The sequence below is a fragment of the Cryptomeria japonica genome, chromosome 5 (assembly GCF_030272615.1).
Source record: "Cryptomeria japonica chromosome 5, Sugi_1.0, whole genome shotgun sequence".
Lineage (NCBI taxonomy): Eukaryota > Viridiplantae > Streptophyta > Pinopsida > Cupressales > Cupressaceae > Cryptomeria > Cryptomeria japonica.
Genome location: NC_081409.1, coordinates 454,731,611 through 454,803,699, shown reverse-complemented (window position 1 = coordinate 454,803,699; position 72,089 = coordinate 454,731,611).

Below are 72,089 nucleotides of genomic sequence, written 5' to 3'. Positions count from 1 at the left end.
ACTTGTTCTTTTTTAGTGATTTTATAGATATGTGATTTAAAAGCTATTTGGAGATGTTTCTCCAATAAACATGGTGTTCTTTTTAACTTTCAAGGCAAAATATTCTATAATCTAGGGACTTGAAATCCTGGTCAATAAAAATGAAGCACGTTTGCTTGAAGTAAAGTCAATTTGGAAACAAAACTTTTGACAAATTGGGGGTTCCTTTTAACTTGAAAAATGACAATTGATTGTGATTTTTAGCTTGTTGCAAGAAATGAAAATTTGTTTGTCTTGTTTTAAACCCAAAATGAAAATGGTTACTAACTTGCAAGAAAAAGAAAGTTGTTGGGTTTGATTTTGTGGTTCTTTTTACTTTGCCAAGTGAGGTTCTTTTTAAATCTCCAACTTTAAAAGATGTGATTTATTTTAGGACCCAAAAGGAAATGTGAAGTTGATTTTTAACCAGAAATAGAAAGTGAATTCATTTTATTCCAACTTTAAAGACAAAGTTAGTAAAAAAAGAATTACTACTTCCTAATCTAACTCTTCAAATCCTGCAATGGGGTTAGTAAAAAACCTGCATAAAAAGAAAACAGTTAGTAAAAAATCAGTTTTTGGTGGGCTTCTACAAGCCTAAATGTTTTTGATTTTCTGGTTACAATAAGAATTTTACAACTCTCCATTACAATAGCGCTACTCTGTGTGAAAACAGACGCACTATTTAACACAAAAGCGCTATATAACAGACAAAAGAGCTAAAAGAAAGATAAATATGCTAAACTATGGACAAAGGCACTCAAAGACTCTATTGAACAGAATAAAATTATGTCAAACAGAGAGTGCAAAAGCACTAAAAGTAGGTACAATAGCGCTATTTAAAGAACAATAGCGCTAAAATAAGGACAATAGTGCTAAAGTGTGACCTGTGTGTCAATTTAAATAGTAAAAAATGTTAGTAGTTATCAAAATTTGAATCAGAAGGTTGTGTGTTCAATTCACATCGGGTTCACCAAATGATGCTCTGCAAAAAGGATTAGAATAGTGAAGGAAACACAACAACACAAGAAACAAGTTCAAACCTTAGTGTTAGCAACAAAAGATTATCCTAAGGAAGCATATCAAGAAAGATATTAAACATGAAATGGAAAGCATGCAAATATAAAAGAGATAAACTACACTCCTCCAAATGCTAACCAAGATGCTCATAGCTGCTCCTCCCTTGTTCCTCTCCTCTCCAAGTTCCACATGGGTGTAGCTCTCAATTTTGCACTACTATGGAAGTCTTATGGAGATTCAAGATTGAAGATGACTATGAAAATATGCAAATGCAAGCTACCTAGAAAGAGAGAAAATGATTTAATTAAGCTATTATCAATTTTAACCAAAAGATAATGTGGATTATGATTTTACTCTAAAATGCTCTCTCAAATTCACTATAACTTAGATGCATACGAGATTTTTGGATCTGGATTATGAAGGAATGGTCTCTATTTATAAGAAAAATAGAGAAATGGGTGGTTGAGATTGAGTAATCTCAACAAGGGTTAGGATTGATGGGTTTATGATCTATGGGAAGGCTTTCAACCCAATCCTAGGATGACAAGTGTCAACATGAGATGGTTTGAGAGGAGAGGGAAGAAGCATTAAATGCTTGACATGACTTGAAGGTTAACTTGGGAGGTAAGGTTAGTGTTGAGTTGAATGAATAAAGTCATTATCTAATAAATAATGCCTTTATCTAATGGATAAAATCGTGTGCAAGAGTTAGTGGGGATAACCATGGTCAAAGTAATAAATGCTTGAAGAGACCCATGAGTCAAATGGAGGTTGAGTTATAGGTAAATCCTCTAACCATGTGGGCAAGTGGAATTAACCATAAATGGTTATGTAAGAGCCATTAATGGTCATGTAAGAGCCATTAGTGGTTTGGAAGAATTTAGAGGTTAACTTGTTGAATACATAAAGCATTAAATGCTTTTCAAAGACTTTAGAGGCTTTGAGAAGTGATTCCAAGTTGCTTAGGAATGTGACAATATTTAGGAGATGGATTAGGCTAATTAGGAATGGTTAGAAGAATTTAGAAAGTGGTTAGAAGAGTTTAGAAAGGGATTTAGGATTGCAAGTGGGTTTGGTGGGTGAGGGAAAGTAAAATTTTATTTAAAATAAAATTAATTTATTTCAATTGTGGTTGGAACTTGCATTTGTAGGAGAATGCAAGTGGGGGGTAGCTTAGAGATTTAAATAAATGTTTTATTATTTATTTAAAAGAGGAAAGGGGGTTAAATTAAATAAATATATTTAATTGATTTAATTGATTTAGAATGTAGCTTAATGAACTAATTTAAATAAATAGAATAATTTATTTAATTAATACGAGAAGGGGTTGAAGATGAATTAATTAAATATTAATTTAATTAACTAATTATTGATGGTTAAATAACCATATAAATAGTAATTATTTATTTAATTAGGTGGACAGATTTATGTGACTACACAAGGAATTAGAGATGTCTTTTTCAAGATCATGTGGTAATCTACTGTAATGACACAAATGATTGATTACTTGTTGAATGATTTGCTCCTTTTCTTCTTCAATGAAAGAGTCAAAATGTTTTTTGACATTGTCAAATCTATTTCTCCCTAATGTTTTTACTGTCCTCTGAAAGGTAGTCTCAAGCTTGTAAGTTGAAATATCAAAAGGCATAGTTGACTTTGGCACTTCCTTCATTTGCTTTTCTACTCTACCGGTAGCTTTCATCTTCTTGGGTTCTTCCTTAATGTCGGTGCCTTCAAATTTTGCTTGGAGAATTAGTCTCTGACCTCTTTTCTTAGATGCATTCTCCTTCTTTGCATAAACTTTTAGTGTCAGTTCCTTTTTGGTTTGGACACTTCATGTCACTCTTGTATTTTTTATCACTGGAGGTGCTTGCTCAACCTTCTTTTTCTTACCTTTACCACTTATGGTAGGAACAGTATTGGTTCCAGCTTGTGCAGTCTGATCTTCAACAATATTCAATTTTGCCTTATTTTTATCCTTTGGAGATGCTAACAGGTTATTAGCATAACCAATCAATAAGTCATAGTTGACCTCATAACTCATATCTTCCATTTCTTCTTCTTTAGGCTCAATTGCCTCCATTAAATAGTAATCAGTGGTAACCATGGAAACAATATCCTTAGCAAATTGTTTTACCACATCCTCAAGAAATCTTATTCTCACGCTCATTTTCTTCTGAAACTCATTGAAGTATTTGTTCATTGCAATAGAAAAGGTGTTCTTCATAGCCTTGATACTGTTCTTAATCTAGGCAGATACCGGTAGACCTTTAGACCATTCAAGATCACCTATTCCCGGTAGGAAATTATGAAAATAAAAGAATAGACCGATCAATAACTGCCAAAATTTTAATTTTAGATTGTTGTCCTTCTTGATAGATTAAAGATTTAATATAATTGGCTCCTTATGGCCTCACATAGGTCATAATTAGAATTTTCAGTTATCATCTTGTAAGCAGTATGCACCGCTGCTGATGGAACACTATTTAATCTGGTAGAATAAAATACTTGGTAGCCTATAACCATATCTGCCAACTTTACCGCTGAGTCCTTGATGTTATTGACAGAAAAAGCACGCTGATCAGATGTTGATCCGGTTAGAGTGTATACTATCTCTTTTGAAATACGCCTCAGCATAGGTACTTCACCGGTTGCATAAAAACCAGTTACAACTTGAATAGCTTCCTTGGTTATAGTGCGAGTCCTTTCTAAATACATGTTTTCTCCATGAACTCGACTCAAAATAATTCAGATATGTTCTTCTTCAAAATCTTCAAGAAAGTAAGTTACGTTATGGAAACCTTTTTCATAAACCCTAATATATTCTGTTTGAATCTTCTCGTTCTCATCGCAAAGGGATTTCAACTAAGAATATATCGACAATGATCCTTAATCCTCAATCTTGTAGTCAATGTAGCTGGACAAATATCCTTTCACTACAACACCACTTGGTACTTGTGATAAAGCATTGTAAGACACAATTTGTTCCACTTCAACAACTTCCATAGGTTCAGATGTAATCATTAATCTCTCTACTACTTTAGAAGATGATGTCATTCTAGATAAACTAGATTTGAAGCAGGATTTTTCAAAGAAATACCTTATTTCACGCACATTGCCTCTTTAACTAGTTGAATGCTCAAGTGCACACCAGTTTAGCTTCGATAAATATAAGCCAACAATCCTTTCTCAGCTCTGCAAGCACTCAAAAATTCTTTCTCCAATGTGTTAGGGTAAAAATAACAAAGTGAAAACTCACTTTTATCTTTTTTACCTACTGGATTAAATGCTCTCCCGTTAGGGTTACAAACTCTAATTACACTGCTTAATGACACATAGATGTAAAACCGGTTGATAACCGATTAACAAAAGGTTATCAAAATTTCATACATACAAATTCTCTTATCGCTCATTCATTTTCAGGGGTCTGGAGGTGGATTTACCATTAAGTTCCCCTTAGCCATATTAAAAGGCTTAATTCACTAGTGCATGATTTTCCACATTTGGTGAAGGAACAATTTCTTCTCTAGGTGAGTCATCACTCTTCTTCTTCCATATTCAATTCATTTATTCTCTGATTTCTTCAACATTAACTTTCTGCTTTCCTTTCTAATCTTTAGAAGGGTTGATTGGTTCTCTCTTTTTGGATCTACAAAATTTTGCCAAGTGTCCCAGTTTGTGACATTGATAGCAGGCCATACCAGATGATTTCCAAGGTCCTGCATTACCTCTCCCAATTTTTCTTCTGCAATTCATAGCCACATGACCAAAGTTATTACAAATGGTGCAAATGACATTTGTTACCTTTTCCATCTCAAATGGGCTAAACTGGTTGTTGTAGGGTCTTTGCCAGTTCATGTTGACCCAGTTGTCAAAATTTCTCATCCAGTTGCCATTTGGTTTTGAATGCATATGTGGTACATGATTATTCGCTCCATATCTACATTCAATTGATCTATGTCCATACATTCTACATGTGAATCAATGACCTTCAAATTTCTTGGACACATACCTAGCATTTGTTAGCATTATGTGAACAGGTATGAGGACATAATGACATTGTATATTGTCATTGATGTCAATATGCTGAAGAGGTGAGAACCAGCAAATGAGAGAATCGACATAACACTGTGAGCCGACATTTGTGCCAAAGTGAAGCGGTGTGCTTGTTCAAGGTGAACTGGCATATGGTTATGGGAACTGGCACATGGAAGCGTTGTATGACTATCGGTTGGTAGTCTCAACTTCAGGGTTTTCAGTTAAAGTGCTTCAAGCCTGTGTGGCTCAATCAGTGACATTGTGTGATGAGTTAGCATTGTAATGAAGAACAGATCATGTTGCCATGTCAGCCTTGTGCACGTGAAGGATCTTGCATGAAGGAGATTGTTCCTATCTACCTCAGGAATGTGAAAACTCTATAAAATGGTGATAACGTGCAGTGAAAATGGATGATGGAGAATGTCTTGAGATTGGATCAAGACTAGTGCAATTAATGCAGTGTTCTCAACAGTCAGGATTGAACCATTTGAATTCCTTAACCTAACAGGTTTAGGGTTTAGGGTTTATTCTACTGACCTATCTATTTTCCTACAAGGTCGATGTTGTGTCTCTTTCTGAGGTTGTTGGCAAAAGTTGTGTGTGTGTGTATCCAAGAGAAGGGATACGTGATTCTTGCCAGACCAAAAGGAGAGAAGTGATACCTATAGAGTGTAAGTGCAGAAATTGAAGAGGAGCTTAAGCGGATCTACATTGGCATTGAGTGTTGTTACCAGATCATTGTAATACCTATTAATCTCTAACCACCTCAACAATTGGAAAATCCCTTAACAGGGTAGCCTTAAGCGACTTGCTGTAAATCCTTTAACAAGGTAATTCAAAGCTATTGAGTTCAAAATCCTTTAGCTATTGAGTTCTTGAAATCCTCTAACAAGGTAACCTTTAACAGGGTTTAACCGTTAACTGGGTATTGTAGCCATCCCTTAACTGGGTTATCTCTAACAGGATCGGTTCCTAGCAGAACCTATTGTAATGTCTCTAACCGGACAAGGCTCCTAACAGAGCGGACTTCTAAAGAGTTCAAAAACAACTTGTGGGTATTCATCCCCACTGTGGTTTTTCCTAGTTGGGTTTCCATGTGAAAAATATGCGTGTCATGTGTGATGCTTTTATCTTGTGATGCTTTCCTATTGTCTGTCAAGCATATGATGGTTCTGTGTTTTATGCCTATCAATAAAACATGTTGAACTAGCTGTTATTATGATATGGTGATAGATTACCTATTTATGCATAAGGGAGAAATGGTAGGGTAGTCTTGAGTTGAGTGAAAAACTAAGTGAGTAACTGGTTAATGCTTGTCTCAGTCATTCTTAGCTTTACCGGTTACACTCTGTTTCAAACCGGTGTTACTGTTTTCCTGTCATTTGAAGTGTCTACTATCAGACCGGTTTAGGAATGTATTTTTGTCTATACTGATTCACCCCCCCCCCCCTCTTAGTACCAGGTTAGTACTATCAGTTCATAATTAAGTTATCAATATTAGTATTGTAGCTTATATTTCTTTTAGGGTTGTCTCTACAAACATTTGTAGTGTGACCAGGTTTATGGCAAACAAAACATACAGGTTTAAAGACCTTCTTACCAATAGGCTTTTTAACCTTAGGAGTAGATTTATTCTTAAGAGTGTTTCTCTTGGTATCGGAGGATTCACCTTTTTCAGATGTGTGAAAACCAAGTCCAGAGGTATCACCATTCATCCTTTGTGATTGAATTTGTTCATCCAGCAAGATAGAGATTTTGTTGAACTTCTCCAATTTCCCATTTGCTTCAGTAAGCTGTCTAGTGAGATCTGCATTATGTTTTGATAGGTTCTCTCTCAGAGATGATGCTAATTCAAGATCTAGTTGTAGGTTCTCATTTTCTTCTCTTTCGGTATTCAAATGCTCATTCAAGGTAGCATTCTCTCGCTTGATCTTGGCAATCTCATGATTTATTTGTTTTGTGAGATCTTCAATAGCTCTCCTAGCTTCTAGTTCCTAACTCATGTGGATAGTAAGACCTTCTAGCTCTCTTCTCAGATTTAGCTTTTCACCGTTTAGTTTTTCAACTTCCTCAGCTAAAGCATCAATATTGTCCTCATTTGAAGAACTATTATTAGATATTTCTGATAGTTGTTTAGTTAGTTCTCTTCTTTTGACTTGAGTAGCTCCTATTGCCCATGATAGCTTTAGGGTTTTCTTCCAAGTGATTAGGCTTTAAGGAAGTTAGGCTCTGATACCAATTGATGGACTTGTAAAGCACTAAGAGAGGGGAGTGAATCAATGACACCAAAAATAGTACTACTTTAAATACTGACCTGTATTTAAACTTAACAAGTTTATTAAACAATATGCATGCAATCAAAAATGATATAACAACATCCACAATAAGTAAAACATCCACCATAATGCAAGTGTTTATACATGGAAAACCGAAATAGGTGAAAACCACGGTGAGATGGGACTCACAAGTTAACTATCTGCAGTAATAGATAACTGATTGGTTAGGGTCTACAAATGCTTTGCTAGGAGCGAATCTTGTTAAAGATCCCAAAGCTTAGTTAAAAGCTATACCCTATAAAAGGTAGTACCCTATAAGGAGTAACCTTGGTGGATAATTTCTAATTCCAAACTAATGGATCACCCAGTTAGAGGATTTGAACAATGAAGCTTGTTAGAGCTTACCGGGTTAGGGGATTTGACTATTGCAGTGGTTAGAAAACAATAGGTGATGTGATCTAGTGATAGCACAAATTGCTTGTATAAATCCTCTTCTGTGCACTTAACTCCTCTTTACCGATATACTCTGCGACTTAACACTTTTGCCTTTACACATAGCATATCACTTTCACTCATATAAAAATAACTCATTTTGATGTCAATATATAGACATTTTAGATTTCATGTCGGCCTCTAGAAATCATAACACAATTACCTAGGTGTAGTGTATGTGGTCAAGTGATCATAACTCATCACAAAAATACCGCAAAATCTTGTCAGTGAGGATAGCTCATCACACAATCAGAAAATACTAATTGGAACAATCAATACTGGTTGGAGTTAAACATATAAACCATTATCCTGGATGCTCATGTGATAATCTCCGTTGCATCTCCATGTTGCTTCTAAGTTATGTTGATCCACTACTTGTCTAGTTGTCTCCTATGCATATACCGGTTGTCACCAAGTACCAGTTAGAAATAAACCTCTAGAATACTGGTTGTAGCATAAACAACTTTGAGTTACACCGGTAGACAATATAAATATATGTGTGTGTATGTGTTTCATCAATGACAATATATGATGAATTCATTACAATTATCATCAAGCCAACAAACCTCCTATTAGTCTAAGTCTGACTCCACACTATGAATAATTATTATTTTAGTTGTGGGAGTCATTATAGGCACAGGCATCTGTGAAACAACAAAAGATGGAGTGACCATTGTTGTAACCAAATGTGGAGGCATTTTTGACACAACTGATGCAACATATGCAGTTGATTTGGTGGTAGGTGTTGTTGTAGCGAAGGTAGTAGCAATGGTGGTAGGAGTGGTGGTAGCACTAGAAGGTTGAGCCTCTTGAGAAGGTTGTTCTGTTGTTGTTGCAACACCTTCAACAACTAGTGTAACAAGATGAATTTATACCTGTGGTGTGGCCGCTAGGCCGACAGTAATCCCTAAACTCACCTATTTTGCCAAGTATTCGGCCTCTTTCATTTTTTCATTCAAATTTTGCTTCAGTTCTTTTGTGGTTAAAGGAGTTTTAGCTTCCTCCTCTGGGTCCGTAGAGTTTTTATTCCTTGACTTTGACTATGCTCTCCTTGTTTATTTCTTGTGTATTCTCGATCGAGGATTGAAAGTTGGGATATTCTTTTGTTTCCCTTTGGAGGCAGCTGGTTTAATTATGAGACCTAACCACTTCTTGGTTCTATCTATTACCAGCCGAGAGATGGCATCAATGTCTACAACTTCTTGCTGCGACCATGTGATTTAGGAGAGAGGCCTTTTATCTATTCCCATTTCCTTATACATGGGATCTATCAAAATACCATCATCATATAATTTTTTGGGTAGGTTTGTCTTGATACCAAAATTCCTTATTTGAGGAACAGTGAGGTGATGGTAGTACTTCTCCCGTGCCTCAAAGCTATCCTAGAGATTGGCCCAAAAATCCTCCAGAGCAGGCTGATTTCCTTCATACACTTTAGGAATCAATCCTTTTAATTTATTGTATAGGTCATAAAATTGCCTGGCATAATTGAAAGGCTTCAACTGTAGTTCTTGCAATTCTTGCTCAATAGCATTTGCCACATGAATCTTTGGACATGAAAATAATGGTAAACTTAAGGGTTAATCTTCACCTATAACCCTCATCTTGTGTCTTTAGGACAACAAATTTTGCAAATGTACCATTTGTCTTGCATATTCTAGCAAAATGTTTCTATTTGTACAAACCTAGGCAGCAAAAATGGTTCTCTAGTGAACCCACTCACTCTTAGATAGGTGGATCAAGAGTTTTGTATAAAACAACACCCCCATTTCTTTGCTAACTCCATTACTTCCTTGCTTAGTCTGAACCCAGTGTCACATGTTAGCCTTATAATGTTTTGAAACAAAAATGGATAATTTATTCTCTTATAATGCAGCTGGGATTCTTTTAGTGGCAACTGGGTGTAGTATTCCCACACTATATTCTGTCCTTCTTCTTCCCCTAATGTGCCCTTAGTCTACAGCCCTGGAAATTGACCAGATCTAGTTGCCACCCAAAGAATATAAGATGTAAAGAAAAATTTCTTTGTATTATGTACTTCCTTCAACTAGTCTCTTATGTTGTCTAACCAAATTTTGGCCCAGTCATAGTACTGTCTTTACGTGTTATGTCACCCTTCCAACTTATTGCAACTACTCCTCCTCCTATTGTTTCTCATATTCTCCAACCTATGTATCTGGAGGAGTTTGGGTTTCTACATGGGTAGGTTGTACTGGTATGGTGAGATTTTGTTGTTGTGAGAGCATTTGCTAAGCCAAGTTTGCCTATAGAGCATTATCAACAGGAACTGGTGCTAGAAGGAGGGTCCAAGAACAGTTTCTCGTAACTTTCATTTGCAAGGTCACAGTATGACTTAACATGGTACTCCCAAGAGATGGACTTTTACCATTCACACAACCTAACCTTAATTACGAACAAGATGAAATTATTTCCTAGCTATACTCTCTTGCTTGGGATAATAGAAGGAATCATAGTCATTGGTTGCAAACACAATAAGTCCTTGACAACAAAAGGCAAAAAGGTATAAACATAGAAGCGGAGGCGCAAATCAACTCCTTTCTCAAAGAAACCCTCAACTACCTCCTCCATAGCCAAGAAATTGAGATACTAAGGTTGGAGCGTATACCATCTTTCTCTCTAGAGAGGTTTCATAAAGTTATTAGGAGTAGCTCTTCTCCATCAGACTTAGTAGAGTTAGGATCTACAACTAGGAAGAAGAGGAATAGAGCTAAAGGGTAGTCTTCAATAGACCCACCAGTACAATAATCTGAAGCCAACGTAGAAGACCAGCTAATCCCTAGTCCTCAACCCTTCATTGCACCCTTCATAAATCAACATCCACCACCACCTACAATGACCTACTTCAACCAAGATCACACACCATTGGGAAATATACATGGAGGGATAGATGACCTACCTAGGAATCCAAACAAATTATGTAGTAAGTTCTACTTTGGGGGACCTAGGACCACAAAGGAACATATTGAAGCATTCAAGGATGCAGTGGTTCGTAACAACATTCAATATCAAGATGTGGTATGTAGAATTTTCCCATATTCACTTGGGGAGAATGAATATAATTGGTATTTGACTTTACTAGCAAATTCTGTTGATGGTTGGGATGTTTTAGAGAAATTTTTTATCAATCAATTTCAGGTATATGTCGATCCTGGAACATTGTACCATTAGTTTGCCTCCCTTAAGAAATTACCAAATGAACCTCTAACAACTTTCAATACTATCTTTCAAAGAGCATACAATAGATTACAAGCTCCTTACCAAGTGACACCAAATGTAGCAATTGATTCCTATTTAAGAGCCATTGACCCTTGGAGTGCAATGTTTATTGAGAAAATTGTGCCTGAAGATCAAGGGGATACTTTGGCAAAAGTTTATGCTTTGACAATCAACATGAATCAAGAATTAAATTAGATGCCTGGGGGGATTGGATACAATTTTCCTATAGGAATAAACAAGGGAAATTACAACCAACTCCTCGGGGTGCCATCATCCTTACCAATAGGAGCCCCAATGATGAACACGGTACCACTTTATGCACCCCAATCTCAAGCTAGTCACAAATTTGCTGCACAAGCTTTACAATGGTAGAACAATCCAAATGTTACTCCTACCCAAACATAGTATGCTGATCAAATACAAGGGATAGGGCAACAATATGGTAACTTACACACAACAAACCAAGTCCCAACTTTGATACCTGAGAGTCAGGGATCACACATATCCATCGAAGTAGAAGCTTTGATGAATATGATCTTACAAGCTACTTCAAATCTTAGTCAACTAAAGATGAATCCTCCAGGAGGATACAACCAATCCTAATCATATAGTAATAAACATGGTTACAATAATTAGAATCAAAATCAAAGATATAATTCCAAGTCATACAATAGACAATGGAACATGGGTCCAAACAATGTTGGGGTAAACCATGACCATCCTGACGCAAGAAACAACCGTTATAATACGTAAAGTGTTAACTTGGTGGATATGAATTTACTAAGTAATTGGTGTAGGTTGCATGATACAACATCACATTCAGAAGTCAATTACGCACAGTTCAAAAAAATGATTAGGATTGCTCAAGCTGAATCTCAACCAAAGGGGTGCTCTAATGAGGAACTAGAAAAGGTTAATGCAACAATGTTGGTTAACACATTCCTCTACAAATAATTTCAAGAAGAAGCTGAAGGTGAACCATGTGTTTATGATGCACATGCCTTCCAAACTAGAAACAATTACAACCTCAGAAGTCAAAGAAAGGCACCGTTGATAGAACCACCTCCCCCAAAAGGCAAATTTGTACCTCCTGATGCAAACGCGAGCAATGACCCTCCCCCTCCTCAAGATTTTCAAGGAACACACCCAAGAATATGTTGTAAAAGGATTTTTTTATGTTACCAAGGAGATGGAGAGGACTGAAAAAAATATGTCATTAATGAAAGTGTTGAGGTATTGTCCCAAATAGAAGAAGGCTCTTCTCAAAAAAATAGAACAGTTGGAATCTCAAGGAGTGAGGTTAAGATGGCTGACCTAAATGAGGTCAATGCTAATATCAATAACGATGCCATTGAGAACCCTCCATTCCTACTCAACCTAAAGATATGTGGAAAGAATTTACACAATTGTTTGGTAGATTTAGGTGCTTCTGAAAATGTAATGGCTTATTCCATATGTCAGAATCTTGGTCTTGACCCGGTGCGTGCAAACAGAAAGGTGGTACAATTAGACAAGACTGAGGTTAATGTGATTGGGGAGTTCAAAGATGTGTATATTCAGTTGGGTGTTGATCCATGTATATCCTGTTACATTGACATCCAAGGAGTTGATGGAAACATGATTCTTCTTAGTAGAGATTGGTCGAAGACTTTGGGAGGTTACTTTTCAACTTGTTTTACATACTTATGGATTCCATGGAAGGGTGTAAGTAACCAGATTTAGATTGATAATGAAGCTAAGTTAAAGAAATTAGTTATAGATTATGGGGCTCCCAATGAGGTAGCATATGCTAAAGCAAGTCTAGGAGTTTATAGAGTGAATGAAATTCTCACCTTCTCTGCACCTATAGTTCCCCAGTCCCATCAAGTTGATGCAACAGAGCACATGGGGAGGATTGAGGATTTTATTGCAGGGATGAAATAAGGGATGTTCTTGTTAGGAGATCACATTTGAGTATAGGATTTATTGCTCCCGCAATAATGTAGGATACATCATCAGGAAGACTCAGAGATATCCTCAATCCCTTGTCAAAATGAAGTTACAAAGTTTATGAGTCCAATCCCCTATAAAGATACTAATTGTGATTCCATAGTTGAAGAAATTGAAAAGCCAAATTATAAGAGAGTAATTCTTCAAAGGGAGAAAATTACAATAGAAGCTTCCCAGCGAGGTTAGTGCAAGAAGAAGGTCCTTTTAATCAAGATAGGCAAGAAGGAGAATGAGGAGACTCAACCTCCCATGGAGCTTCAAGTAGAGCAATTCACTTCCACTACGGTTGAAGTACTCTCGGAGCATGTAAATTAACAAGCTCAGATACTGGAAGATATCAAGCTTGGGGAGCAGCAACCACTTTCAAAAAGCAATCTTCAGTCATTGATTACTAAACCCAAGTTGAAAAATATAAATAAATTAAAGGATGAGATTTGATTTCTAAAGTTTGATGGATCTAGATCCAAACAAGGTAGTGGAGCAGGAGTTGAGTTAACCAGTCCCAAAGGGAAGACCTTTTTTGCCTCCTATCAACTCCAATTCCCTTGCACCAACAATGTGACTGAATATGAAGCCCTAGTTAGGCAAATCCTCTTTGCCTATATAAAGGGAGGTAAATTCTTAAGAGTGCAAGGAGATTCCAAATTAGTGGTTAAGAAAATAAGAATTTAGTATGTCTGCCATGAAAAAAGGCTAGCAACATATAGAAACTGGGTATGGGGATTGTTTGAAGACTTCAATGCCTTTGATATTCAGTTAGTGCTCAGGAAAGGAAATGGAATATCAGATGCATTGGCTGTAGAAGTGAGTACATTGGAACCAGTGAATCAATTATCTTTGGTAGAGTTGGTCTCCACACCTACTGTATCTAACAACATCAAGCATTTCCAAATTTTTGAAGATGATAGACACATCCTAGCTTTCCTATCTAATTTTTTTTCTTTTGAGGAACAACTTATTGATGAAGATGATAGGTTAGATATTACCGATGAAGATTGTGATGAAGAAATTATCAATCTTCCTACAAATATAATTCCCAAAGGAATGGTCACTTTAGAGCGGCTTTTTGGCTATGACCCTAGGGTAAAAGAAATACTAACCACAGACTCAGATGTTGGAAAATATGAGCCACACAATATTCATCAAGAAGGTCAAGAGAAGATAGTTTATATTGGGAAGATTTTCACTCCCACCGAGAGGAAGGAAATTATACAAATCTTAAAGGAATACATTTATGTTATAGCATGGGGATATGAAGACCTGAAAACATTTGATACATCTATTATCACACATGTTATACCTTTGAAACCCAATACGGAGCCATTCAGGAAGAAAGAGTGACCAGTCAATTCATTAATAGAGCCCTTGATTTTTAAAGAAGTTCAAAAGTTGCTTGCTGCTAGGATTATTTTCCTCGTATGATACTCCACTTGGGTGGCTAATTTAGTGTCTTTAAGGAAAAAGAATGGAGAGATTAGACTTTCTGTTGATTTTTGTAACCTCAATAAAGCATCAGAGAAAGATAATTATCCACTCCCTTCCTTGGATGAGGTATTACAGATTGTTAATGGTTCACAGATGATGCCATTCCTTGATGGTTATTCTAGATATAACCAAGTGTTGGTGAACCATGAAGACCGCATGAAGACAACATTCACTACAAAGTAGGGGACTTATGCATATCGTATTATGCCATTTGGGTTGATTAATGTCAGGGCAACATTTTAGAGAGTGATGGACACAACCTTCAAGGACTTGATTGGTAAATGCATTATCATATATATGGATAACCTCACCATATTCTCCAAAGTTAGGGAAGATCGTCTAGACCACCTCCACAAAGTTCTAGAAAGATGCCGAAAGTATGGGATATCTCTTAATCCTAAAAAGTGTATGTTCAGGGTTGTTGAAGGGAAGCTCCTTGGCCATGTAATTCCCAAAAGAGGAATATCCATCAACCTAGATTGAGTGGAAGCACTATTGAAATTGCAGATGCTTGGGAGTAAAAAAGAAATGAGATCTTTCTTCAGGAAGATTAATTTTGTGAGGAAATTCATCACTAGATTTGCGAAGATAGTCAAGACACTAAACAAAATGATGAAGAATGATGCTAAGATTGAATGGAATGCTAAAGAAAGAGAGGCATTTTCCCAAATCAAGAAGTCCATTGTTGAAGCTCTCATACTGACTAGTCCTGATTATAATCTCCCATTTTACACACTCTTTTGCCTCATTGCATCCGATATTTTGACACAAAGACAAGCAGGGGATGAAAAAACAATCACATTCATGAGCTCCCCTTTCAAGAATGCTAAGGTATGATATTTTTCTCTTGAGAAATAATAATTCACTTTGGTAGGAGCAGTTAAGAAATTTAGACATTATATCTTAAGGAGCAAGATATATGCGATTGTACCTAATCAAGCATGTATGTCACTACTTATGCAATCAGAGCTAGGGGAATGCCAAGAAAAATGGATAGCCATTCTATAAGAATTTAATCTATAAATGCATCCAATGAGGTTAGTTAGAGGTCAGGGTTTGTCACAAGCTATGGCAATTGATATCCCTCATATCTAGTGCCAATAATATACATTACAATCATTCACTCATGACCCATGGTACACTGATTTGGTTTTTATCTTGCTAAATAAAAAGTATCCCGAGGGGTTGACTGATACACAAAGACAAGCTTTAAGAATCAAAAGTGCTAATTACATGATCAAAGACACTGCACTATACAATTTTTTTTATGAAGGCATCTACCTTAGGTGTCCTAATCAACAACCAGTTTGTAAGATGATAGAGGAATTTCATGTGAAATATAGTACAAGCCATGGGATGATAGATGCTACAGCACATCAGATATTGAAAGTAGGTTACTATTGGCCTATCATTTTTAAAGATACCCATGAACATGTTAGACACTGCCATAACTGTCAAACTGTAGCTGCCAGAGAAAGGAATCCTGCCATGCCTCTTCAACCCGTATTTGAGGTAAGACCGTTTGCCCAATGGGCATTAGATTTTGTCAGTGTTATTAATCCTAACTCATCCATAGGACACATGTTCATTCTCACTACAATAGAATATTGCACCTGATGGACGGAGGCCATAGCATGCAAGAATACCACTGCAAAAGTTGTTCTCAAATTCATTGATGAGTATATCGTCACCAAGTTTGGTATGCCATTTGCTCCGGTATGTGAAAATGACCCTGCTTTTACTTTAGCACAATTAATGCAATGGTCATATGAGTACAAGGTAATCTTAAAATTTTCATCTAATTACTATCCACAAGGTAATGGAGTAGTTGAATCCACAAATAAAAATATTTTAGATGTTATTAAGAAGCTACTTGAGAAGAACCCTATGGATTGGCATAATCAATTAAGGTACACCCTATAGGCTGATCGCACCAAAGTTAAAGCCACCCTATGGACTTCTCCATATTATCTTGTTTATGGCCAAAACCATGTTTTCCCAATTAATTTATAGAAACCTGTCATCCAACTAATGAAAGAACTTGAAATTGAGGACCAGGTAGAATTTCGCCTCCTAAATTTATTGAAACTTGATGAGAAAAGGATAATGACGCAGACAAGGTAGGGAGATCCAATGAAGGACATCCCTACCTTGCAGCCTATAACATAGAACACCATGCAAGATACCAACAAATGGTAACACAACACAAGATATAATCGGTAAACAGATAAAGAGTAACCTAACCGGTAGAAGTAACACATGATATAACAAGTAACCAGATAAATCAATAATTACAACCATCTAAATAATTACATAAGCCTTCAGTGGCTACACATGTTGGACCACAACCCAAGATTACAAAACAATCCATACAACACAAATCTAAGATCCGCAAATCTTTTTCTTAATAAATAGGTCTTCGGTAATAGCCTACACTATTTTGCATTGATCTAGACCTCAATCCTTCTGGACCTCAGTGCTTCTAGACTTCAGTCCTCCCGGACCAAAATCTCTCCGAAAACTACATCTTCGCTCGATCTCTTCTTCCTCAGACTCTGTCCTTAAAATGAATCTCTAAACTTTCCCTTTATACCATTCACAAGTAATAACAACTCGATCAGGTCGGTCAAAGACCAACCGGTTCATGATGAAACATGTAAACGATAACATGTCGGCCCAAATCACCAAGAACATCTTCAATGCATAAAACTTCATGCGGTCCTCCAGAAACATCAAACAAGGCCCAAAACAACATTGCTCAATGATATGCAAGTTACGAAACCACCTGCAACCTGATTCATCTTCACTCCATACATTGGAAGACCAACCGATAAGAACATACCAATACCAAACTAATACTGAGATCATTGTCTCACCAAGATCAAATCCAAATGTTGGTTTGAACTACTCCAGTGCTCTTGCATCAGATAAATATCCTATAACACTTTGCTAAGCATCAAGCAGTTGTTAAGACATGTTTTGATAAAAGAGCCAAGGTGAAATCCTTTCAGATCTCTGACTTAGTTCTGTTATGGGACAAGGCCAAGGAAAAGAAGGGTGATCATCATAAGTTTGAGAGGTTGTGGTTAGGTCCTTATCAAATTGCTGAAATTTTAGGAGAGAACACTTTTAGGTTGAGCTCCTTGACTGGAGAACTTGTACCATTGTATGTTAATGGTCAGTTCCTCAAGCATTACTTCAATTAATCCTTAGTGAAGTTGGATCTTTTGTACTATGGTATTTTAGTCATTTTATTTTGGTTTGCTACTTTCTTGGATTTTCTTGTTGGTTGTTCAGTTTTGTTTTGGCTGCTTGTTTGTTTTCCTTTTGGTTTCTTTGGTGCGTTTTTTCATTCTGTGTGTTTCATTTCATTGTGTCAGGGAAATCATTTATTTTCAAGGATTCTAATGAAAAGATTTTCTTTGTATAACAAATTGGGAAAATATTGAGAGACTTCAACTCTTTGCTCTTGACAACTTCATTATTGTTTGGTTATTCTTGAAATCTTTGTCTACATTCATCCAAGGTGATATATAATGTTTAATTATGATTTGATTTCTTGTCTCTCAATTGGAAAAAGGCTAACCTGGTTACTTAGCACCACCATCACACTAAGTCACCTATGAAAATTTTGTAAGATATCAGATGAACTTTTTTCCAAGTGAAAAATCAGAAGTCAAGATGTTTCACGTTGTCCACTGTGATTCCCAACCCAGTAATCAGACTTCAATGTTTGAAAGTTGCTTAAAGGTTATGAAGAAATAATTGTTCTATATTCTATGATATGAAAATGATCTAAAAATAAAGAAAGAAAGAGAAAAAGAAATAAATCACTTGTAACAACTAAATTTGGGTGTTTCAAGTATTCTCCACTTGGGCTATGGATGCCTAGTTGGCAGTGGAGCACTGCTCGACGGGAGACAGAGGTATCTCGATTGGGGCTATGTATTCTTGATTGACAGTAGAGCTATGCCCAAGATGACCTTTCACAAAACACATTGATTGACTTCACCTACATAGCTTGGGCCAAATTTCCTTTGTTTATCTTCACTATTGAGAACGATGGAGTAATGAATTAGACACACACAATTAAGAGTTGATCTTGTTTTGTTTTAGATTTAGTTGCTTGTTCATTATTTCACTCATATTTTTCTCTTATACATTTTTTTGAATGATAGTACCCTTAGGCGTCGGATAAACTAGAGATTTTGAAGTTCTAAAATTCCTAGAGTCATTTTTCCTAGATAGTCACCATTGTTATGCCCTGCATATCATTTTCCTACTCATGAAAATAGGGGTCCACATTTATGTCTTTTTTAGTTAATTTTCCCTTTATTTTTGTTTTGATCACCTCGGGAGTTCGGGTTTCCGAGTTCCTAGGGTGGACTTTTGCTTGTTTCCTTTTCTTTGTTTGGGTCCCTGGGTTCCTGAGTTTATTTTTGTTCTTGTTTATTTGTTTGTTTGTCTAGCCCTAGAGGTTTGGGTTTCCAAAAATCTGGGTCATTTTTCTGTTTTCTTTGTCGGAAGTTTGGGTTCCCATGATAACTCAATGATGAAAGAATAGTACCAAACTGGTACTGAGAGGGGGGGGGGGGTGAATCAGTACAGGCAAAAACACACTCTTAAACTGGTTTGTCAGCAAACATTGTGCATTGACAAACAAACAGTAACACCGGTCCTAAAACAAAGTACAACTGGCAAAAACCCAGAATAACTGAGACAAGCATAAACCAGTTGATACCTATCTTCTCATATACTCTAACACTTCATTTCCATTTCACCCTAATACATGAACAAGTAATCTACCATCAAAGATATACATATGAGCAACTAGACCAACAAGATTCACCACTTGACAGAAAACAACAAAACATCACATGAGGAAGACATCACACATAACACACATATTTTTCACATGGAAACCCAACTGGGAAAATCCATGGTGGGGATGAATACCCACAAGCTTGTTTTTGAACTCTTTAGAAGTCCACTCTGTTAGGAGCCTTGTCCGGTTAAAGACTGATACAATAGGTTCTGTTAGGAACCGATCCTGTTAGGGATCACCCGGTTAAGGGATGGCAAGAATACTCGATTAAGAGTTAAACCCTGTTAAAGGTTACCTTGTTAGAGGATTTCAAGAACTCAATTGTTTTGAGTCACCCTGTTAAATGATTTACAGCAAGTTGGTTAAAGCTACCCTGTTAAGGGATTTTCCAACTGTTGAGGTGGTTATAGATCAACAGGTACTATAATGATCTGGTAATAGCACTCAATGCCAATGGAGATCCGCATAAGCTCCTCTTCTCCTTCTACACTTACACTCTACGGGTATCACTTCTCTCCTTTGGTTTGGCAAGAATCACATATCCCTTCTCTTGGATACACACACACAACTTTTGCCAACAACCTTAGAAAGAATCACAACATCGACCATATAGAAAAATAGATAGGTCGATAGCATAAACCCTAAACCCTAAAACCTGTTAGGTTAAGGAATTCAAACGGTTCAATCTTGACCGTTGACCAGACTGCATTAAATGCAACAGTCTTGATCCAATCTCCATCATCCATTTTCCATCGATTTCATAGCGGTTGATAACCCATCACATGTTATCACCATTTATAGACTTCACACATTCTCGAGGTAGATAGGAACAATCTCCTTCATGCAAGATCCTTCACGCACACAAGGTTTATGTGGCAACATGATCTGCTCTTCGGTACCATGCTAACTCATCACACAAAGTCACCGATTGAGCCACACAGGCTTGAAGCACTTCAACCAGAAACCCTGAAGTTGAGAATACCAACCTGTAGTCATACAACGCTTCCATGTTCTAGTTCCCATAACCATATGTCGGTTCACCTTGAACAAACACACCGCTTCACTTTGGCACAAATGTCGGTTCACAGTGTTACACCGGTTCTCACATATGCCGATTCTCACCTCTTCAGCATATTGACATCAATGAAAACATACAATGTCATTATGTCCTCATACCGGTTCACATAATGCCAACAATCTCCCCCTTTGGGATTAATGGCAATATAAAAAGATATCTCTCCGCTTCACATCTTCTTCCCCAATTTCTGCAGATATCTTCTCTGCTTCACATCTTCTCCCCCTTTGACAACAATGCCAAAGTGGAGGCACAAGCTTCCATATTCCATTATGCTACTCCCGTTGAGGAGTAGCATCCTTCAACACATCAATCCTGAAGAAAAATTTGACTATGCAATACCTGACTGATGTGGAGCATATACCTTTAGTTTACCTCCTAAAGGGGCAACACCCCTAATTCACCTCTTAAGTACAAAAATGTAGCCTTTGGGAGAGGCTTGGTGAATATGTCTACTAATTGCTCCTGACTGGAAACATGTTCCAGTGCAATCTCTTTTTTCTGAACCTTTTCCCTCAAGAAATGATACTTAAGCTCAAAGTGCTTGGTTCTAGAATGTAAAACTGGATTCTTGGAGATATTAATTGCACTAGTATTGTCACAAAATATACTTACCGGTTCAGATACAAGAACTTTGAAGCCATTTAATACATGCTTCATCCAAATTGTCTGAGTGCAGTTCATGAAAGCTTCAACATACTTGGCTTTCATTGTAGACTGAGAGATACAACTCTGCTTCTTACTCATCCATGAGACCAGTCTACCACCGAGAAAGAATGCACCACCGGTTGTGCTTTTCTCGCCATCTATATTGCCTACCCAATCAACATCTTTGTATACTTTCAAGTTAAAATCCTTGCTATATGGATACCACAATCCATAGTCAACAGTTCCCTTCAGATACCTAAGAATCCGCTTGACTGCAACCAAGTGGGATTCTCTTGGGCTTTTCTAGAATCTTGCATTAATGCCAACTGCATGTGCAATATCCGGTCTGCTATGTACTACATAATGCAACTTACCAATCATTGATCAATATTCCTTCTCATCAACCAATGCTGAGTCATCTTCTTTGGATAGTTTACAATGGTCACCATCGGAGTACCAACCGGTTTGCTATCTTTCATGCTAAAGGTCTTCAACACTTCTTTGACATACTTGGACTGAGTGATAAAGATTCCATCTTTCATCTGCTGGATCTACAATCCAATGAAGAATTTAATCTCCCCTATGAGTGACATTTCAAACTCTTTCTTCATCTCATCTGCAAACTCATGACTCATCTTGTCATCTCCACCAAAGATAATGTCATCAAAAAATACCTCACAGATTAGGATCTGATATCCTTCAGACTTTAAGTAGATATTGCTATCTTCACCTGTTCTCTCAAATCCAATCTTCACAAGATGGGAATGCAGATGTTCATACCATGCTCTAGGTGCCTGCTTTAGACCATATAAGGCTTTATGTAGCCTACATACCATGTCACTATCTTCAGATAGGGAAAACCCATCTGGTTGCTCAATACACGCCTCCTCTTCAAGTACACCATTTAGGAATGCAGATTTTACATCCATTTGATATACTTTGAAACCTTTAAAAGCTGCATATGCAAGAAGCATACAGACTCCTTCCAATATGGCTATAGGAGAAAAGGTTTCTCCATAGTCTTCTCCTCCTTCCTGAGCATATCCTTTGCACACCAATCTGGCTTTGTTCCTAATCACTATGCCATCCTCATTCAATTTATTTCTAAAAACCCATTTAGTACCAATGGCATTTTTATGCTCTGGTCTGGGTACCAAAGACCATGTACCATTTTTCTCTATCTGGTCAAGTTCCTCTTCCATTGCCTTGATCTAGTCTTCATCTTTATGGGCCTCTTTGAATGATTTAGGCTCAAATTCAGAGATCCTACATGAGTTTTCTCCGACCTTTCTTCTTGTAAGGATCCCTGCATCCTTATCTCCTATGATTTGCTTAGGATCATGATTCAGCTTGACATAACAAGGAATGGTCTTAATGGATTCCTCTTGCTTTTCTTCTTCATCCTCATCTCCATCAGTATCAGCATCTACATCTACCAGTGTAGGAACACTATTATTGGTACTTGGTTGACTGACAACCGGTTCCCAGAAGGTTACAACTGATTCATTTACTGCTTGCTCACTGTCGGTTTCCTTAGTTTTCTCAGAGGTTTCATCCACTCTTACACTGATGCTTTCCATAATTCTCTGAGTCCTATTGTTGAAACACTTGAGAGCTTTGCTCTTGGTGGAATATCCTAGGAATATTCCCTCGTCACATTTCACATCAAATTTTCTCTGGTGTTCACTCCTCTTGTTGTAACATTTGCTACCAAACACTCTAAAGTAGCTAACCGCAAGTGTCTTACCAGTCCAATACTCATAAGGAGTTTTATCCTTACCTTTCTTGATGAGTACCCAGTTCATTGTGTAGGCTGTAGTGCTCACCGCTTCTCTCCGAAAGGTGTGAGCTATCTTTCCTTAAATCAACATGGTTCTAGCTACTTGAACTATAGTCTGGTTATTCCTCTCTGCTAGGCCATTATGCTGTGGAGTCCAGGGGCAGATAGTTGCCTCTTGATGCCATGTTATTCATAGTACATGTTGAATTCACCGGAAGTGAATTCCCCTCCTTGATCAGTTCTCAGGCACTTGATCCTTTTACCGCTTTCCTTCTCCACTAATGCTCTGAAATCTTTGAACTTCACAAAGGCTTTAGACTTGTCTTTCAAGAATGTGACCCACATCATTCTTGAGCAGTCATCAGTGAGAATCATGAAGTACCTATCACCCTACACACTTCTAGTTTTCATAGGACCACACAAATCTGTATGCACAAGATCAAGCAAGTTGTCAGCAGTGAAAGGTTTACCTTTAAAGGTTGAGGAAGACATTTTTCCAATTGACACTCTTTGCACAAGGTATTATCCAGTTTGCTTAGCATCGGCAACCCTCTAACTACTTTGATCTTACTAGCCTTCACAATGTTATCAAAGTTTACATGGCAGAGTCTCCTATGCCATATCCAGCTATCATCAAATTTAGCCATAAGACATGTACTTATATTTGCATTTAGCTGAAATAGGTTACCTTTGGTCTGCATGCCGGTGGCCACCAATTCACCATTCTTTCCTTTGATTCTGCAAACTCCATTCTTGAATTCCAGAGTGAGGCCACTATCATTCAGCTGGGCAACACTCAGAAGGTTGTGTCTGAGACCATCAACCCAATACACATTGTTAGCACTACTCTTTCCATTTAGAGAGATGGACCCTCTGCCTTTGACCATACATGGTGCATCATTGCCAAAGTGAACCACACCACCATCATACTCTTCCAAGGACAAAAACTTGCTCCGGTCACCAGTCATATGGTGAGAACAACCACTGTCAATGATTCACTCATTAGAATTATCAAACCAGGAGACAAGAGCCTTCTTGTCTGACATATCTTTGTTGACAACAACAAACATAATATCTTCATTTTCTTCATCCTCTGATTCCTCATCTGTGACACGTTCATCAACTGCCACAAAATAGTTTCTCCGGTTTCCTCCTTTGAATTTCTTGAACCTTTCCATTTTGTCCTTGTTGTTTCCATTAGGACATTTTATAGCAATATGTCCTATTCAGTTACAAGAAAAGTATTTCAAAGGTAGCTTACCTCTATATTTGTCGGTTCCTTTAGGAGGTTTCCTAGCAAGGAGAGCTTCAAATGCCATCAGAATCTACTCATCATCCATTTCTCTACTCTATCTTAGTTCACCATTAGTGCTAGCTTCTTTTCCTTTTCTGGATTGTACAACAGAAGCTTTAAAAGTTGATTCATTCTTTTGAACATTGCCATCAAAACTATTTAGCTCATAGGTTGTCAACTTTGCAATGATGGAGTCTAGGGATACCTTAGTCTTGTCTATTGATCTCAGCTCCTAAATAGCAGCAACCCTTATTGCATAGACCAACAATAGGGATCTCAGGACTTTGCTTACCACAGTGGAATCTTCTATTTTACCACCAGCACTCTTGATATCTCCAACAATGGTTTTGATTCTTATTCCATACTGTTGAATGGTCTCACCTTCAACCATCCACATGTCTTCAAACTTCCCTCTAAGGCTTTCTTCCTGAGCCTATTTTACATGCTCATCACCGCCATAGATATTTTCAAGAGTATCCCATACCTTTTTTGGATTTACCTTATCTTGGACATCAATAAACTCAATGTCAGATAAACTACTAATTAGGGCTTCCATGACTTGCCCATTCTCCTGCATCTCTCTCTTTTGGTCATCGGTGAGAGTTCCGGTAGGGGCAACATAGGCATTCTCAACATAGCTCCAGTGTTGATCACCCATGCTTCTGATGTATATCTTCATTCTATCTTTCCATATATTGAAATTTTCTTTGTTAAACTTTGGACCTTCCCTCTTCATCATTAGACTGAGATCTTTACCTCAAGCAGTTAAGCTTATAACATAGAGGACCTGGAGGATGCTCTGATACCAATTGATAACTCAATGATGAAATAATAGTACCAAACTAGTACTGAGAGGGGGGGGGTGAATAAGTATAGGCAAAAACACACTCTTAAACCAATTTGTCAGTAGACACTATGCATTGATAGACAAAGAGTAACACTGGTCCTAAAATAGAGTACAACCAGAAAAAACCCAGAATAACTGAGACAAGCATAAACCGATTGATACCTATCTTCTCATATACTCTAACACTTCATTTCCATTTCACCCTAATACATGAACAAGTAATCTACCATCAAAGATATACGTATGAGCAACTAGATCAACAAGATTTACTGCTTGACAGAAAACAACAAAACATCACATGAGGAAGACATCAAACATAACACACATGTTTTTCATGTGGAAACCCAACTGGGAAAAACCACGGTAGGGATGAATACCCACAAGCTTGTTTTTGAACTCTTTAGAAGTCCACTCTGTTAGGAGCCTTGTTCGATTAAAGACTGATACAATAGGTTCTATTAGGAACTGATCTTGTTAGGGATCACCCGGTTAAGGGATGGCAAGAATACTCGGTTAAGGGTTAAACCCTGTTAAAGGTTACCTTGTTAGAGGATTTCAAGAACTCAATTGTTTTGAGTCACCCTGTTAAAGGATTTACAACAAGCTGGTCAAAGCTACCATGTTAAGGGATTTTCCAACTACTAAGGTGGTTATAGATCAATAGGTATTACAATGATCTAGTAACAGCACTCAATGCCAATGCAGATCCGCTTAAGATCCTCTTCTCCTTCTGCACTTACACTCTGCAGGTATCACTTCTCTCCTTTGGTCTAGCAAGAATCACGTATCCCTTCTCTTGGATACACACACACAACTTTTTCCAACAACCTCAAAAATAACTACAACATCGACCTTATAGGAAAATAGATAGGTCGGTAGCATAAACCCTAAACCCTAAAACCTGTTAGGTTAAGGAATTCAAACGGTTCAATCCTGACCATTGAGCACACTGCATTAAATGCAACAGTCTTGATCCAATCTCCATCATCCATTTTCCACTGATTTCATAACAGCTGATAACCCATCACACGTTATCACCATTTATAGACTTCACACATTCCCGAGGTAGATAGGAACAATCTCCTTCATGCAAGATCCTTCACACGCACAAGGCTTACGTGGCAAAATGATCTGTTCTTTGTTACCATGCTAACTCATCTCACAAAGTCACTGATTGAGCCACACAGGCTTGAAGCACTTCAATCAGAAACCCTGAAGTTGAGACTACCAACTGGTAGTCATACAAGGTTTCCATGTTCTGGTTCCCATAACCATATGATTCACCTTGAACAAACACACCGCTTCACTTTGGTACAAATGCCGATTCATAGTGTTACACCGGTTCTCACATATGTCAGTTCTCACCTCTTCAGCATATTGACATCAATGACAACATACAATGTCATTATGTCCTCACACCGGTTCACATAATGCCAACATCCCAAACTCCTGAGTCCTCTTTGTTTTAGTTCTGAGCATCACTTCAGAATTTCGGGTTCCCAGATTCCCCAAGTGTTTTTTTGCCCTTTTTTTTTTTGCCCCAGAAGTTCGGATTCCCGAACTCCCAGGTTGTTCTTCTTATCTATTCTTTAGAAACTCGGGTTCCCAGTGTTTCGAGCTCATTGCCAATGTTGCATTTCGAAAAACCTAGTTCCCGAGTTTTCAAAGTGCATTTATTGTGGTGTTGGATTGAGGTATAAATATGAGTGGAGGTCATTTTGTAGCTCATTTGTGCACTCACTCTTGCGAATCCAAAGCTCTAACCTCGCGTTCTCGAACTCTTGTGCACTTGATCCAACATTGTCTTCGCTTTTCATGTCAGGTCGGTGTGGTTCTCGCCTCCTTTGTATGGATTTTTGTGCCTCTTAGGTTAGATTTTGTTTGGTTTAGTTTAGATTTCTTGTTTTTGTTTGCTTTGCATATTTTTCTTATTTTTTTTTCTAATTTTCCCTGACCTTGGAACCTTGGGTTCCCAGAGTCTTGGGTTAGGGTTTTTTATTGTTGTCTTATCATTTTGGAAACTTGGGTTCCCGAGTCCTCAAAATGATATTCTTGTTCTTGGTTTGTTTGCTTTTTGCCCTATTTCAAAAACCCGAGTTCCCGAGTTCCTGAAATGGGGGTCATTGATTTGTTTTCCACCACTTCGGAAACTTAAGTTCCCATGTTCCTGAAGTGATGTTTTTTTTGTGGTTTTGGGTCTTTGTTTAAACCAATTCAAAAAATCGGGTTCCCGAGTTCCCGAATTAGTTTCTCTTTTGCATGTTTGTTCAAATCGGAACCCCTAGGGTCCCGAACCCTCTTTTCTTCTTCATCTTTGTAGTTTTCTAGGATTTCGGTTCTCCAAAGTTTCGTGTTGCATGTTAGAGTCCCACCTCGGAACTTCAGAACCCCAAAGTCCTGGGTTTGTTTCCATTGTGAGTAGTTTCATCACTTTGGAATCTCGGGTTCTCGAGTTCCCGAGTTCCCGAAGTGGTTCCCTTTTTGTGCTGTAGTGAAAACTCGAGACCTCGGGTTCATGAACTCCCGAATTTTCTTTGTATTTTTATTTTTTCTATTTTTCCACCTCGAGACCTCGGGATCCCAGAGTCCTAAAGTGGGCTGTTTTTGTAGTGATGTTTCTTTGAGTAGTTTTTTTATGCTTGTTTGGTTTTGCAGGTTTAGTTGTGTTAATGGAATCTTCTTGAAAGGCAAAAGATCTTGAGAAGCTCCTAGTTATAATGAAATACCAATATCAAGGGCGAACATAAGCCTCCAATATGGAAGATGCAATTCAATGGGTAACAGACATAGAGATCAGGCATATTGAGCTTAAAGATATTGAAAAGCAATTGGAGAAACTTGGACTAAGTGCAGAATACAAACATTAAAAGATCCAGTCTGGTAGAGGCAATTGTGTTCCCACAATCAGTGCAGGCCCCAGAGTTTATAATGCAAATTTCACAATTCTACAATCTTGACACTAGGCAATGTGTCGATGCTGGCGAAAAAGTGGTGATTGATTTGTCCCCTCATATGTTGGCCCTAGTCTTCCAGATTCCTATAAGGAAAGAGTTACTAGTTGAGGGAGAAGAAGATGGAGAATAGGAATGGAACCAAAATATGAGCCAATGTAAAAAGAAAATGAATGAGGAATGGCTCAAGGAAGAAAGGAAAAGGGCCCTGAAAGTGAATGAGATTTTGAGGTAGGATTTCAAAGAGCTGCAAAGAGACCTAATCCTAATTCTTATCAAGGCCTTCGGCAAACCCGCCTGCCAACAATTCTGACCATGGATGTTCCTATTCATGCTAACAATTTTGGATGGATGATGGTACTATGAATGAGCCCAAATTTTTTTGTACAACATAAGAGACTAGTTGAAGGTAGTACATAATATGAAGAAATTTTTCTTTACATCTTATATTGTTTGGGTGGCAGCCAAATCCAGTCATTTTCTAAGGCTGCGGACTGGGGGCACATTGGGGGAAGAAGAAGAAAAGAATATCATGTGGGAATACTACACCCAGTTGTGACTAGAAGAATCCTGACTGCATTATAAGAGAATAAATGATACATTTTTGTTTCCAATCATTATAAGGTTAACAGGTGACACTAGGTCCAGACTAAGCAAGGAATCAATGGAGTTAGTAAAGAAATGGGGGTGTTGGTTTATACAAAACTGCTGATCTACCTATCTAAGAGTGAGTGGGTTCACTAGAGAACCATTTTTCCTGCCTAGGTACTGTACAAATAGAATAACTTTGCTAGAATATGCAAGACAAATGGTACAATTACAAAATTTGTTGTCCTAAAGGTATAAGACAGGGGTTATAGGTGAATATTTCCCCTTAGGTTTATCATTCTTTTCATGTCCAAAGATTCATGTGGCAAAGGCTACCGAACAAGAATTGCAATAACTATAGTTGAAGCCTTTTAATTATGCCAGGAAATTTTATGACCCATATAATAAATTAAAAGGATTGATGCCTAAAGTGTATGAAGGACATCAGCCTGCTCTGGAGGATTTTTGGGCCAATCTCGAGGAAAGCTTTGAGGCAAGGGAGAAGTGCTACCATGACCTCACTATTCCTCAAATAAGGGATTTTGGTATTGAGACAAACCTACACAAACAATTATATGATGATGTTATTTTTCTAGATCCCATGTATAAGGAAACGGGAATAGATAAAAGGCCTCTCCTGCAAATCACATGGTCGCAACAAAAGGTTGTAGATATTGATACCATCTCTCAGTTGGTACTAGATAGAACCAAGAAGTGGTTAAGTCTCAGAATTAAATTGGTTGCCTCCAAAGGGAAACAAAAAAATATCTCAAATGACAATCCTCAATCGATGATACACAAGGAATACACAAGGAGAACACAGTCAGAGTCAAGGAAGAACACCTCTACGGATGTGGAGGAGGAAGCTGAAACTCCTTTAACCATAGAAGAACTGAAGTAAAAGTTGAGTGTGTTATACAATATATTCACAAACAAGATATTCCCTGATCTCTTTAGAAGCTACAGAAGTTTTCTTAAAAAAAATAAAATTGACTAAGTATACCCCTAAGAATTTCTATAGAAACCTTTGAACTTTCATCAACATTAGATTCACAACTCCTATTGGCCAAATTCAACCATCGAGTGAGCAAAATAAACTCTCACTGAAAAGCTTAGTCTCACCGAAAAGATATATCTGTTGTATCAAAGAAATTGATAAATGTTTCCTCGATAATAGGAACCATCGAAGGGATTCTGGCTGCAATAAGATTCAAAAGGGATTCACCGAAGTCATTGTTTCTATCAAAAAATATATAGAAGAAACATATTGAAGTGCCATCGACAATACTATTTCAAAGAGATGTGAGTTTCAAAGAACCAATAAAGTAGTAGGCCGATGTCTAAAGTGTTATCGTTAGAGTAAAATGTCATTGATGGAAGCCAATCATCGAAGGAGGGTTTTTGGTTCTTAGTGAAATGAAAAGTTTCATCGACACAGTGATATCGAGTAAGACATGGAGGTCACTCATCGATGACTTGTCATCGATAGAACTCGGGCATCAGATAAACTATTTCAAGGTATAGCGATGGGATGGATTTTATCAAAAAATAAAGTTTCGATGAAACGACAAAGGTTCACATCAAAGTTGATCACTCGAAACAAAAATGAATGGGATCCATTTCGATGAAAAATGATGATTCGATAAAAAACTAAAGCACAATAGCAATAACAATACTTTCATCGAAACAAAAGTAAGTTCAATGAAAGGAGAACTTTCGATAAGAAAGAAAGGGACACTGCCAAAGAATGTAGTTTCATCGAGTAAACGGTAAAATCATGTCGTAAATAAGCATCGAAGAAACAAAAAAGGAACTGTTAGAAGAAGTAATTAGTTTCTATCGTGAAATCATTCCAGAATTAAATGAAGTCCCATGCTCATAAATTTAAAACAAGTGAGTTCGTGACCATTACATAACAGGTGGATATAACTGATGAAACTACTATAAAATTGTAATAAAAACAACAAGGAAGAAGACAATTCAGGCAACGTTGGTTAGAAGAATTCACAGAGAGTTTTCAGAAGGTCCAAAACTCCAAGTATGTTCCCTATTTATGAGCTTTGTAATTATAATGGAATCCTCCTCGACTAAGAAAACTAGAGCTAGGAAACCTAAGGAAACCCAGTCTGCAGATGAAAAATGAAAAACGCAGATGAAGGAAGGTCGCCCGTTAGACCAAGACCTATTAGACCAGTTCCCTGCCTCAAGCCATCGGTCCAAAAAGATTAAAACAGATGACAAGGGCTTGGAGGATAGGTTTGAAAATTTGGGAGACATTTGGATAGAGGTTAGAGGGCATGAATTGTTCATCTTTGGATATGTGCGAACAAATGCCTTGAAGCTTGTAAATAATTTATGGAGATTGAACTTGGGGAAATTGGTAGTACCCAATGTTTTTGTAAACATTGAACTTATGAAATCTCTATCCAACAATTATGACCCCAAGACGAAAGCCATTTATAATTATATGGGGAAACCAATAGTGTCCATCACTAAATAAGTTATAGAAAGTGTATATGACTTAGATTGGGGAATTGAAGAAAAGATAGATACTAGCAAGCTTACTCAGGAGTATTTTAATATATAACATATATATAAGAGGTGGAGACTCCCTACCATAGACCAAAAATTGCAGGATCAACAGTGCCATTCGGTGAAGGAGATAAAGCTCCCTTTGATGTTAACTTTTCTACCCCTATTTCAGGTACACATATTATGTGTAGCCCAGGTCTTAGGAATAGAAGCCCATCCCTTGATGGATATAATGGCTATGATAATATGTGCAGATTTGTAATCAAAGGACCCTAGGGCATTTGATTTTGCTACTTATTTATCTGAAGCCATGAATCATGGTTTGGAGAAGTTGAAAGGAGACATGGTGAATGTTCATTTCAAATATTATTCTTTTCTCATGCATATATTACTCTGTATTAGACAAGATAAAAGATTATGGCCGAATGGGTTATGTGTCAGGGCTTATGATAAAGTTGGAGTGACAAAGCCTGTACAGTTTTGGTTATCTTCATGGGATTAGAGATACACCAATAGTCAATATTGGCACTTTGAAGAGTTCCTCGTTAAATCATTGTATAGATTGCTAGGTTATCTGTGTGATCATTCTATATCTCCAGAAATTTAGAGATTTCTTAGGCCAAAAGAGTTATGTGAAGACACTCCAATTACACATAATTAGGGAGATTGGTATTGCTTTCTAGATTATACTCAGATAAGGGTGTATGCGTTTGAAGGAAAGCCTTATTTGTTGCCTATTACAATGCCTAATAGAGTAGCTTTCCTTGAGATTATCAAATAATTATCGATAGCCAATGCTAAACACTTGACACATCATGGGAAACAATCCATAGTGCTTGCATTATTGGTTTTTTCAGACTTTATTGTTAAAACTTCAAAAAGCTATGGCTTATTGTAGAATAAATTAGGTTATTATAAGATGGTGGAAGGTGACCCTAGGTCAAAATTTGACCCCAAAGGCTATATGACAGAAGCTTAGGACTGGAGAACATGTTCCACTAATGCCTGATGATTTCATCAGAAATATGGAAAGGCAAGAAGCTATTGATAAAAGGACAAAATATGATAGAGTATCAAAAGCCTACGAATGGAATCTTAGTAGAGGAAAGATTAATGAGGATATTATGCAGGGGATAGATGACCCCTTAGCCAAAGCTAATAAACTTATGCAACATGAGTTGGAAATTCTCAATGGTGTCTCTACATATGTTTTTTAGGGACAGGAGGCAAGGCATCAGGGATACAAAGCCATTGTCACACATATCTCCTCAATCTATTTCTGAGTATGTCTCTGTTGATTCACCAAGAGAAGGGTATCCACTCGGATATGATTATAACATGCAAATGAGTTTGGAAACTGGCCAATATGGTGTACAAGAGATCAATGATGTGAAGTTATTGGAGCATGAAGAATTCATTTCAGACAATGACTTTATTCATACCAAATAATTTAACACATCTTTGTGCCAGTACAAAGGGACATTAGTCAGAGCCAATACATAAGGGAAAATCGAGGAAGAGATGCTCAAAATACTGTATGAGGAAATAGACCAAGCCATGAAGGAAATGATGCCTGAAAGGGGAAGGCTATTACTTAACTATGCTGGGATATTAATATACTTAGGATGGGATATGAGATCTGCTTTGTTGTTTGACAATTTTCTAAAGAAAGAGGGGCCCGACAAACAAATCATGCCAGATGTAATAGATAAGATTTTTATGGGATCAAGATATGATATAGATCAGAAAGCTCCTATGTTTTGAGCTCTGTATCCTAAGGAGAAAATGCCATTACTTGTTGACATTGACGAGGCCTTTGGACATTTAATGACTCAACAAGTTGGGAACTGACCCCAAGGTCACTACCAAATTGAATTTGGATGTGGAAAAACTCAATCGAGATCAAGTTGAATTCTTACTTAGGGAGAATTGCACATACAAATGTTTATATGAAAAGGCCAATGAAGAAGTACAATGGCTGCAAGAAAGGGTATTACAATCAAATTCTTCTCTAGGAAGTGATACAATGGATATGGCACTTGAAAATGACCAAAGGGTCATAGATGCCTTGACAGACACTATGTACTGGAAGACTAAAAGTGAAAAATTGGTCAAATAAGTAAACAATGCTTGTTAGAGAATGGATAAATTGGTTGATGACATCATTGAACACAGATTTAGAACCATGCTAACACATTCAGATCAGTATTGGAAAGTGTATACTGGGACTATCAAGGGTCTAAGGGAGCATGAAAGATTAAAGAAACGACTACAAGAGGTGATGAACAACATTGATACCATTGAGGGGGAATTGATATCATTGGAGCAATGGTAGAATGAGCTTGCTGGCATCAAGGAGTGAGCCATCTTAGGATTGGATTGGGATAAAGATTTGGCCCCTCATGTCAACTAGATAATCTTTGAGTACATTTCATAGCAGGCAGAGATGAAGAAGCAAAACATTGATATCAGGAACTACAGAGAGGATGATTACATAAATCACTTGGGAATGCTTAATATATTTTTATTTAAATTTGTTGAGAACATACAACCTGGTTGTTGATGGTAGGAAGGGACGTGACTTTTCGTAAAGATAGTTTTTGTTCTCATATATATGAGAGGTTATTTGTAAAACAAGAAAATATTTTAAGAAAGAGATGTACTATATACTCTAGCAGTATTTTTTAAGTTTCGAATCTCTATCAATATAATCAATTGTTATTTCCTTTACGTATGTGCTGCGAGTTGTTTATTTCAATTCGCAGTTGTTTTGTGATATTGTCTCATATAAGATAAGGTTTCTTGTATCTTCCTAGTGAAGTTTATTTTCCTACTGCTATTAATTTGAATAAAAGCCCTAGTGGTGGACTGCAACTATTCCTTGTAAGTCCTCCTTGAATGGTCTCTTAAAGTAAGGTTTAAATTCATTCAAAAAAATTATAGCATAAGACTATTAAAATGGATCTTTTTGAGGAAAGGTAACTGATAGATCTACTTGGGGGTGATTTAAAAATTGTCTCATAGAAGCATACATTAAGTCCTGCTGAAGTAATAGACTCTGTGGCCCAAACAAGAGGAAAGGAACTGATAGTTCATAAACAACAACTTTTTACCATGTTAATTACCTTTACTTTAAAGCAATAGGAATAGTTGAGTAGGATATATATAAAATTAATTAGCAATAGTTTATACATATAAATTTCAAGCACAAAGATCGAATAGCTTTCACAACAACAATCTTGAACTCATCTAAAAGCCACCTATCCTAGAAACCTATGCCATTCTGAGATAGGAAAAAATTTAGATCACGATACTCAATTTGCTATAAAAGGCATTATTCATTAAAAGTGGCTAGTGAGAAGGTATACCCGCCTAGGTCTTGCAGAGCCTAAAGTGAGGGATTTAGTAACCAAATAGGTTCACTCTATAAGTTGGCATTTCCTTAGAACCTATCCAATCTGTTGATTTGAGATCCAACATATTGGCGACTCTGTTGGGGAGAACATTCATTTAAGAAAGACTCTGTTGTGGGAAAGAACTCATACACAAAATACAATTTCCTTTCAAGAAGAAAGGTCGCGACTTTGAAATAAGAAATTTTATGTACGGAAGAAGGTCATTAACATAAGGCCATCCTATTGTACAGTTGGAATTTAGCAAGAAAAGAAACCAGAACAATCAAAAGAAAGAATCACTAAACAGATCAATGGATTATTTCATGTATGAGAGATATAACCAATATTACTTTGAAACTAATCCACATTCATCTTGAAATAAACAAAACAATACAATCCCTATGGGCCAATGAAGTGAAGATCTAGCAGCTGTGAACAAAGAACGAAAAGGAAAAAATAAAGTTCCTCTTGGTTTTGAAAACCACCACTCAAATTAAAGAACGAACTCAACAAGTTCATCTAGCTCAAGGGGAATAGATGCACCAGAACATCTTACAAGACTTTTGAAACAACTTTATGAGGTGGCTGAGAAAATGAAAAATATTGGGAGGTCATGAGAAGCTGTGGAATTGTGTGCTAAATTAGGCATCAAAAATGATGAGGATGACATTGATAATGATTTAAATAAATACAAAGAAACATTTATAAATACTAATACAACCCAAGGGTTGAAACAAGAAAAAAATCCCAAAGGCGAAGCAAATACAAGGGGTGAAAATTTCAAAACACATGACAATCCTTTATATCATACACACAGCCGAAGAATGAACAATTTCACACATGTTAATAATAACATACCTGATGAACAATGGTATAATCATTTTAACAACTTCACCTATCAAAATCAGTATCAGCCTCATAATCAATTTTCCTCTTTTACTTATCCATATAACAATGCGAACCAAAACTATGGGAATTACTTCCAAGGAGGCTATGGATTGATTAATACAGAACATATCAGACAATCTGATTTCTTGGGAATGATGGTCTATCCTCACCCCATTCCAAATGAAGTCAGAACTTCAATTCCAAAATTCACAGGGAGCAATGCTATCACTGGAGAAGCACACTACAAAGCATTTGATACAGTCATGGAGGATTTTTTCCTTCCTTATGAAGATGTCAAAATCAAGTTGTTCATGCAATCACTGATAGAAGATGCAAGGGATTGGTTTAGAACATTACCTGATGCTTCGATAAGCAATCTTGCATAATTTAAAATGCTTTTCCTTGAACAGTATGGGGATCATAGTAGCCCCAAGTTTGCATTACATGAAATCATAAGTATCAAGGAGGAACAAAATGTAAAAGTGGTTGAGTTTAACAAAAGATTTAACAAATTTATGAGCATAATTCCTAATAGGATAAAACCAGTACCTGAAGTGAGTATCCTTTAGATAGCAAAATAAATTATGAACTTAGGACAAAAACCCTACAACTCTTCAAGAGGTAATGAAGGTTGCTATAACCATAGAGAATAATAGGAAAGTTGTTGGAAGGGTTGGGAAGAGAGATGATACCATATTGTTTAATCCAAAAGCCCCCAAGCAAACTAAGCAGGAAGAGAAGATGGATAAAGTATTGAGTTCTTTACAAGATTTATCTATGAAGGTAAACAAAATAGAAAAGTAGTAGTTCTCCCATCGTAATAGACCCATATTACAATACTACATGGAAGGATGGAAAACCAATGGAAAAGCATCAGACAAACATTATGTAGCCCCCAGATCCTTTGAAGAGACTTGTGAACCATATGATAGATGATAGTATATGGTGTTTTTCTTGTGACATGCCCCATTCCCCTTCTCAATGTACAGTAGCGGAGAAGCTACAGGAAGAAGAAGCAATCTATGAAGGGTATGCCGATGATCAAACTATAAACATGTTATCATTTGAAGAATACAACTCATCTGAAGAGAAAGGGGAATATGATATAAATTCTAAACGAATCACTCAACAGTATTGTGTACAACTGATATTTTCATATGAAGAAGATGAAGTCAAGCTGAGGATCCCTACTGAAGAGGAAAGAGAAAGAATTACAATAGCTGCAGTTGAACAAGCCAGGAGGACTTACAATCTAAGAAATAGAACTATAAATCCTGAACAAGGAAAGCCCTCTGGCATGTTCATGAAAGACAATAACAAAGTACCCAAGAAAACAACTAAGCCAAACAAGATCCAAGAAGAAGATCCAGGAAAAACTAAAGAGAAGGATCCTAAAGCTACAAAATTACAAAGGGGTGAAAATGATGAGGTGATAAAAATCCCCATGGTACCTACCACCACATCATATGACATTGTTAATGCCCTGACAAAAATGAAGGTTTTTGTTCCTCTACTTGAAATGATGAAGTTCCCTGTATATAGAGAAAAGACTTTGAAGATGATTACAAATATCCCGAAGGAGAAAAAAAAAAAGAGCACAAACGTGATGATAAGAACAAAAGCAGTGAGGTGGATCTGGCCCCAATTATATATTTAGGATCTACAATAACAAAAAATCCTACTCAAGTGGACCCTTTTTATTTAAATTTGGAAATCAATAACAAGAGGATTAAGAATTGCATGATAGATTCAGGGGCAGCAATAAATGTTATGCCTATTGGAGTTATGAGAGAACTTGGAATTGGTGTAGATACTACATTTGGTAAATGCTATGCTATGGATAACATATCCATTCTAGTAGTGGGTATCATGAGAGATGTAGAATTCAAGTTGGCAGCATGCCCTGAAGCCTCTTACAAGATGGATATCATAGTAGTAGATGTTCCCCCAAATTATGGGATGTTGTTATCTAGATAGTGGTCAAATATAATAGGTGGACATGTCCAATTAGATTTGTCATATGCCACCATACCAATAAATGGACATGAAGTAAAGATTGAAAGAGAGCCTCATTCTTCTCATATTATTGAGGATATCGAACCCGTTGAAAAAATATGCTTCATCCAATTAGATATGGATAATTTTAAGGTGAAACTAATAAAGCCAAAAAAGGAATAGTTGACCCTAATTAAATCCTGCATCCAAGAAAATGAAGATCAATTATGGTGCATGTACTTTGATGGGTCATGTAGCAAGGAAGGAAGTGGGGCTGGAATTCTATACATTGCACCAAATGGAGAGACATTCAAATACTCTTTTAAATTAATATTTGAATGTACAAACAATATTGTTGAGTATGAGGCCTTGATCACCAGATTAAATTTAGCAATTAAGCATGCGATCAAGATGCTTAGTGTGTTTGGGGATCTAGAATTGATAGTGTCACAAGTCAAAGAAAAATATGCTTACAAACATCTCAGGTTGAAACAATACAAAAATGCAGTATGGGATACATTTGAGTTGTTTGATGCTTTCCAAATTAGTTGGATTGATAGGTCAAAAAATATAATGTCTGATTTCCTAGCAAATATTGCATTAAAAGAAAATGATGTGACACTAAATGGAGTATCAGAAGTGGAGATAAAAGTCAGACTCTCTATTCCTAGTAATCTGTATAATTGGCATATTTTCCAAGATGATGTTGATTTACTAAACTTCCTGCAATGTGTGGATCACTATCAAGCATAGGCCATTAACTTTAACGACTTTGTGGAAAAGACTAATGGGAAAGAAACTTTGTTTGGTCAAGAAATCATACAATTGAAATCTAATAAACTACCAAAAGGTTTAGTGGCATTAGAAATGACTTTTAATACACAAGAAAAGATGGAAACAAAAGTAACTCCAACCAAAGAAAGTGATGTTGAGAAAGTTAATTCGGGCAATGAAGAATCCCCAAGACATGTGTACATTGGGAGGAGGTTAACCCCTAAAATGAAGCAAGAATTGGTGATCTAAGGAAATATAGACATGTGTTTGCTTGGTCCTATGATGATGTTAAAGCCTACATAAAGGACTTATTTCAGCATGAGATACCACTCAAACCAATTGCTAAACCATTTAGACAGAAACAAAGGCCTATAAATCCTACATTGTTACCAAAAATGAGAGAAGAAATAATTAAAATGAAAGATGCAGGAATAATTAAACCATGTAGGTATTCTACTTGGGTTTCAAATTTGGTACCTGTCAGAAAAAAGAATGGAGACATAAGACTATGTGTGGACTTCAGAAATCTGAACATGTCATCATTGAAGGACAATTACCCTCTACCAAATATGGACACCATGTTGTAGAAGGTAACCATATGTGAGATGCTATCCATGATGGATGGATTTTCCGGTTATAATCAGGTAAAAGTCAAGGAAGCAGAACATTATAAAACAACTTTCACAACACCATGGAGCACTTACGTGTATGCTAGGATGCCATTCGGATTGACTAATGCAGGAGCAAATTTCCAGAGAGCAATGGATGTAGCATTCACATAACTGATAGATGTGATCATGGTGATATATCAGGATGAATTGACTGCCTACTCAAAGAAGGCAGAGCACCATTGCAACCACTTGGAAAAATATTTAAAAGGGCTCTGGAATATGGGATATCACTTAACCTAAAGAAATATCATTTTGGGGTTGAAGAAGGAAATGTTTTAGGACATATAGTGTCTAAAGAAGGAGTAAGAATTGATCCAGAGAGGGTGGCTTCAATTAATGAAGTTCCTATCCTGAAAATCATTAAGGACATTTAGTCATTCCTAGGATAGATAAACTTTGTCAGAAGATTTATCTTGAACTTTGGAGATATTGTAAAACCTATAGTGCAGATGTTACGAAAGGAAGCTAAAATAGACTGGACTGCTGAAGCATTGGATGTATTTATAGCCATCAAGAGGGCAATAACTTAAGAACTAGTGTTGATGTCACCAGATTTCAGTAAACCATTCTTGATATTATCCTTTGCTTCTTGTCACACAGTAGCAATGGTACTATTGCAAAAGAATAAATATGGTTGTGAATAGCCAATTGCATACTTCAGCAAATCATTGAGCCCTACTGAAATAAAGTATGAGATAAATGAAAAGAAATCCTATGCCCTTGTAAAAGCAGTCAAACACTTCAGGCCATATTTGGTGGGGGAAAAGGTGATAGCTTATGTCCCCAACGTAGCGGTGAAAGATATATTTAGACAAACTGAGGTCACAGGGAAAAGATGCAAATGGATAAATCAAATTCAAGAGTTCAACAGTGAGCTTAAGATTTTACAAGTAATAAAAGGACAGGAATTAGCTAAACTCATGGCTGAAGCAGATATTGATAAGTCACAAATAAATGAAATCAGGTTGGAAGAAGCTAATTTTAGTATTGAACATACAAAATGGTACAAAGACATTATGTATTACATCAAACATATGAAGTGCCCGGATGGCATGACTGAAAATCAAAAGAGGACTTTAAAATTGCAATCTTTAGAGTATGTGATAGTTAATGGTGATTTATATTGGAAGAATAGAGATGGAATATTGCTACTTTGCTTAGATAAATATCAAGCAGAAAAAATCTTGCAGGAAATGCATAGTGGAGTGTGTGGTGGTCATTTCTCTACCAAGACTACAACCCATAAAATACTAAGGGCTGGATAATCCTAGACGCATGTATTTAATGATTCCTATAAGTATGTGAGGAAGTGTGAAGAATGTCAAAAGTTCTCAGGAAAGATGAAGTACCAAGGAACACTCCCATTAAGACCTATGCAAGCTAAAGAACCCTTCCAACAATGGGGGCTGGATTTTATAGGAGAAATATCTGATAAGTCAAGTGGAGGACATAGATGGATATTGGTAGCCACTGATTACCTTAATAAATGGGTGGAAGCAATCCCTACTAGACAAGCTATTAGCAAAGTGGTGATCAAGTTCATGATGGAGAATATTATTACCAGGTTTGGTGTCCCTGCAAGAATCATTACTAATAATGGTATGTGTTTCAGATCTGAAGAATTTAATACTTTTTGTGAGGAATATGGCATTAAGATATCACTGTTAGGATTCCCAAAGATACTAAGAGGGGGGGGGGAATTAGTATCTAACCGGTAATAATATTTTCTTAACTTATAACATGAAAATCATATTAAAATTGTGTACCTGTAGACTAGAAATAATGCAGCAAATAAGAATAACAACCACAACATGAAAATCACACCATAACACAATATTTTAATGAGGAAACCCGGTGTGGGAAAAACCTTGGTGGGATTTTTGACCCACAATATTCACTTACTAGCCAATAAGAGAATATTATTGCTACAATAGGGGCTTGCACATGCAGGAAGGCCAAGTGCCTAGAGCTCATTGCTCAATTACAAAAGAAGTCACACTGACTTACAAAAATGGATTAGACAAATCCAATGTCTTGTACTACTTTAGATTAGCATCTGCTATGCCAGATTTAGTACCGGTTTAATCTCTACTACATATATAAACCCTTAACCACTAATTCCCATATTAGGTCTGCTACCTTCTATTCATATTTCACAACATATCATATCCTAAATGATCTACAATGATCTCATACATATATGAGTCATATTACAATCCGCCATGTTGGCTTACAAAAGATTTTACAATTAATTACAAAATACATTTATACAAAATTGTTGTCGGCTAGGGTGTCGGTATTCTTCCTTTTTGGTGTCTGTGTTCTGTATGCCAGTGTAGAGTTTGTTAGTGCCAGTGTTGGTGTCTTCCTACTGGTATCACATGATTGTAAGGTTGCAATCAATGACAATACCTTCAATCACCTACAATATCTCATTGGAGTGTGCATTTTTCAACAATCTCCCCCTTTGGCATTGATGGCAACACTCATGAGAAAAATTCAAGAATGTATCCAAAAATTGAAGTCCAAAAATCTTGCCAAAAACAGTACCAAAAAGATTTACCAGATGTGTGCTCCCCCTGAGTAGATGATCTCTAAATTTTTATATTTCTCATCTCTACTACTCCCCCTTTGACATCAATGACAAAGGTTGTCATTCATTGTCAGTGGAGTCCTGCCTAGATTCTTGTAACCGGTGGGTTACAATCTAGAATATATTTGTCAAAATCAGATTTAGGCTGTCACTGAATCTTGTGCTTTCTTGTAATGCCTCTTGGCTTCTCTGAACTGTACCGGTGAGTATGTGCATTTGCTCTTCCGATGTCTTAAGTCTGGGAACTAGAGCCTTAGAAATTTCTTTTCTCAAAGAAATGAGGTAGTCTAGTTTTGGACCAAGTTTACATTTCAAGCTCTTTGCCTTATCCTTAACTTTTTCTTTGTCCTTCTCTAACTTCTCAATTTTCTCTTCTAGATCTCCAATTTTCTTTTCTATCTCCAAAAATGAATTGTATGTACCTATCAAATTGTCAGCAACATTGTTTATTTCAGTTTGAGTTTTGTTGATCTCTGAATCTATATCTTGTGTCAAGATGTTTGTTTTGCAAGTATCCCTGTACATTTTCTTAAAATCCAAATTTGTTTTTCCTAGATCCGGTAACAAGGTGTCCATTTTCTCCTTTTTCTTCTTCACAATTTCCTCAAAGAATTTCTCTTTTTCCTTAATCAATCTCTCTTTAAATGTATCCTCATTTATTTGATCAACTATCAAAATGTTGTTGGTGATGAACTTAGACAATGTGTCTAGTTGACCTAAAGAATCTTTATTATCCACTATGCGTATAGGTGCTAACAGTTTAAGAATAGGGATTGTATCATCTATAGCCTTATAGGCTTTTGCATTGCACTCTGTGATCTTCTTTATAGAATCTAATAAGACCTCTATTACATTTGTAGGTCAGAATTCTGCTATGGAAGTACCAGATGTCTGTCCAACTATTCTTACAATATCCATACTACCGGTTGTAGTAATCACCTTGCTTGATTCAACCTCTGGTAGGTTAGTCTGTGTTTGCATTTCTACAAACAAAGGTTTGGGCTTTTCAGTTTTAGCTGGTGGCACTGTCTCTATTTGAACTTGTTTCTCAACTTGCTTTTGTTCCAATTTTTCAATCTGTATCTCAGAAGGTTTCTCTAAGCTCTCAACAACCGATTTCTCAATCCGTGTCTCTGTATGCACTTCCGGTTTCTCTATTTGTACCTCTGCACTATCCATTGTGGGTTCTCTTGATTGTTTTTCAGTTTTATCTACCAGTTTCTCTAATGGTTTACCAGTGGTGTCCTCTATCGGTTGCTCTGTCTGAGTAGGTTTTTCTATGTTTGTATTTACAATTTCATTTACCTCAACCTCTGCATTTATAGTCGGTGACTCAGTAGTCACATATTTCTTTTTATCCTCAGTGGTTTCTCTATCAACCACAACATTTACTTCTTGAGTATCTATGTTTACAGTGTACAAATATCAGATTCAGGATTAGTATCCTCTAGTGGAGTCTTCAAACTCTTAGTGCCTGGTTGGTTGTCTGTAGTATCTACCGGTGGAGTATCCGAAGGAGGTGGGGTTACGTTATCAGTTATTTTCAGGCTTGGAGGTCCACCTACCTTACCTTTCCCTTTATCCCTGTCCTTTTGGTATACTCTGATATTTTTAGCTCTTAGTAACTCTTCCTGTTTCTCTTTTTCTACAAAGAATGTATCCCATGCATTTGTTATTTCCTCAGAGACTTCATTCACTCTACCCGCCATTAGTGCTATGTGTCAGTGAGCAGTTGAAAATACTATCCGGTTTGCTTCACTGATTAATTTGTCTATCTCATCAGGTGAGTTAACTGGATGTACTGCAAGTAATTTTTCAATTTTAATTTTCTTATCCAGCTCAACAATGGCTAACCTTCTATCTTCTAGTCTCCTATACAAATCATTTGGTATCTCATCAACAATTTCCATCAAAAATTTCTTATATATATCTAAGTGTAAGATTACACTGTTCTCTATGCTTTCGTTGTCGTCAGTAGATAGTGTGTTATATATTTTGCTAATGTTTTTCAACTTACCATCCTCTGTTATTTCACTTAAGAGTTTATCCAGTGGAGAAATATCTTGTTTTACCTTCCTTTTCTTCTTAGGAGTCAACTTCTTTTTCACTGGAGGCCTCACTGCTTGTTGCTTTTGCCTTGTTTTCCTAGGTGTAGGTGAGGGTACCGGTGAGGGTTTTCTTTTCCTTTCTACCCTTTTAAATATCGTTGGCATATCACTCTCAGAGGAGGTTCCAACCGATGAAAGATGAGCTTCTGGTTGAAGTCCTTCCAACTCACTTTCCTTTATACTAGTTTGTTTAAAAACATCTTCCTTAATTGCTTTTGCCTGTCGGGTTTCTTTCCTTACTGTTTCTTCAACTTTCTTAACCCTTTTTCTAGACTAAATTCCACTTTCTATTGTTTCAGCATTTCCAAAGACTTTCTCAGTGGGTTCCTTTGGTGCTTCTAGGAGGGATTTTTCATAAGTTTCAATAATGTTGTCATCTATCTCATAGCCCCATTTCAGTTACCCAGATAGTTCTAGGGACAACTGCCTCCATCCAGATTTCATCTTTCTTGATTAAAAAATAGATTTCTTTCTAATATTTGTCCACAATAGCCTGTGACAGTCTTATTCTAGTTTTCATTCGAGCTTTCAATGCTTTAAAATGTTCATTTAAGTTTTTCTCCCTGTTTTCTCCCATGTTGTTCAATAGATCCAATAGTTGCTTTCCTACCGGTATGTCAAAGCCAAAATCTCTTCTACCAATACCAGGTACTTGTTTAGTAATGTACATCATTAGACAAACAAGAAAATTTCCAAACCTAAAGGTTCCTTTCTTATCTCCTTTAATCTTCTTTAGATTGTCTATCAATTCATCTTTGAGCCATTCACACACATCTATTCTAGCATTTTCATTAACCATGTCATATGCACTTTTGATACATAGGCTAGAAACTGAGTTCAACCTATTTGCATGTGTAGCCTTGTAGCCTAAAATCATACTAACAAATCTAACATTGATGTCCTTTACATCATTTACCCTTAGAGACCTTTTGTCAAAAGTTGTACCAGTTAAATCCATCACTGTGTCATTTGAGACTCTTTTGGTTCTGTCAGGTCTGCTACCGATGGAAGGTAACCCTGTTACTACCTTAACGACTTCCTTGGTGATTTTTTGGATTGAATCCAACCAGAAGAATTCACCATGAACTCTTCCTAGCACAATTCTTATAATATCCTCAAGAAAGTTAGGAATGCTAAGAATATCCACAAAGCCTAGGGTTTCTACTCTCTTGTGTTCTGGCTTGACATTACTAGATTCATCACAAATCACAGTGCTATACATGTTTGTGATCTCATCATCACCTAATTCCTCTATATGACAATGTATGTATATCCTAGGGTCTTCATCATATACTACTCCCTTAGGAATTTGAGAGAATGCACCTATGCTATCATCTTTCTTCACTATTTTGGGAACCAGTTTGAAAATGGGTCTAGGGCACTTAACAACCTCAATCACAGTAGGGTTTGCAATAAATTCAGGAGTGGATGAAGAAGCCATAGTTATAAATACCTCAATCTTCTTGGATGAATTACTTCACTTCTTCGCTAAGGATGCCTTCACTCGGGAATTTTTGCACTCTTGAAGATTTGAATGCTTGGTGAATGAAAAAGGAGCCAAAACACTTGCTTTATAATGTTATTTTCTCCAACTACCACATTTAATGCTTTGCCCGTTAAGTCACAACTTAACTCATCTGCCGGTATAGAAGTAATTCAACTTCTCACCATCAACTGAGGGAATAATAGCATATTTTTCATTTTGTTGCTAAACCCCCAAAGGATTTTCCTTCAATTAGATGAAGAGTCTCCTACTGGTGGAGTGATACTCTGTTCTACCAGTGGAGGGGTATTCCCATCAACATTTTGATCTGACTTTCTGATCCATTGTTTTGAGAATTCTTGCTTTACTTCTTCAACCTTTTCTTTACCTTTCAAACTAGGACCATTGTTATTTGCCGGTGGGGACTTGCTTCTACAAAATTTTGCAATATGTCTAATTTTGTTACAAGCATAACAAGTCACATTGTTTTTCCCATATCCTATGCCGGTATGTATTCTGCATTGATTAGATAGATATCCAAATCTTCCACAAACATAACATCTTACTTTCATTCTATAATTTTTTGAGTTATGACCAACTTTGTTGCATTTCGAACATTGACCAGTGGGTGTATTAGTGTTCTGATAATTTCTAGATCTACACTGATTTTCTCTATGACCATACTTGTTATAGTTAAAGCATTTCACATTTAATTTGTATGCATTAGGTTGTCTTACCGGTTTATTATGATCATGATTGTCTGTAGTACAGGAGCTTTCACCAGTTTCCAAGCCAAGGCCATTTGTATCACCATTAGGTTTCTAATTCTTCAGCATGTCAACAAGTTCTTCTGAACTTTTCTTGAATTTCTCTTTGTGTTGATTTGCAGCAGTCAATTCACTCTCCAAGATTCCTTTCTGTCTCATGAGTTCAGTTCTATCATTTTGTGTGTGCATCAAATTTGTCTTCAACATATCATTTTCATGACTGAGTCTTGTGTTTTCATTTCCAGAATCATTTAGTCTTCTAGTCAAGTCATCATCATTATTCTTTCTATCTTCAATTTCTTGAGAAAATCTCATAGTCATATCTTGCATATCATTCTTCATTGTACAGTTATCTTGTCTCAGTTGGTTCACCAGATCATTAAGAGTTTCCTTTTCATCTTCCTCTTTTTGCATCTTCTCACAAATTTCTCTTCTTTTATTCCTTGCTATAGTGTAATTTTCTTGAAGTGCTTGAATGATATCCTGAGCAGCCTTCAGATCATCCTCAAGTTTGATATTCTTTACTTTTTCTACATCATAGTCTAAAAGAGTTGTTTCCAACTGCTTTCTCAAATTTTCCATCTCTACCGGTGACAAGATCTTCCTCAAGCTGTTAGGCTTCTGAAAATAGAGGACCAAGTTCTGATACCAATTGTTAGGATTCCCAAAGATACTGACCGGTAATAATATTTTCTTAACTTATAATAGGAAAAGCATATTAAAACTGTGTACCAGTAAACCTGAAATAATGCAGAAAATAAGAATAACAACCACAACAAGAAAAGCACACCATAACACAATATTTTAATGAGGAAACCCGGTGTGGGAAAAACCTCAGTGGGATTTGTGACCCACGATATTCACTTACTGGGCAATAAGACAATATTACTGCTACAATAAGGGCCTGCACATGCAGGAAGGCCAAGTTCCTAGAGCTCACTGCTCAATTACAAAACAAGTCACACTGACTTACAAAAATGGATTATACAAATCCAGTGTCTTGTACTACTTCAGATTAGCATCTGCTATGCCAAATTCAGTACTGGTTTAAGCTATGCTACATATATAAACCCTTAACCACTAATTCGCATATTAGGTCTGCTACCTTCTATTCATATTTCACATCATATCATATCCTAAATGATCTACAATGATCTCATACATATATGAGTCATATTACAATCCACCATGTCGGCTTACAAAAGATTTTACAATTAATTACAAAATATATTTATACAAAATTGTTGTCGGCTAGGGTGCTGGTATTCTTCCTTTTTGGTGCCGGTGTTCTGTATGCCAGTGTAGAGTTTGTCGGTGCCAGTGTCGGTGTCTTCCTACCGGCAGCACATGATTGTAAGGTTGCCATCAATGACAATACCTTCAATCACCTACAATATCTCATTGGAGTGTGCATTTGCCAACAACAACATTCATCCCCTTACCATCCTCAAGGTAATGGACAGGTTGAATCTAGCAATAAGAATATTCTCAAAATCATCAAAAGAGTGTTGGAACAGAATAAAAAGGCTTGGGATTCAAAAGTGAATTTGACACTTTGGGTAGATAGGATAATAGTAAAGAAATCCACAAGAAGGTCCCCATTTGAATTGGTCTATGGTAAGAAGGCTAGACTCACCCTTGACAATCTCTTGCCTGTTCATAAATTTATAGTACAGGAAGAAATTGATGTTGTGGATCCTCTACAAGAAAGGCTTGTCCAATTGATAGAATTGGATGAAATTGAGATACAAGCCCAGAGACAAAATATAAAAGCACAAAATGAGATGAAGAGATTGTATGATAGAAGGGCAAAAAACATAAAATGTGAGATAGGTGATTGGGTCCTGATGTGGGATGTGAGAAATCAATAAAAAGACAAGCACATAAACTTTGAATCTCTTTGGCTTGGGACATACATAATTATTGGAAAGGCAGGAGAGGACTCATATTTCATACAAAGTGCAACATGAGAGAATCAAGAATTGCTATTACATGGACAATTCTTGAAGAAATTTTTCTCTTAAACAAAGAAATATATTTCCATGTACAGTAGATTAGGAACCACTTTTCATTGTAAATACCATAATATCTCAATGATATATGTTCATTCACCAAAGATTTTGAATTCTTGAAGGCACCTGTAGTATACCTCCATCCCCAGTCAAAGCCACTGTTATACAATATATTCACAAACAAGATATTATCTGATCTCTTTAGAAGCTACATAAGTTTTCTTAAAAAAAAAATGACTAAGTATACCCCTAGTAATTTCTATAAAAACCTTTGAACTTTCATCAATATTTGATTCACAACTCCTATCGGCCAAATTTGACCATCAGGTGAGCAAAATAAACTCTCACCGAAAAGCTTATTCCCACCGAAAAGATATATCTGTTGTATCAAAGAAATTGATAAATGTTTCCTCGATAATAGGAACCATCGGAGGGATTATGGCTGCAATAAGATTCAAAAGGGATTCACCGAAGTCATTGTTTATAACAAAAAATATATAGAAGAAACATATTGAAGTGCCATCGATGATACTATTTCAAAGAGATGTGAGTTTTGAAGAACCAATAAAGAATTATGCCGATGTCTAAAGTCTTATCGATAGAGTAAAATATCATCGATGGAAGCCAGTCATCGAAGGAAGGTTTTTGGCTCTTAGAAAAATGAAAAGTTTCATCAACACAGTGATATCAAGTAAGACATGGCAGTCACTCATTGATGACTTGTCATCGATAGAACTCAGGCATTGGATAAACTATTTCAAGGTATAGCGATGGGATGGATTTCATTGAAAAACAAAGTTTTGATGAAACGACAAAGGTTCACATCAAAGTTGATCACTCTGAATAAAAATGAATGGGATCAATTTCGATGAAAAATGATGATTCGATAAAAACCTAAAGCACAATAGCGATAACAATACTTTCATCGAAACAAAAGTAACTACAATGAAAGGAGACCTTTCGATAAGAAATAAAGGGACACTACAAAAGAACGTAGTTTCATCGAAGTAAATGGTAAAATCATTCCGTAAATAAGAATCAAAGAAAGAGAAAAGGAAATGTTAGAAGAAATAATTACTTTCGGCCAAGAAATCATTCTAGATTTAAATGAAGTCCCATCATCATAAATTCAAAACAAGTGAATTCATGACCATTACATAACAGCTAGTTATAACTGATGAAACTACTATAAAATTGTAATAAAAACGACAAGGAAGAGGACAATTCAGGCAATGTTGGTTAGAACAATTCACAAAAATTCTTCCGAAGGTCCAAAACTCCAAGTAAGTTCCCTATTTCCGAGCTTTATAATTATAATGGAATCTTCCTCGACTAAGAAAACCAGAGCTAGGAAACCTAGGGAAACCCAGTCTGTAGATGAAAAAATAAAAAGGCAGAGGAAGGAAGGTCTCCCGTTAGACCAAGACCTATTAAATCAGTTCCCTGCCTCGAGCCATTGATCCAAAAAGATTAAAACAAATGGTGAGGGCTTCAAGGATAGGTTTGAAAATTTGGGAGACATTTAGATAGAGGTTAGAGGGCATGAATTGTTCATCTTTGGATATATGCGAAGAAATTCCCCAGAGCCTGTAAATAATTTATGGAGATTGAACCTGGGGAAATTGGTAGAACCCAATGTTTTTGTAAATGTTGAACTTATGAAATTTGTAGCCAAGAGTTATGACCCCAGGATGAAAGCCATTTATGATTATATGGGGAAACCAATAGTGTCCATCACTAAAGAAGTTATAGAAAGTGTATTTGACTTAGATTTGGGATTTGAAGAAAAGATAGATACTAGAAATCTTACTCATGAGTATTTTAATATGTAACATATATATAAGAGGTAGGGACTCCCTACCCACAAGCCAAAAATTGTAGGATCAACAGTGCCATTCGGTGAAGGAGATAAAGCTCCCTTTGATGTTAAATTTTTCTACCCCTATTTCAAGTACACATATTATTGTGTAGCCCAGGTCTTAGGAATAGAAGCCCCCACCTTGATGGATATAATGGCTATGATAATATGTGTGGATTTGCAATCAAAGGACCCTAGGGCATTTGATTTTGCTGCTTATTTATCTAAAGTCATGAATCATGGTTTGGATAAGTTGAAAGGAGACATGGTGAATGTTCATTTCAAATATTATTCTTTTCTCATGCATATATTACTCTGTATTGGACAAGATAAAGGATTATGGACAGATGGGTTATGTGTAAGGGCTTATGATAAAGCTGGGTGAGAAAGCCTGTACAGTTATCGTTATCTTCATGGGACTAGAGATACAACAATAGTCAATATTGGCACTTTGAAGATTTCTTCGTTAAAACACTATACAGATTGCTAGGTTATCCGTGTGATCATTCTATATCTCTAGAAATTCAAAGATTTCTAAGGCCAAAAGAGTTATGTGAAGACACTCCAATTACACATAATTGGGGAGATTGGTACTGATTTTTGGATTATACTCAGATAAGGGTGTATGGGTTTGAAGGAAAGCCTTATTTGTTGCCGATTGCAGTGCCTAATAGAGTAGCTTTCCTTGAGATTATCAAACAATTATCAATAGCTAGTGCTAAACACTTGATAGATCATGGGAAACAATCCATAGTGCCTGGGTTATTGGTTTTTTCAGAGTTTATTGTTAAAATCTGAAAAAGCTATGGCTTATTGTAGAATACATTAGGTTATTATAAGATGGTAAAAGGTGATCCTAGGTCAAACATTGACCCCAAAGACTATATGAGAGAAGTGGAAGCATCACAGAAGCTTAGGGCTGGAGAGCATGTTCCCCTAATGCCTGATGATTTCATCATAAATATGGAAAGGCAAGAAGCTATTGAGAAAAGGACAAAATATGATAGAGTATCCAAAGCCTACGAATGAAATCTTAGTAGAGGAAAGATTAATGAGGATATTATGCAAGGGATAGATGACCCCTTAGCCAAAGCTAATAAACTTATGCAACATGAGTCAGAAATTCTCAATGGTGTCCCTACGTATGTTTTCAGAGACATGAGACAAGGCGTCAGGGATACAAAGCCATTGGCACACATGTCTCCTCAATCTATTTCCAAGTATGTCCCTATTGATTCACCAAGAGAAGGGTATCAACCCAGATATGATTATAACATGTAGATGAGTCTAGCAACTAGCCAATATGGTGTATAGGAGATCAATGATGTTAGGTTACTAGAGCATGAAGAATTCATTTCAGACAATGACTTTATTCATACCAAAGAATTTAACACATTTTTGTGCCAATACAAAGGGACATTAGTTAGAGCCAATACAAAAGGGAAAACTGAGGAAGAGATGCTCAAAATACTACAGGAGGAAATATACCAAGCGATGAAGGAAATGATGCCTGAAAGGGGAGGGCTATTACTTAAAGATGCTAGGATATTAATATACCTAGGATGGGATATGAGATCTGCTTTGTTGTTTGATAGTTTTCTAAAGAAACAAGGGCCCGACAAACAAATCATGCCAGATGTAATAGATAAGATTTTTATGGCATCAGGATATGATCTAGATCAGAAATAACATATGTTGTGGGCTATGTATCCTAAGGAGAAACGGCCATTACTTGTCGACATTGACAAGGCCTTTGGACATTTAGTGATTCAACAAGTTGGGAAAATTGACCCTAGGGTCATTGCAAAATTGAATTTGGATGTGGCAATACTCAATCAAGATCAAGTTGGATTCTTAGTTAGGGATAATTGCACATACAAAGGCTAATATGAAAAGGCCATTGAAGAAGTACAATAGCTGCAAGAAAGGGTATTACAATCAAGTTCTACTCCAGGAATTGATACAATGGATATGGTACTTGAAAATGAGCAAAGGGTCATAGATGCCTTGACAGACACTATGTACTGGAAGACTAAAAGTGAAAATTGGTCAAACAGGTAAACAATGCTTGTTAGAGAATGGATAAATTGGTTGATGACATCATTGAACACAAATTTATAACAATGCTAACACATGCAAATCAGTATTGGAAAGTGTATACTGGGACTGTCAAGGCTCTGAGGGAGCATGAAATATTAAAGAAAAACTGCAAGAGGTAATGAACAATGTTGATACCATGACATCTGAAGTGAGAGCACAAGGGACAACATACTTGGAGGAACATGACAGATATGTAGATACACTGATCAAAGACCTCCAGGTTATGGATGATGGGAGAACTTCACGAATGCCAATAATCTACAAGGAGGGGGAATTGATATCATTGGAACAATTGCAAAATGAGCTTGCTGGTATCAAGAAGTGAGCCATCTTAGGATTGGATCAAGATTTATATTTGGCCCCTCATGTCAGCCAGATAATCTTTAAGTATATTTCATTGTAGGTAGAGATGAAGAAGCAAAACATTGATATCAGGAACTACAGAGAGGATGATTACATAAATCACTTGGGAATGCTTAATATATTTTTATTTAACTTTGTTAAGAACATACAACCTAGTTGTTGATGCTAGGAAGGGATGTGACTTTTCATAGAGATAGTTTTTGTTCTCATATATATGAGAGTTTTTTTTTAAACAAAAAGAGATTTTAAGAAAGAGATGTACTATATACTCTAGTAGTATTTTGTAACTTTCGAAACTATATCAATATAATCAGCTATTTTTTCCTTTATGTATGTGTCATGAGTTATTTATTTCAATTGGCATTTGTTCTGTGATATTGTCTCATATTAGATAAGGTTGCTTGTATCTTCCTAGTGAAGTTTATTTTCTTGTTGCTATTAATTTAAATAAAAGGTCTACTAGTGGACTGCAATTGTTCCTTGTAAGTCTTCCTTGAATGGTCTCTTAAAGTAAGGGTTGAATTCATTCGAGAAAATTATACAATAAGACTATTAAAATAGATATTTTTGAGGAAACTAACAGATCTACCTGGGGGGTGATTTAAAAATTGTCTCATAGAAGCATACATTAATTCATATTGAAGTAATAGACTCTATGGCCCAAACAAGAGGAAAGGCATTGATCGTTCATAAACAACAACTTTTTACCATGTCAATTACGTTTACTTTAAAGAAACATGAATAGTTGAGTAAGATATATATAGAATCAATTAGCAATAGTGTATACATATAAATTTCAAGCACAAAGATCGAATAGCTTTCACAACAACAATCTTGAACTCATCTAAAAGCCTATCCTAGGAACCTATGCCATTTTGAGATAGGGAAAAATTTATATCAAGATACTCAATCCACTATAAAATACATTAGTCATTAAAATTCTCTAGTGAGTAGGTATACCTACCTAGGTCTTGTAGAGCCTAAAGTAAGGGAGTTAGTAACCAAATAGGTTCACTGTATAAATTGGCCAAGTCAATTGGAGGTATTGATCATAGGAGTTGGCATTTCCTTATAACTTATCCAATTTGTTGATCTGAGATCCAACAAAATGAAAAAATGAATGAGGCCAAATACTTGGCAAAATAGGTGAGTTTAGGGATTACTGTCGGCTTAGGGGCCACACCACGGGCATAAATTCATCATGTTAGGCCAGCTATTGAAGGTGTTGCAGCAATAACATAACAACCTTCTCAAGACGCTCAACCTTCTAGTGCTACCGTCACTACTACTACCTTTGCTACAACACCACCCGCCACCACGTCAACTGCATCTGTTACACTAGTTGTTTCAACAATGCCTCCACCTTTTTTTACAACAACGGTCACTCCATCTTCTATTGTTTTATAGATTCCTGCACTTGTAATGACTCCCACAACCGAAATAGTAATTATTCATAATGTGGAGTGTTGGCATTCTACACTCTTATGAGAATAGTTGATGTTGTCATTGATGGCAACCAACTGACTGGCAACCAACTGGAAATCATCTGGCCACCAACTGGCAGATACCGACACTGGCATTAGATTTCTACATACACTAGTAGGCACTTCACTGGCATCAGCAACAATGCATACTGGCACTTAGGCCGACATGGACTAAAATTTTGTTTATTGTTTTGTAATGTAATTATCCTTTGTAAAGATGACATGGTATATTGTAAAAGACTCATATATTTATGAGATCTTATAGATCATTTTAAAGATAGAGAGGTATGAGATGGATGAGAAGTATAAGGAAAATTTGTTTACGGTAATATAGTTAACAACAAAGGTTTTGGTTATTGTCTGAGCTTAAACCGGTATTGAACTTGACATATGAGATGTTGTTTTAAGCAGTACATTGTATTGGATTTTGATAATCCATTTTGTAGTCAGTGTAACTCCTATTTTGTAATTGAGCAGTGAGCTCTAGGCTATTGGCCTCCATGCATGTGCAGGCCCTTCTTTGTAAGTAGTATTTATTCATTGGCTAGTGAGTAAATATTGTGGGTCACAAATTCCACCGAGGTTTTTCCCACACCGGGTTTCCTTGTTAAATATCTTGTGTTATGGTGTGTTCTCTATGTTGTCTCTATTATTCTTATTTGCTGCATTAATTCTTATTTACCGATACACTGTTTTGAGATGCAAAGTTTTAAATAAGTTTAAATATTCTGTTAAGCGGTTAGACATTGATTCACCCCCCACCCCCCTCTCAGTGTCTTTGGGATTGTCACTGAATCTAACAATTGGTATCAAAGCTTGGTCCTCTATTTTCAAAAGCTTAACAACTTGAGGAAGATTTGGACACCGGTATAGATGGAGAACTTAAGAAAATGGTTGGAAGGAGCTCTTGAAGATTTTGATGCAGAGAAATTTAAGAATATCAAACTTGAAGATGATTTAAGGATTGCACAAGAATTTATTAAAGGATTTCATGATAATTTTTCTATAACACAAAATAAAATAAAAGAAGTTCATGAGAAGATGCAGAATGATGATGATGAAAAGGAAACTCTTAGAGACATTGCAAATAAGTTGAGACAAGAAAACAACAATATGAAGAATGAAATGCAAGATATGACTATGATGCTATGTAAAGATATTGAAGATAGGAAGAAGAATGAAGAAGAATTGACTAGGAGACTTAATGATGTTGGAAATGAAAATCTGAGACTTAGTCATGAAAATGATATGTTAAAGGCAAACCCGATTCACAAGCAACATGATAAAACTGAGCTTATGAGACAAGTTGGAATTTTGAAAAATGAGTTGGCTATTGCAAATAAGAACAAAGACAAATTCAAGAAAAGTTCAGAGGAACTTGATGACATGCTAAAAAGTCAGAAGCCTAATGGAGATACAAATGGACTTGGATTTGAAGTTGGAGAGAGTTATGGTACTGCAAATAATCAAGATCAGAACAAACTGGTAAGACAACCTAATGCTTATAAATTTAATGGGAAATGTTTCAATTGCAACAAATTTGGTCATAGAGAAAATCAATGTAGATTTAGAAATAATTAGAATATGAACTCACCCATCGGTCAATGTTCCAAATGCAACAAAGATGGTCATAATTCAGAAAAATGCAGAATGAATGTGAAATGTTATGTTTGTGGAAGATATGGACATTTATCTAATCAATGTAGATCACAAACCGGTCAAGGATATGGAAAGGTTATTTAGAGAAATAATGTGACTTGTTATGCTTGTAACAAGATTGGACATATTGCTAAATTTTATAGAAGCAAGAATGCACCGAAAAACAACATGAGATCAAAATTGAAGGGAAAAGAGAAGGTAGAAGAAGTAAAGAAAGAATTTTCAAAACAATGGATTAAGAAAAGAGATCAGAGAACTGATGAAACTATATCTTCACTAGTAGAACAAAGTAACTCTCCCCTGGCAGGAGATTCTTCATCTAACTGAGGAATAATCCCTTAGGGGTATGGTAGCGAATTGAAAAACATGCATTCTACCCTCAATTGATGGTGAGAAGATACATTTCTTCTTTACCGGCAGGTGTGTTAAGTTTTCGCTTAGCCGGCGAGAATTTAATGATGTTTTAGAGAACATTTTGGCTATAAAGCATTGGGAAACCCTCATTTCAAACTCACCAAGTATTCAAACTTTCTATGAGCATGAAATCAAGCAAAGGCATTCAAGGCAAATCAAAGAAGTGTTTTTCAAGCATTCAATAAACATCCAGATAAGAGGTATTTTTCATAATGGCTACTTCATCTTTTGTTCTTGAATTTATTATGAACCCTACCATTGTGGAGAATGTGAAACGCCCTAGGGCCATATTCAAAATAATTCCCAATATTGAGAAGCAAGACAACTCTATAGGAGATTTTTCAAAAATACCTAAGGGTGTAGCATTTGTAGAAGACCCTAGGGTTTACATACATTGCAATATAGAAGACCTAGGATATGAGGAGTTAATAAAAATGTTTAACAAGGTCATTTGTGATGAACATGGAATCCTTAAACCCAAACATAAGATTGTGGAAACTTTAGGTTTTGTGGAGATACTGAATATCCCTCAATTTCCAGAGGAAGTGGTAAGGATTGTATTAAGTAGAGAACATGGAGAATTCTTATGGTTGAATTATGTTTGCAAGATAACCCGACAAGCAATTAGGGCAGTTACTGGTTTACCCTCAACTGGTAGTAGACCTAATAAGACAAAGAAGATTCCCAACAAAATGGTGACAAGCCTAACCGGAGCAACATCTGACAATAGATCACTTAGAGTGAATGGCATTAAGGACATTAATGTGAGATATGTATGTATGGTCCTTGGATACAGAGCCACACATGCTAACAAACTCAATTTTGTTTCCAGTCTTTGCATTTATAGTGCACATGAAATGATAAAAAACAATGCTAAGATAGATGTGTGTGAACGCTTCAAAGATGAGCTTATTGACAACCTGAAAAAGATTAAGGGAGACAAAAAGGGTACTTTCTGCATTGGAAACCTTCTGGTATGTTTGATGTTATATTTCACTAAGGAGATCCCTAGTACAGGACCCAAAGACTTTGGTTATGATACACTGGTAGGAAAACAACTATAGGAATCTTTTATTGGCATGGGAACTTATAGAGATAAAAACATAACAGACTACTTTAAAACATTCCAATCTAAGATGAGAGCTAGGGAAAGGATCCCTCAGAGCATAGTTGAGAAATATGACAAGCAAATCTATTTTGTCATTAAAAGAGATGAAACCTTGATGGAAGCAGTAAGCCCTAGAACTACTTGGGTTACTGAAATGGGTTATGAGGTTGATCTACATGTTCTGGAAATGTATGCAAAAGCACTTCTTGAAGCACCTAGAGAGCCATCTGAAGAATTCTTTGGAAATGCAGAAACCATAGAGAATAAAGTGTCTATGTAGAAAAGGACTAAGAGAAGAGAAAAATTCATTAGGGATGCATCCAAGAAGGTCAAATAAATCAAAGATAATGTCATGAACCTTAGTGGCATATCAGCTAGTGAGCTTGAAGGACTTCAACCAGAGGCAATATTTCACTGGTAGACACATCTTCTGACAGTGACAGTGGGAAGGTTGTTGAGTTCAAAAGAGTGGAAAGGAAAAGGAAAGCCTCACCGGTACCTTCTCCTACTTCAAAGAAAAGAAGAACCTTAACGAAGAAACAACAGGTGATCAGGGAACCCAAGAAGAAGCTTACTCCAAAGAGAAAACAGACATTGGTTACCCCTTCATTGAATGATTTACTAAATGAAATAATAGAAGGTAATTTAGCTAATGTGAATAAATGGTCTACTTCTTCAAATGATACTGATAGAAACACTATTGAAGAAATAATTTCTCTTCATTTAGACATTTATAAGAAAGTTTTGATTGAAGTTGTTGAGGAGCTACCAAATGATCTCTACATGAGACTTGAAGCTAAAAGACTATCAGTGATGTAATTAGACAAGAAATTGAAAGTTGAAGCACTCTTGGAAGTTCATCCGGTTAACTTGAAGGAAGAAATTGATGAACTTATTTTTGAGGCTAACCGATCAGTATTTGCTAGTGGACGTCGGCAAGTAAGCCTGATGGCAGGAAGAGTGAAGGAAATTGCAGATGAAATAACGAACAATTGGGATATATTCTTTGTAGAGAAAGAAAAACAAGAGGAAAAGAGAAGACCCAAGAAGACATTTAAGGTTTATCAAAATGACAAAGGTAAAGGAAAAATTGGCGGTCTTCCAAACATTAAGATTACTAACAATCTTCCACCTCCACCTTTGGATACTGCACCAATACACTCAAAAGATCCACTGGTTACCGACACTGAAGGAATAAGACATGATGATACTAATCCCGAGTCAAAGATTTTTCTTAAAATGAATGTGGATACACAAGAGGTAAACATTGTTGTGGATAAGGAAACCTCTGAAGTTAAGGCAGACAGTGTTGACAATAGCAACATAACAGAGGAATCGGTACAAACTGTTGAAACTGAGACAACAACACAAACAAAGCAACCAACATAGAATAAAGAACCTACTAAAGATAAAGGTACTAGCACAGGGCCACCAGAGATTGAGAATCTGACAGTTGAACTTTCAGAGAAACCGAAAGAGAAACAAATTGAGGCAGAGATGCATATAGAGACAAAGAAACTAACAATCACAGAAACATTGCAATAGTCTGAGAAACCTTTAAAATTTGATATGCAAACATAGACCAATCCACCAGAAAAAAATGCAAGCAAAATGGAGACATTTGATGGAAGCAAAGAGGTAATAAAAATGATTGGTCAAACATCAATCACATCTATAGGTGAATTTTAGACCTACCAATGTTACAGAGGTACTTTTGGATTCAATTAAGAAGATAATGGATTGCAATGCATTGGCCTATAAGGAAATTGATAACACATTACCTATTCTTAAGTTGATTGCACCAAATTGCAAAACAGGTCACATTAAGGATTCTTTAGGTAAATTGGACACATACTCCAAATTTATTGCTGATAATGTAATAACTATTGACAAGGTGAATGAGGACACAATTAAGGAGAGAGTAGAAAAAGAGAAAAAACTATAAAGAAATATACAGATCATGTAAATACATTATTACTGCTACTTAACTCTACAAATTTGGAATATAAGGAGCTATATAGGGAAACATGCAAACCTCACCTTTTGACAAAGGACATAGATAAGGATATCAGAAAAACATAGAAAGAAATTGATGACATAGCAGATAATATAATTGGTTCATTTAGACACATATCGGTTTTTGAGCAAGAAATTGTAGGTTTTGAGGAGAAATTAGAGAAACTTAAGAAAGAAAAGGCAAGGATAAGGTCAAATGCCCAGGAATTTAAATATAATCTTGGTCCTAAGCAAGACAATCTAATTACTCAGAGAATTGAAATATCTAAAGAATTAGTTCAAGGAGAGTGATCACCAGAGGAACACATGCATTATCTCACCAGCATGATCCAACAGACTGAGGCAACTTTGAATGATAGCAAAAGGTTTATGCAGAGTCTAAATTTAATTTTGGCAGATATTTTTCAGATTGTAACCAACCACTTATAGACTTTGAGGTGAAATTTTTTGAACTCGTTTGACTATTTTTGACATCCTTTGTCATTGATGTCAAAGGGTGAGTAGTGGAGAGAAAAATACATGTACATAGGAGATCACTTGCTCAAGAGGAGCACATCATTTTGGAATCCTTTTGGACTTCAGTTTTTCCTCATGAGTGTTACCATCAATGCCAAAGGGGGAGATTATTGGCATTCTACACTCTTATGAGAATAGTTGATGTTGTCATTGATGGCAACCAACTGACTGGCAACCAACTGTCAGATACTGACACTGACATTAGATTTCTAAATGCACTGGAAAGGCACTTCACCGACATTGGCAACAATGCATACAAACTCAGGCCGACATGGACTAAAATTTTGTTTATTGTTTTGTAATGTAATTATCCTTTGTAAATCCAACATGGTATATATAAAAGACTCATATATGTATGAGATCTTATAGGTCATTTTAAAGATAGAGAGGTATGAGATGGATGAAAAGTATAAGGCAAATTTGTATAAGGTAATATAGTTGACAACAAAGGTTTTGGTTATTGTCTGAGCTTAAACTAGTACTGAACCTGGCATATGAGATGTTGTTTTAAGTAGTACATTGTATTGGATTTTGATAATCCATTTTGTAGTTAGTGTGACTCCTATTTTGTGATTGAGTAGTGAGCTCTAGGTTGTTGGCCTCCATGCATGTGCAGGCCCCTCTTTGTAAGTAGTATTTATTCATTGGCCAGTGAGTAAATATTGTGGATCACAAAACCTACTGAGGTTTTTCCCACACCGGGTTACCTCATTAAATATCTTGTGTTATGGTGTGTTCTCTATGTTGTCTCTATTATTCTTATTTGCTGCATAAATTCTTATTTACTGGTACATTATTTTGGGATGCAAAGTTTTAAATAAGTTTAAATATTCTGCTAACCGGTTAGACACTGATTCACACCCCCTCCCCTCAGTGTCTTTGGGACTGTCATTGAATCTAACATGGAGTCAGACTCATACCAAAAGGAGGTTGAGCTAACACCAAAGAAGGTAGAGCCCAAGAAGAGGAAAATGATGACTCCTTCTAGTATAGAGAAATGAAGAAAGCCTCTCATGCAAAAGGTATCAAAACTTATACAAGTAACCCCTACGGACGTAGATGATCAGGGTTTGCAAGGGAAGCAATAAGATGAAGAGGGGGAAATGGGGCAAGGGTATGATGAAAAGAATGATGAGAGACTTGTTCTCACTCTATAGGAAGTAGAAAACCTGTTGAAAGATATCATGGGTGGAGAAATAGAGCAACAAGGTCAAGATCCAACCAAAGACTTCAACGAGCAAGTGAGCAAGAAATTGGAAGAGTATCAACAACAACTTGACGTTGATAGCACTCTACAGGAAAACTTGGCTCAACAAATGCTCTCGCAACAACACCAGCTCACCATACTAGTACAACCTACCCATGGAGAAATGCAAACTCCTCCAAATACATAGGCTGGAGAAGAAGGGTAGCAATACGAGGAGGAATAGTCATAAGAAGTTGGAAGGGTGACAACATAGGTAACCACCGAAGGGGGGAGTATAGACTAAGGAACACCACAATGGTTAACCTTCACTTTTAATAAGAAACAAAAGGTGGTACTACCTAAACTCTCACTACAACAGGCTATTACAAAGTAGACAAAGAAAACAAATAAGGCTAAAATGATTCATCATTTATCTAGAACTGGCTCCGGTGAAGTAATCGCCGATATCACATCCCCTTTGGAGGTTGAAGGGGAAGGTCCTTCTACATATAAAGTATCACAGGTTAGGATTTGGAAGTAGACAAAGTGGGGAGAGCTTGACACTTTAGAATTTGCTACTAGTACAGTGAGGAGCAGAATGGAGAAGGAGCATAACTCCCAGTTGCAGGTAAAGGTGCAATTATAATAGTATAAACAATTGTTGGTGGATATGGGGAAGCCTTTAGATTCAAGGGCTGATGAAATACTGCCATCCATATCATCGCTCCTAGATGGTGATGTAAGAACCTTGATTGAAATACGAAAAGTAGCTACTACTACAAAATCATGGGCGAAAGATAACATTTCTAAGGTAAAGCTTTTTCTACAACATACAATAGGAATTTATGAAAGGTTCCTCAAAACGGAGAAAGTAATAAGAGACTTCTCAACAAATTGGGAAGTGAGAATCAAAGACTTCACCAAGCAGTGTAAAAACTTGAGTAAAATATTGGCCTTGGGTGAAGAAGTGATTAAAAATGAAGATTTGCTAGGAGCAAATGATTTTGATAGCTTGCAATATTATATCTTTGTAATATAATTTAAGATAGAAGTTCTTGAGTAGTGTAGGTTAGGGATTTTGGAGGAACATGCCCCTATTTTGAAGTCAATTGGTAAATATGAGAATTTTGTAAAGAAGTTGCTAGGGGCATATGGTTATGACATTTTGAGAGATGGTCACCTGAAGGAAGATGTAGTGTTAGATCAATGGGACCAATATGTGGCTCATCACTTTGCACCTACAATGGAGTTTAATACAGAGTTAATGGATAGGTACTCATTTTTTACTTCTTAGTGTATACATGCGAAGGGAGTAATTGATAAATTGGTGAGCAGATGGGAGCAGGCAAAGCAAATTTTGAGGAAGTTTGAGTTTAGGATTTCGTATGTTGATCCTCTTGAAGATATAGTTGCATGTTTTATCAGTAACTATAAGAGCTATAAAAGGAGTAAAGGATAAACATATAGTTGCCACACATGCAATTTTGACTGCTTTTTGAAGATTTTTTTGGTTACCACAAAGGCCGAGAGTTCAACTGCTGCACAACACTGACTTTAGTTTTTGGGCAAATTTTGCATGGTTGTAATGGCCAATTTTGGGAACACATGTTTCATAGTAATAGTTAATTGGTAGTTTTACTGGAGTTTAAGGAAGATACTTGCATGTCAACTGCAGCTCCTTATTTTTGTAGCCTTTAGTTTAGATAGCTTTAATTCCTAGAATTTAGGACTTGAAACTCTATAAATTAGAAATTTTGATTCATTGTAAGGGTCCACGAATTGATGATTCGAGATCCAATTTAGAGATTCTTTTTAGAGATTTTATGCAGATTTTTATGAGTTTAGAAGATTTTGTGATACTCTTTGAAGTTTAATAAAAAAAGTATCTTGTGGATTGCCTAATATACTTTTGTGTTCTATATGGTTATGATCTTTGTTATCTGGTAACTTCTATTATTTGAAACAATAAGTAATTCTTTTGGATACTTTGTTATTTTATGAATCATATTGCAGATGTAAATGGCATGTGACGATTAAATTGATAGGGTGATTATTGGCTTGATGATATTCATTTCCGTTGGTATGTGAAGTTGTAAGACTTTATATATTTCTAGAGTTTGTCATTTGAATGTTGATTTAACAATATTTATAATATTGGGTGATGAAATTCTGACCGTGTGGATCATTCAGTTGTTAATGTATCAATTTCATTGCTATTTTCTTGGTCCCCTGATCTATCTTTTTCTGTCTATTTTTGAGAGAGTCCAAATCAGAAAATACAAAAAAATATGTAGGAATTCAAACATGTTTCAACTAGCAGGCCCCTTGATAGGTACAACCATATCAACCATTGATTTGCCCATCACCATCGAGACCCAACTATAGAGACCTTGGAGTAGTTATTTTTCCAAAACTTAGTGTTGTTATCACTCAAATTGCACCCGTAGTGCCCAAGCTAAAAGCTCAAGCAACTTGGTGACACATGGGATAATTCTCAGGCCTGTGGGTTGCCTATAGTGAGAATTCACCTCTAGATAAAGGGATGGTTCCCTGTGAATAATTATGAATCTTTACCAAGAAAAGGGATAGGAAAACTTAAAATGAAACTAGAAAGAAATTACAAATGCTAAACGAAGGTGAAGCATCAATAAGATATCTCAAAATGATAGAGGTACAATCCTAAAAACTCCAATCTACACAAATAGACTTCTGGTTCATAACACATAAATATTTCATGCAAAGGATTTAAACTTCAAGAAATTGAAATGAAAGAAAACTTTCACAATCAACCAAATGAGCCAATTTATCACAATGCACAACCTGTGACTTACAAATGAGACAGAAAATTAAAAGGTTATCTAGACAATAACACAATAAACTAAATCTCAATCAAGGATAAGAAAATGAACTGTAAAGACATAAGGCATAAGCTGGTAATTTTTTATTCAGAATTCTATCATAAAACTACATATGGGCTACAAGAATGTATTCTCTGCTAAAACCAACCAGAGAATCATCAAGAACTAGTGAAGAAAGATAAAAACTTTTTCACTTTATACAAAATCCTTCCAAAAGGTAGAGGAAAGATAACTCCAGAATGACTGAAGATGAACTCCCACTGAAAATTTCTCCTCTGAAAACTTATCCTCTCGTAGAAATAAAAAGCCACCAAAAAGGCTTAAAATCATGAGAAAAACTCATGCAATTCAGTTCAAACTTTTAGTCAACTAAAAGTTGACCCATATGGCGCTCAAAATCAGTCCTTATCACCTCAAGACCATGAGAAAGACTCATGCAGACTTGATCTGAGCTAGGTAACTAGACCTCAAACTACCTGATGGCTTTTCTTCTCATTTTGCATGGATCCCTAGACACTACTTTGCCTGCCACGTATCTTTTGACATCTGACTGTAACTAGCATTGCTTTCTTCATCTGGTCATCGGGTTAGCACTAAAACACTTATTTCAATGGCTGATGATATGCTCCATTTCACCTTCTTTTCTATCAGGTCGTCCACATGTCACATCCTGGTTGGTTCCAGGGTTCCTGCCTTGTCATCTTAGCAGGGCCTGGACTCACTGCCAGAATGAAGCTCTTCCGTCTGATCAACCTTAATTTGCGTTCTTTATTTCTTCCTTTGAATTGCTTCCTTAGCAGGCCCCATCACTTGGTCACCAAGTCATGGCAAATAAACACCATGCATCTTCATCATGCAGTATAGCGACCACCGCTAGATCTTTCTTGGCCTACAGGAATGAGAGATGCTAATGAACTTTGAACTATTGAACCACTTTGAACTGGTGAACTTTGAACTGGAGAAAGTTCAAGTTCAAATTAGACTTTAAAAAAATATACTCCTGCTCGTCTATAGCCTTTTACCATGTGTCAGCGTCTGATTTGCTCACAGGTCCACTTTGTCTTGCTACTTGGACCTGCCACTGGACTTGGTCTACCTTTATTCCTCATCTAATCTCTTATGCTGTGACACATCCTCATTTGCTCTGAATCCACTTGGATGGCCACCTCAAATGCCACGTCATCAGTCATGATGATAATTGGGGGAGTAACTTTTCCTTGCGGTATGGCGACCATCGTCGGATCTAGGTCTAGACTGTTGGATGTGATCAATCTGCTAGATCTTTACTCTTGGTCTACCCATGCTTCTTCATCTTCTCTCTACCATGTGGTACATCCTTATTCACTCTGAATCTACCTGGATGACCACATCATCAGTCGCCAAGTTGCATGAGATAACCAATGAGCATTTTTATCTTGCGGTATAGTGATAGTCGTTGATCTACCCTCAAACTACTCGATCTTTAACTCTGGCTGATCTTCTCTCTTGTGTCGTGTGTCAATGTGTTTCACCCTCTGATTGGCTCATGAGATCCACCTGGGAACCACCTGTCTATCGGGCCACCACGTGTCTTGCTCTGTCGAATCTCATTCTTTTAGCTAAAGTATTACTTTGGTGAGCCTCTTACCAGTTTCATCAAACTTAAGGTTTCATCGATATTATTATGTCAATGAAACTGAGCCTTAGGTGAAATTCTTTCAGGACTCATCACAACCAAGATCTGCTTAATGTCGCCCATCCATGCTATGTCACTAGCCCTTGGACCACCACTTGTCTTGCTACATGTCACCACATGTCAACTTGTGATTTTCTTAGAGTCCACCTCAGCACCACCTATCATGGGTATATTCGTTTTGGGAACTTAATAACCACGGTATAGTGACAGTCATGGATAGCCCCAGAATGTCACTTTGTCATTCAATCTCTCTTGATCTGATGGTTGATCTTTACTCTTTGTTCTACCATGTCATCAGTCGCAAAGTCACGACGATAATCTGGTGTGCATCTTTTCATTGCGACAACCAATGGATCACTACGATCTACGTCCGATCTTCCTGACTTGCTTGACCTTTAACCTCTTCCCACCAGCTAGTCACAAAATTAAGATGCCTTGATATGTGCGTGCATGCAGGGTCCACTGGGCGATGAGACACTTCTTGTCAAAAGCTCGTAAGCTTTGACACTATAGTTATATGTGACTTTAGCTTTAAATATAAAAATGATCCTCCCCGTGACCAATGTGGAATAAATGTTCTTCCTGCCTCGCAACTAAAAATGCTTGGAAGTTTCTCTAGCCTTTTAAAACCCTCTTTGGCACCCAAGTAAAAACTTTACATGGGCCGATTGCATTTTCTCTGAGCTTCTTTTGGCCTTTCATCAGCTACACAGGGGATTTGGCGAGCTTGAAGGTTTTAATAGGCCATGATAATTCATCTGCAATGGAGCATAAATATCTCTATGGTCTACAGCATGCTGAGCTCAAACCTCGTGGGAGCCACATTTTAACCCACATGCTGTCATAATTTCTTGTATCTACACATGAAGCAAACAAGTTAGACAAAAACAGTGCATTTCTCCTTGGTTCATGATTTGATCTTTTCAAAATGAATGAATGCAAGGCTTCATTAGGGGACTAAATTTGGCATGTGCAAAATTTGGTAACATTTTTGGTGACTTTTGCGGAGTGTTTGCCTTCTAAACACTATAGACCAGTCATGGCTTATCCATTGCTCTTATGGAGTCATTTCAGCCCTCTCTCCAAATGGAACTTCTTGAAAATTTAGCTGCTCTACAACATGATAGCAAAACAAAATAGGAAAACTAGAAAAAAACAAGTGGTGCTGCCTAAAACAAAAACCACAAAATTGTGCATGAGCACTTATTGAAAAATAGAACAGCAAAAATAGAATGTGTATCGACACTTATTAGCTTAAATGAAATCTCAAAGGAAAGCTTTGAGATGAATCCCATTAACTGGGATTGGAAGGGTCTCACCATTCAACTTTGAAAGCTAAAAAGAATTATGTTGCTTTTTCTCAGTAATGATGTATGGGCCATCCCATATGGCATCAAATTTAGTATGCTTTCCAGGCTTACTCTTTAATTCATCCATTTTCAAAACCAAATCTCCCTCATTGAAAACTCTTGGAGCTACCTTTCTGTCCAAATTCCTCTTCATTTGAGCTTGATGATTTTCAATAGTCAATAATGCTTGCTTTCTTACCTCCTCCAACTCTATTAGTTCTACCAACCTAGCCTGCATGGGTGCTTCTTGCAAAATTTCTAGCTCTCTAATCAGAGTTAGTGTAGGCATTTCAACTGAAATTGGGAGTCTTGTCTCTTTACCATAAACAAGGACATAGGGAGATATACCTGTAGCTCTCTTAGGGATGATCCTATTAGCCCACAATGCATGTTTCAACTAAGTGTGCCAAGTTCTCTGATTATCTTCTATTGTCCTCTTTGGCACCCAAGTAAAAAATTTACATGGGCCGATTGCATTTGCTCTGAGCTTCTTTTGGCCTTTTATCAGCTATGCAGGGGATTTGGTGAGCTTGAAGGTTTTAATAGGCCACGCTAATTCATTTGCAATGGAGCATAAATATCTCTATGGTCTACAACATGTTGAGATCAAACCTCGTGGGAGCCACATTTTAACCCACATGCTATCTTAATTTCCTATATCTGGACATGAAGCAAACAAGTTAGACAAAAACAGTGCATTTCTCCCTGGTTCATGATTTGATCTTTTCAAAATGAATGAATGCAAGGCTTCATAAGGGGACTATATTTGGCATGTGCAAAATTTGGTAACATTTTTGGTGACTTCTGCGGAGTGTTTGCTTGCTAAACACTATAGACCAGTCATGGCTTATCCATTGGTCTTATGGAGTCATTTCAATCCTCTTCATTTGAGCTTGATGGTTTTCAATGGTCAACAATGCTTTCTTTCTTACCTCCTCCAACTCTATTTGTTCTACCAACCTAACTTGCATGGGTTCTTCTTGCAACATTTCTAGCTCTCTAATCAGAGTTAGTGTAGGCATTTCAACTGAAATTGGGAGTCTTGTCTCTTTACCATAAACAAGGACATAGGGAGATATACCTGTAGCTCTCTTAGGGGTAATCCTATCAGCCCACAATGCATGTTTCAACTAAGTGTGCCAAGTTCTCTGATTATCTTCTATTGTCCTCTTTGGCACCCAAGTAAAAACTTTACATGGGTCGATTGCATTTGCTCTGAGCTTCTTTTGGCCTGTCATCAGCTACACAAGGGATTTGGTGAGCTTGAAGGTTTTAATAGGCCATGCTAATTCATCTACAATGGAGCATAAATATCTCTGTGGTCTACAGCATGCTGAGCTCAAACCTCATGGGAGCCACATTTTAACCCACATGTTGTCTTAATTTCCTATATCTGCACATGAAGCAAACAAGTTAGACAAAAATAGTGCATTTCTCCCTAGTTCATGATTTGATCTTTTCAAAATGAATGAATGCAAGGCTTCATTAGGGGACTAAATTTGGTAACATTTTTGGCGACTTCTGTGGTGTGTTTGCTTGCTAAACACTATAGACCAGTCATGGCTTATCCATTGGTCTTATGGAGTCATTTCAGTCCTCTTCATTTGAGCTTGATGATTTTCAATAGTCAACAATGCTTGCTTTCTTACCTCCTCAAACTCTATTAGTTCTGCCAACCTAACCTGCATGGGTTCTTCTTGCAACATTTCTAGCTCTCTAATAAGAGTTAGTGTAGGTATTTCAACTAAAATTGGGAGTCTTGTCTCTTTACCATAAATAAGGACATAGGGAGATATACCTGTAGCTCTCTTAGGGGTGATCCTATCATCCCACAATGCTTGTTTCAACTAAGTGTGCCAAGTTCTTTGATTATCTTCTATTGTCCTCTTGATTATCCTAATCAAGTTATTATTGGTAGAATCAACTTGTCCATTACCCTGAGGGTAATAATTGGATGAAGTACTAAAAAATATGTTATTCTAGATAGCCCAATCAGTAATCTTAAATCCTACAAAAACTAATGCACTATCTGAAATAATAGAATCAGGGATACCAAACCTTGCTACTAAGTCATGATAAAAGTTTAAGACTACACTTTCATTTGCCTCCTTCAAGGGTACAACTTCAGTCCACTTAGTGAAGTAATCAGTGGCTGTCAAGATCCATTTATGCCCAAAACTTGAAGGTGGTTTGATGAATTTGATAAAATCAAGACCCCACTTCATGAATGGTTGTTCAATTTGAACAAGTTGTAGTGGTAAAACTACCATCTTTTGTTTGCCTGCAAATATTGCACAATTCTTACATTTCTTTACCCAAGCATAGGCATCTTTATGCAAATCATGCCAAAAATATCCTGCCATCATGATCTTTAATGCTGTAGTCCATGGTGCAAAGTGACCACCAACTGGTCCAGTATGGAATTCCTCTAATATTCTCAGTTTGATCTAAATCTGTGCATCTTAAGAATACACCATTAAAATCTTTTCTAAACAAAATTCCATCCAAAATGATATAAGGGATAGCTTGAAGTCTATAGTATCTTCGTTTATCATTATTCAGGCCTTTAGGACACTCACCAATTTGAAGAAAATTCATCATTTCTTGCACCCAACTTGTAGAAGGTGTTGCTACAACAATTGGCACATTATCTTCATGAACTAGGACAACTTCTTCACTTTCTTGTTTGGTGTTTTCATTGTGACCAGTGAGCTGTTCGCATAATCCCTTACCTCTAATCAGCCTCGTTACCTTTATATTGACATCATACTCCATCACTTTCGTGATCCAACCATCTCTTTTGTCATTAAGATCTCTATTCAACAAAAATTGTTTTATACTAGGATGATCAACCATTAGGTGAATTTTGTTATTTGATAGCATGTGTCTAAATTTCTTTAGACTTTTAAAGACTTCTAATGCATGTTTCCCAACAAAAGAATAATTTTGTTCATGCCCTTCTAGGCCTTGGCTGAAGAATGCTGTTGGTTGTTCCAATCCCTCATCATTCTGTTGAATCAACATAGCTGAAATAGTATCAAAAGTACCAAAAGCATATAATATAAAATCCTTTGCAAAGTTTGGATTAATCAAAGTAGGTGTTGAGGCTATGGCAGTCTTAAATTCTTCAAAATTATTCTTAGCCTCTTTGGACCAGTTGAAAGTAACATTTTTCTTAAGCATGCTAGTCAATGGCTTCAAAAGAAATGCTATATTAGGGATGAATCTCCTTACAAAATTGATTTTTCCTATAAGGCAAAGCTAAAATAGCACTTACCCTCTCTGAATATATGGTTATTCCATGTTTGGTGACAATAGAGCCCGACAACTTACCCTCGTGTACAGCAAAAAAGTGATGGAGTACCTCTAGTCCCTTACCTAAAATAGCACTTACCCTCTCCGGATATATGGTTATTCAATATTCTCCGCACCTTTCAAAAATATGCCTTATGTGAGAAAAGTGCTCTTCCACATGCTTTGAAAAAATGGTTACGTCACCAAGATAAACCAAAACAAATTTATTTATAAGACCTTGGAACGCCATATCCATTGCCATCTGAAAGGTTGCTCCTACATTAGACAAACCAAAAGGCATTTTCCTATATGCCATTGTTCCCATTTTGTAGTAAAGGAAGTTTTAAATTGGTCATCCTCTTTTACTAGAATTTGATTATAACCAGAATAACCATCAAGTAGTGAAAATCTATATGAACCTGAAACTACTTGTAAGATCTGCTGCATTGAGGGCAGCAGGTAATGATCTTTTAGAGAAGCTCTGTTAAGATCTCTAAAGTCTACATGAAGTCTAATCTCACCATTCTTCTTTCTTACAAGAACCAAATTTGAAACCCAAGATGTATACTTTATAGGAAAGATGATATTACCCTGGATCAACTTGTTAGTTCTATTTTCATGAGATGCTCGAGTTTTGGATTAAGGGGCCTTTGCTTTTGTCTCACAGGCTTGGCATCGACTTCCAACTCTATGGTGTGTTGGGCTAATAAGGGGTTAAATCCATTAAAATCTTCATACTGGCATGCAAATACATCATTGAATTCTTGACAAAGCAAAACAAATGCCTTTTTCTCATCAGTTGTACATACCTTTCCAAGCTTTAATAACTTATCTCTGAAGATCTCAATAGGTTCATAGTGCTCCTCTTTAACTAGCATGCTCCCCTTTTCCTTTCTAACTTGATCATCAGTGTTAAAGATTGACTCAAGGGTTACCAATCCCTTTGGTAGCTTATTAGTTTTCCATTGAAGAATCTGATTTTCATATTGCTTTACAAACTTATGTTGATTTCCAGCTGCAAATTCAGCCTCTTCAATAAGAAAATTAATAATTTGTTCATCTGAATCAAAGACTTACCAATTGACATTGTTATCTAGAATTGAAGGCCTAACAACCACTTTGACATATTGTTATCTTTCAATATTTCTTACCTCATTTGGTATGTCAAATTGAGCACCCAAGGCAGCCAACTTATCTACTTCCTTATTCTAATTTCTAGGCACTGGCAGTAGATTGAAAGCATCAAATTCTTCAATTAAGGCCCATATCCTATGCTTATACATTTTAAGGACATCATTTTTAGTCACATTGACACCTCTTACTTGATTTACCACTAGCTCATTGTCCCCAAATACTTGCAAACACTTTACATTTATTTTTCTAGCCCATTCCAATCCATGTGCAAGTGACTCATATTCAGTTGTATTATTAGTACAGCTAAAATAAAATCTAAAGGCTGAAAAGTATTTCTTACTTTCAAGAGAGATTAACATAACACCACCACCAAAACCAACCTTGGTCCTCGAGCCATAAAAAATAGAGTTGCCACAATTCATTTTTTTGTTGTTCACCCTACTGATTGGACAATTGATTGTCATCCTTTTCAAGATTAGGGACATCAACACCTTCTTCATGGATCATGTAGACATCTAGCTCTAATTATTCCATATGCTTGAATGGATCTTCCTCATCATTCTCTACTACCCATTTATCTAATACTACATCAAGTATCCCTTCTATTGGAGTGTTTGGATCTAGGATATTAGGTTGTTCATTAGATTCTTGTATAGACAAATTTGCATTAACAACACTTGGGATGTATGGCTCTATATGATCATTAGATAACAATTCTGATTTTATGGTCACTTTGGTACCATACCTTGTTCTGAAAAACATGTGTGACCAATCAGAAGACAAATACTCACCCAAATTGGCTGTGAAATCTCTGGACAAGCATAAAGAAAAGTAAGGTGGAAGATCTATGATGTAGACATCTTGTGGGATTGAGAAGTTTGGGCATGCATGCAATATGAGATCCAATTTTTTAATCACACCTACTATGTTTACTGCTATCCCATCTAACTGGAATACCCCTTTTGAAAGAGGCTCATATGTCAAACCTAGCTTATCAACTATCTTCTTTAGGATGACAAAACTACTTGCACCTGAATCAACCATACAATTATGCACTAGGTGCTAACCTATGATTAAAGTCAGATAAAAAGGAGGGGGTTTAACCTTCTGAGTTTGTTGTTCGCCCTTCTTTTCTTGAGGGACATTGGATAAGACTAATTTGGGTTTCTTATTAGGAATCTCTTGTGACAAAGAGATGTTAGACAAGGCATTTTTAAGCAAATCTTTTTGCCCTTGTAGAGCTAAGGAATCCCACATTGCGACACTGACATGCATCTTTTTCAATTGATCCAAA